A 61,679-nucleotide genomic window follows, 5' to 3' on the forward strand; every position below is an offset into this window, starting at 1 on the left:
ATGGTAAAAAAGAATAGGGCCTTGACACATAGAATGGGGACATTCAGGTTGATGCCACTGAGAATCTTTTTTTTTTTTTTTTTTTTTTTTTGAGACAGTGTCTTGCTCTGTTACTCAGGCAGGAGTGCAGTAGCACAATCTTGGCTTACTGCACCCTCCACTTCCCAGGTTCAAGTGGTTCTCCTGCCTCAGCCTCCCAAGTGGCTGGGACTACAGGCACATGCCCCCTCGTCTGACTAATTTTTGTATTATTAGTAGAGACAGGGTTTCACCATGTTGACCAGGCTGGTCTTGAACTCCTGACCTCAAGTGATCTGCCCACCTCAGCCTCCCATAGTGCTGGGATTACAGGCAAGAGCCACCACCCCGGTCCCACTGAGAATCTTGAATCCCCAGATTCCTCTGACTCCTAAGAGCTGTAGAGGTGACCCATCCATCCCTCCCTGTTAAGAGCTAACCCTCCTCCCTTGCTTGGAAACCCTACAGAGGCATCTCATCCACAAGATGTTTGTCCCTATGCCCACCTCCTCTCCTGCCCACAAGGGTTGTGACTAGGCTTAAATTCCAGCATAAACCAGCCAGGGATGTGATGGGCCTCACAGGGGAGGAAAGGGCCTGTATCCCAAAGTAGCTGGAGGGCCAAGCCAGCATGACCAGCAGAAGTCGGGTGAGTATGTGCAGAAGTGGACCTTGAGGGTACTCGATCAAGGGGCTGTAGTATGAGGTCAGATAAGAAAGGGTTTATTGATTCGGAAGTCTTTTGGAAGTTCAGGGCTGCACACCCTGGCAAGGACTCCAGGAGGTGTAAACTTGCTGCCAGGAGGGCTCCCAGAAGAGGAGAAAAAGTAGGAGGTCATGCTAAGTGAGATCCAAATGCCAGAATTGCAGAGGAGATGGTGGCAGATGACATGAAAGGTCAGGGAAGTGACAATGCTTGGGAAAGCTGCATAAGACCCAGAGAACCAAGATTCCCCTTTACCAAGGCCACGAGGAGTGGACCAAGAAGAGGACACCAGCCAGCATCACAGAGAAGCTCAGAGAGCCTCTTCTGCAAGAGATGCTATCACAGGATGATGGGTGAGGACCCTTGGGAGCTAGGCTCACTGATAGCAAAGGGGATGGTGGAACCCTGGAGTAACAGAGGCCAGGAGATAGCACCCGTTAGAGGACATAGTCCTCACCATGAGTGGTAGGGCCCAGGATTGGCCAGGAGGGCCTGGCCTACAGAACATGGAGATGACCCTTAAATCTTGGTGTCCATAGGGACAGACTAGATGGGCCACAAGTAGGGAATTACTCAACTTACACCATTAAAATACCTCAAGAATGAACACCGAGGAAACTTCCCCCAGTAAAAACATCACCACTGGCCGGGCGCGGCGGCTCACGCCTGTAATCCCAGCACTTTGGGAGGCCAAGGTGGGTGGATCACAAGGTCAGGAGATCGAGACCATCCTGGCTAACACGGTGAAACCCTGTCTCTACTAAAAAACAAATACAAAAAATTAGCCGGCGTGGTAGCGGGCGCCTGTAGTCCCAGCTACTCGGGAGGCTGAGGCAGGAGAATGGCGTGAACCCGGGAGGCAGAGCTTGCAGTGAGCCGAGATTGTGCCACTGCACTCCAGCCTGGGCAACAGAGCTAGACTCCGTCTCAAAAAAAAAAAAAAAAAAAAAAAATCCCCATTGTTTTCCTAGTGGGCTTCCCAGGAAACATGTCTGTCACATACTTCAGCTAAATGTCATGTGTGAGCCTAGATGTTGGCAGAGGGGATGCTATAAAGAAGAGTATTGGAATAATTGGTAAAATTTTCAGTATAAGAATATATTTATGGCTGGATACAGTGGCTTATGCCTGTAATCCTACCACTTTGGGAGGCTGAGACAGGCAGATCACTTGAGCCCAGGAGTTCAAGATCAGCCTGGGCAACATGGTGAGACCCTACCTGTACAAAAAATACAAAAATTGGCCAGACATGGTGGTGTGTGCCTGTAGTCCCAGCTACTCAGGAGGCTGAAGTAGGAAGATTGCTTGAGCTTGGGAGGGTAAGGCTGCAGTGAGCTATAATCACGCCACTGCACTCCAGCCTGGGCGACAGAGCAAGACTCTGTCTCAAAAACAAAACAAAACAAAAACCTCCTAAAATGTATAAATAGCAAGAAAATGAGGGGCAAATGTGGTAAAAATATGATGGGTAAAAACTCTAAGGAAGTTCTTTGTGTGCATCTTGTAAATTTTCTCAGCATTTCAAATTACTTCAAAATAAAATGTTTTTTAAAGTAACAAATAAAGCACAGGCTTTGGGGTCAGGCGGTGTGTTAGTGTTAGAACCTAGCCCGACAACTTGCTGAGCAAATGTTTCCACCTCTCTGAGCCTCCACGTTCTCATGTGAGAAAGGAGCCTTAAGAGTACTCCTGCCCAGCCTGCCTACCTCTCGGTGTTGCAGTAGAAGTTGGATAAGGGCAGGGAAGGCCCTTAATGAGCATGAGCATTAATCGAGGTTTTCCAGAACCAACAGGGTATGTATATTTATTTTGAGGTATTTATTTTAAGGAATTGGCTCATGTGAATGTGGAGGCTGGCAAATCCAAAATCGGCAGGGTAGACTGGCAGGTGGGAGACCCAGGAAGGAGTTGCTGCTGCAAGTGGAGGCCAAGGCAGTCTGCAGCAGAATTCCCTCTTCCTTGAGCGAGCTCAGTCTTTATTCTATTGAGGCCTTCAACTGATGGAATGAGGCCCACCACCTTACAGATGATAATCCGCTTTACTCAGAAAAAAAGTCTACCAAAGTAAATGCTAACCTCATCTTAAAAAATACCTTCACAATAAGATCTAGGATAATGTTTGACCAAATATCTGGGTACCTGGGCTCAGCCAACTTGACACATAAAATTAACCATCCCAGCATGGAAGGGCCCCGGTCCCCCACCTGACATCTTGAAGATGTTTGCCTTCTCTGTGAATTATTCTTTCTGGGCCAAGGCAGCTGTCTGGGAGTTCTCTGCGAGTTTTGTTTTCAAAGCTCTGGGCATAGGAGTTGCATGTCTCTCTCCTTTCTGGCTCACACACTTGGGGCGTGTTTTCTTGCCCTTGAGGGGCTGGGCAAGTGCCTCATATGGTCCCACGGCTGTCCACAAGTGTGCTGAGAAACTGGACACACAGAGGCTCCCACCCGCTGACCACTCCGGGGCCTGTGTTTACACAGAAGCAGACCAAAACCTGAGTCCAGTTAGGTCCCTGCTTTGCTGTGTCCCTGAGCAAGTCCGTTTCCTCTCTGAGTCTCTTTCTCCTCTGCTCCTCTCCCTGAATCTGAGTTCCCCGGTCACTGAGAACAGGGGGAAAGGGACAGAGCCTCAAAAGATGACCTGTGCCCCCTGCTTCTAAGCACTTTGCAGGTATTATTTAATCATCAAGCTAATCCTATGAAAGAGCTGCCACTTTCCCCAGCTTACAGATGGGGAAATTGAGGCGCAAAGAGGGCAGGTGATGTTCCCAAGGACAGATGTCTAGCAGGTATGAAGCCCTCATAATGGGGTTCTAGAGGCTGTTTGGTTAACCTCAAGTTTTGGGGAGCCCCTGAAGGGCTGTTCACCATGCTGCAGGGGACAGGGAAAGCTTCTGAGCTTGAGTCAGTTTTGGTTTCCCTGCTGGGGTGCAGGAGTCGGTAAACCTTGCTGCAAGGGGACGGCGAAAGCCTCTGAGCTTAAGTTAGTTTTGGTTTCCCTGCTCCGGATGCAGGAGTTGGTAAACTCGTTGCAGGGGGCAGGGCAGGGCCTCTGAGCTTAAGTTAGTTTTGGTTTCCCTGCCCCGGATGCAGGAGGTGGTAGCTCACTGCAGGGGGCAGGGCAGGGCCTCTGAGCTTAAGTTAGTTTTGGTTTCCCTGCCCCGGATGCAGGAGTTGGTAGCTCGCTGCAGTAGGTGGAGAGAGGCCTCTAGACTTCAGTTTCTGTTTCCTGTCTCTGGGCAGCAGCGAGAATTCCTCTGCCTCCCACCCTGCCATTCATTGTCTTGCCGGCAGCCAGCTGAGAGCAATGGGAAATGGGGGGTCCCAGCTGTCCTCGGTGCCTGCTCAGAAGCTGGGTTGGTTTATCCAGGAATACCTGAAGCCCTACAAAGAGTGTCAGACACTGATCGACGACATGGTGAACACCATCTGTGATGTCCTGCAGGCACCCACGCAGTTCCCCCTGGTGCAAGGAGTGGCCATTGTGAGTCCAGGGCTGAGGTTGGGGCTATGGGGGGCAGGAAATTCCACAGCGGCAGCAAGGCCGAGCTACTGGGTGCTGGGCGCCTATTATGTGTGAAGCCCACACTTGGGTGGGATGTGGTATAGGAGTTTCAGGCTCTGGAGCAGGCTCTTGCTCCAGAGCTGTGTGACACTGGGCAGGCCACCTAACCTCTCTGTGCCTCAGTCTCTGAATCTGTAAAATGGGGAGAGGCATAGTACCCACTTCAGAGTATCAGAAGGCTTGAGCACATCACATTCTTAGCAAAAGACTGGCACATAGTGCTCAGTGAACTCACTGTGATTACTCACTGCCATTTTCTTCTATCCTTTCCACAGTACGGAGGAGTAAACTTATGGAGGCTAGAGAACTTTGATCAAACTATCCAGGTTGCCTTCTGGTTTCTTCGCAGCAAGGAGTGGCTTTCATCAGTTAGAAATATTTGGTTTTGTGGACACAAATCTCAGGACTGAGGCTGAAAATTCTGGACCTCTGGGGAGGAAGGGGGATTGGGGAGGTGCTAGGACCCTAGAATTGGGGGCGTGGGGGTCCTCATGGCCCAATACTACCCTCTTACCCTCCTGCACTGCTGACGTCCCTTCTCTGCTGGTGCCACACTTTTTGGTCTCTACCCCTTGCACACACCAGCTAGTGCCGCAATAAAGAAATCTAGACATGTGGTGTCCCCAGCCCTGGCCCAGGTCAGGAAGCTAAGGCAAGTTTGGTTAACAGCTGTTGTCAGAACTGGGATTTCAAGCCTGGGTAATTGACTTGAGGGCATGCATGTTTAACCACGACACTATCCTGCCTCTCAATAGTGTTAACATTTTTCCTCACTGAAGTAAAACAGAAAAACTGCCCAGATCAAAGTGTCCAGCTTGATAGGTAGCCACAAACAATGTAACTGTGTAGCCCCCACCCAGATACAGGAACAAAACATTCTCAGCGCCCCAGAACCCTGGGCCCCCAATCCAATCAATACCTCCAAACCCAAGTAGGCAATCTCCTGACTTCTAATAGCATAGACACCTTTTACCTGTTTTAAACTTTTTACGAATATAGGGTGACCAACTATCCCAGTTTGTCCAGGATTGGGGTGTTTCCTGGGATATGGGACTTTTGGTGCCAAAACTGGGAATGTAAACCAGGGTGCATGGGTGACCCTATATAAATGGCGTCATGGGCTCTGTGTGCTTTAGTGCATGGTTTCTCTGACCGAAGATGTTTATGAAATTTATGTTGTGGAGTGCAGTTGTTTATCTTTTCATTGTTGTGTCAATTCCATTGTGTGAATATACCACATTTGTCCATTCTACTGCTTTTTAGTTTTACATAATTGTACATATTTATATGGGGTACACGTGATAGTTGAACACATGGATATAATGTGAAATGATCAAGTCAGGGTAGTTAGGATATCTGTCATCTCAAACATTTATCATTTCTTTGTGTTGAGGACAGTTCAGATCTTCTCTTCTAGCTATTTTGAAATATATAATAAATTATTGTTAACTATAGTCACCCCATTGTGCTATCAAACACTAGAATTTATTCCTTCTATCTAACTGTATGTTTGTATCCATTAACCAACTTCTCTTCATTTCCTTCTCCACTCCCCAGCCTCTGGTAACTATGATCCTACTCTCTACCTCCATGAGATCAACTTTTTTTTAACTTCCACATAAGCACATGCAATAATTGTCTTTCTATGCCTGACTTATTTCATTTAACATAATGACCTATAGTTCCATCCACATTGCTGCAAATGACAGAATTCCGTTCTTTTTGTGTCTGAATAGTATTCTATCGTGTATATATATCACATTGTCTTTATCCATTCATCCGCTGATGGATATGTTGGTTGATTACATATCTTGGCTTTTGTGAATAGTACTGCAATAAACATAGGGGTACAGTTATCCCTTTTTTGGATAAATACCTAGTAGTGGGATTGCTGGATCGAATGGTAATGCCATTTTTAGTTTTTGAGAAACCTCCATACTGTTTTCCATAATGACTGTCCTAATTTAAATTCCCACCAACAGTGTGTAAGATTCCCTTTACTCCAAATTCTTGCTAGCATTTGTTATTTTTTGTCTTTTTGATAATAGCTATTCTAACTGGGGTGATATGATATCTCATTGTGGTTTTGATTTGCATTTCCCTAATGATAAGTGATGTCAAGCATTTTTTCACATACCCATTGACCATTTTGTATGTCTTCTTTTGAGAAATGTCTATTTAGTTCCTTTGCCTGCTTTTTAAATGGGATGGGTTGTTTTCTTTGCTGTTGAGTTGTTCAAGTTCCTTGTATATTCTGGATATTAAACCCTTTTTTGGAAAAATAGTTTCCAAATATTTTCTCCCATTCTACAGTTTGTCTTTTCAGTCTTGATTGTTCCCTTTGCCATGCAGAAGCTTTTCCATTTAATATAGTCCCAATTGTCTATTTTTGGTTTTGTTGCCTGTGCTTTTGAAGTCTTAGCTACAAAATATTTGCATAGACCAATATCCTGAAGCATTACTCTTCTGCTTTATTCTATTAGTTTTATTGTTTCCGGCCTTACATTTAACTCTTTAATCCATTTTTTAGTTAATTTTTTATAAGATGAGAGATGGGGGCCTCATTTCATTCGTCTGCATATGGATATCCAGTTTTCCCAACACCATTTATTGAAGAGAGTATCCTTTCCCCAATGGTGCTTTCTCAATCAGTTGACCGTAAATGTGTGGATTTGTTTCTGCGTTCTCTATTCTGTTTCTTTTGGTCTACATGTCTGCTTTTATACCAATCTCATGCTGCTTTGGTTACTATAGCTTTGTAGTATATTTTGAAGTCATGTAGTGTGATGCCTCTAGCTTTGTTCTTTTTCCTCAGTATTCTTTCAGCTATTTGAGATCTTTTGTGTTTCCATACAAATTTTAGGATGTTTTTTCTATTTCTGTGGTATTTATAAGGATTGCATTGATTCTGTAGATTGCTTTGGATAGTATGGCTATTTTAACAATATTAATTCTTCCAATCCATGAGCATGGGATGTCTTTCCATTTGCTTGTGTCATCTTCAGTTTCTTTTATCAGTATTTTGTAGTTTTCATTGTAGAGATCTTTCACCTCCTTGGTTAAATGTATTCCTAGCTATTTTTTGTTAAATACTATAAATAAGATGCTTTCTTGATTTCTTTTTAAGCTAGTTCATTATTGATGTGTAGAATATGTTGATATTTTGGTATGTTGGTATGGTGTGTTGATTTTGGTATTCTGATTTTGTATCCTGCAACTTAACCAAATTTATCAGTTCTAAGAGGTTTTCTTGGTGGAGTCTTTAGGTTTTACTGTATAGAAGATCATGTGGTATGCAAAGAGGGGCAATTTGACTTTTTCTTTTCCTATTTGGATGCCTTTTATTTCTTTATCTTGTGTGATTGCTTTGGCTAGGACTTCCAGGATAGAGGTAAAAGCCTTTCTCAATTCAGTACGATGTTAACTGTGGGTTTGTCATATATGGACTTTATTATGTTGCGGTATGTTCCTTACATGCCTAATTTGTTGAGGGTTTTTAGCATAAAGGGATGTTGAATTTTACCAAATGTTCTTCTACATCTACTGGGATAATTATATGATTTTTCCTTCATTCTGTTGATGTGATGTGCAAATGTTCAACATTTGTTGACTTGCTCATGTTGAACCATCCTTGCATCCCTGGGATAAATCCCACTTGATCATGTGTTATCTTTTTGATGTGTTACTGGATTTGGTTTGCTAGTATTTTGTTGAAGGTTTTTGTGTCTATGTTCATCAGGGATATTGGCCTGTAGTTTTCTTTTTTGTTGTGTCTTTGGTCTGGTTTTGGTATCAGGGTAATGCTGACTTCATAGAAGGAGTTAGGAATAATTCCCCGATTTTTTTGGAATAGTTTGAGAAGAATTGGTGTTAATTTTTCTTTATAAGTTTGGTAGAATTCAGCAGTAAAGCCATCTGGTCCTGGGCTATTCTTTGTTGAGGAACTTTTTATTACTGATTCAATCTCCTCACTCTATTGGTCTGTTCAGGTTTTCTGTTTCTTCCTGGATCAATCTTAGTAGGTTGTATGTGTTCAGGAATTTATCCATTTCCTCTAGGCTTTCCAATTTATTCACAATAGTTGTTCATGATAGTCTCTAATGATCCCTTGTATTTCTGTGGTATCAATCGTAATGTCTCCTTTTTTTATCCCTGATTTTATATACTTGGGTCTTCTCTCTTTTTTTAGTGTACTTAGTCTAAGTAGTGGTTCATCCATTTTGTTTATGCTTTTAAGAAACCGACTTTTCATTTTGTTAATTTTTAGCCTCTATTATGTTTAGTTCTATTCTGATTTTTATTATTTCTTTCCTTCTGCTAATTTTAGGTTTGGTTTATTCTTGCTTTTTTTGTTTGTTTTTGAGATTGATTTTTGCTTTTGTTGCCCAGGCTGGAGTGCAATGATGCGACCTCCGCTCACTGCAACCTCTGCCCCTGGGTTCAAGTGATCTCCTGCCTCAGCCTCCTGAGTAGTTGGGATTACAGGCATGCACCACCACACCCAGCTAATTTTGTATTTTTAGTAGAGACGGGATTTCACTATGTTGGTCAGGCTGGTCTCAAACTCCTGACCTCAGGTGATCCACCTGCCTCAGCCTCCCAAAGTGCTGGAATTTCAGATGCGAGCCATATGCCCAGCCTTTCTTGCTTTTCTAATTCCTTGAGATGAACTGTTAGGTTGTTTATTTGAAATTGTTCTACTTTTTTGATGTAAGCATGTATTGCTTCCAACTTTGCTGTACCCCTTAGGTTTTGGTATGTTGTGTTTCCATTTTCATTTGTTTCCAGAAATTTTTTGGTTTCCTTTTAAATTTCTTAATCAGCCCAATGGTTGTCCAGGAGCATGTTGTTTAATTTTCATGTATTTGTACAATTTCCAAAGTTCCTCTTGTTCCACTGTGATCTATATCCATTGTGGTAAGTATCCATTAAGATACTTGACAGTATTTCAATTTTTAAAAATTTGTTGAGCCTTGTTTTATAGCCTACCATAGGGTCTATCCTGGAGAACATTCCCTGTGCTGATAAGAATGTGTATTCTGTAGCTCATTAAATAATCTGTAAACATTCATTAGGTCCACTTGGACTATAATGCAGACTAAGTCCAGTATTTCTTTGTTGATTTTCTGTCTACGTGATCTGTCCACTACCAAAAGTGAGATGAAGTTCCCAGCGATTATTGTATTGAAAGCCTCTCTCTCTCTCTCTGTTTAGCTCTAATATTTGCTTTACATATCTCAGTGCTCCACTGTTGGGCGTATATATGTCTATATACATATATACACATGCTTATATTCTCTGGCTGAATTGATCTCTTGATCATTAATTATAAAATGTCCTCCTTGGCCGGGCGCGGTGGCTCAAGCCTGTAATCCCAGCACTGTGGGAGGCCGAGACGGGCGGATCACGAGGTCAGGAGATCGAGACCATCCTGGCTAACACAGTGAAACCCCGTCTCTACTAAAAAAAATACAAAAAACTAGCCGGGCGAGGTTGCGGGCGCCTGTAGTCCCAGCTACTCGGGAGGCTGAGGCAGGAGAATGGCGGGAACCCGGGAGGCGGAGCTTGCAGTGAGCTGAGATCCGGCCACTGCACTCCAGCCTGGGCGACAGAGCGAGACGCTGTCCCAAAAAAAAAAAAAAAAAAAAGACCTTCTTTGTCTCTTTTTATGTTTTTGACTTAAAGTCTACTTTGTCTGATATAAGTATAGCTACTCCTGCACACTTTTGGTTTCCATTTGCATGGAATATTTTTTCCATTCCTTCACATTCAGTCCACATGTATCTTCACAGATGCAGTGAGTTTCTTGGAGGTAGCATATAGTTGGACCTTATTTTTTATCCATTCAGCTTGTCTATATCTTTTAACTGGAGAATTTAAACTGTTGTTTAATTCAGGGTTGTAATTGATAGGTAACAACTTACTCTTGTCATTTTGTATTTGTTTTGATTGTTTTGCACATTCTTTGTTCTTTTCTTTCTCTTTATTGCCTACCTTTCCAGTTGTTGGGGGTTTTGTAATGATAACATTTGACTCCTTTCTCTTTGTCATTTGTGTATCTGCTCTACCAGTGAGTTTTATACTTTTGGGTGTTTTCACGATGGTAGACATCATCCCTTTGCTTCCAGATGTAATGCTTTCTTAAGCATTTTCTGTAGAACTAGTCTAGTGGTGATGAATTCCCTCTGTTTTTGCTTGTCCAGGAAAGGCTTTATTTCTCCTTGATTTTTGAAGGATAGCTTTGCTGGGTATAGTATTCTTGTCTCAAAGGGTTTCTTTTTTCAGCACTTTGAGTATATCATCCTATTCTCTTCTGACCTGTAAGGTTTCTCCTCAGAAATCTGCTCTTAGTCTGAGGAGGATTCCCTTATATGTGACTTTATACTTTTCTCTTGCTATTTTCAGAATTCTATCTTTGTCTTTGTCTTTTGACAGTTGGATTATAATATGCCTGGAGAAGACCTTTTTGGGTTGAATCTATTTGAGAATCTTTGAGCTTCCTGTATCTGGGTGTCTAAATCTCTTGTAAGACATGGAAAGTTTTCAGCTATTACTTCATTAAATAGATTTTCTATGCCTTTTCCCAACTCTCCTCCTAGATCTTTCCAAATTTAAATATTTGATTGCTTTATGATTACCAATATGGCACATAGGCTTTCTTCACTCATTTTTATTTCTTTTTCTCTCCTTTTTTCTGGTTGGGTTATTTCAAAAGACCTGTCTTCAAGTTCAGAAATTCTTTCTTCTCCTTGATCTAGACTATTGTTAAAGCAGTGAGTTGCATTTTTATTTTATTCATTGATTTCTTCAGTTTCAGGAATTGTTTGGTTCTTTTTAACAATATCTATCTCTTTGTTGAGTTTCTCATTCAGAGTATGAATTATTTTCCTGATTTCTTTGTATTGTTTATCTGTGTTTTCTTGTATCTTACTGAATTTCTTTAATATCATTGTTTTGAATTTTTCTTAGTCATTGCATAGATATCATTTTTTGGGGGATCTGTACTGAAGAATTATTGTGTTCCTTTGGAGGTACCATGTTTCCTTGCCTTTTCATGTTTCTGTGTCCTTACATTGATATCAGCACAGCTAATATAACAGTCACTTCTCCAATTGTATTTATTGGCTTTCATAGGGAAAGACATTTTCCTCTGCTGGGCATGGTGGCTCATGCCCATAATCCCAGTGACTCAGGAGGCTGAGGTGGGAAGATTGCTTCTGGCAGGCGTTTGAGGTTACAGTGAAATATGATTGTGCCACTACACTCCAGCCTAGGTGACAGTGCAAGACCTTGTCTCTAAAAAATTAAATAAAAATAAAATAAGAAGATGTTTTCCTGTAGATGTGTCTATAGTGTTGGTTGAATGGAGCACTTTGGCTTTGATTCTGTGTGGATACAGTTAGTGAAGCCTCCAAATGATTTCATTAGCATCAATGTTGTCTGTGAGTTCCTCAGTGTCTGACACTGTAGTTGTTAATGGAGTCTGTGGAAAGGCTGTGCTGGGAACAGGCACATCAGGCAGGCTGGTCTTCGAGCACCAGTGGTGACAACAGTGTGCCAGGCATGCTGGTCCTCAGACCCCCAGGCAGTGTATGTGGGTGCCAGTGCTGGTGTGTCCAGGTGGGCAGGGTTTCAGACTTCAAGGTAACATGTTCAGGTGCCAGTGGTAGCAGCAGTGGACTGAATAGGCAGGTCCTTGGGCCCCGAGGTGGCCTGTGTGGAAGTGGCAGCAGCAGGCCAACCTTCAGGCCCTCAAGTGGTGTACACAGGCATCATTGATGGCAAGCTGGGTAGGCTGGTCCCCAGGCCCTTGGGAGACACATGTGGTCACTGGTGGCAGGCAGAGTGGGCCCATCCTTAGACCTCTGGATGGTGTGTGCCTGTGCTGCTGGTGGTAAACAGGATGGGTCATCTCCTGGCCCCTGGGCAACACATGTGGATGCTGGTGGCAGGTGGGGCAAGCCTGTCCTCAGGTTCCCGGATGGTGCGTGCAGGTGCTGGCAGCAGGTGGGACAGTTTGACCCGCATACCCCCAGATGCGCACAGGCACCAGCAACAATGGTGGGTGGGGCAATCCTATCCTCAGGCCCTGGGACAGTAAGCACAGGTGCAAGTGGTGGCAGGTGGGGCAGTTCAATCCGTTTCTTTTGTCAATAGCCATTTGAGTCACCTCCAGCTTGGGGCTAGTATGAAAAGTGTTACTATGAGCATCCCAGTCAGGTCTTTGTGGGGCAAATGGATGCCTGCCACTCAATTTTAAGACCATTTTTGGCTTTTACTTGAGTCGAGAAATACCACTGCTTGCTAGAGATCCCTGTGACCCCAGAATCTAGAGTCTCACATCTGCTTCTTTGTCACTGGCAGGGTGGCTCCTATGGACGGAAAACAGTCTTAAGAGGCAACTCCGATGGTACTCTTGTCCTCTTCTTCAGTGACTTAAAACAATTCCAGGATCAGAAGAAAAGCCAACATGACATCCTCGATAAAACTGGGAATAAGCTGGAGTTCTGTCTGTACACGAAGTGGATGAAAGACAGTTTTGAGATTCAGAAGTCCCATGATGGGTTCACCATCCAGTTGTTCACAAAAAATCAGAGAGTCTCTTTTGAGGTGCTGGCTGCCTTCAATGCTCTGAGTAAGTATTCCTGGGTGTTGGGGGATAAAAGCCAAAGAAGGGGGTGCCAGATAGCCCCATGCAACCTCTAGGCCATGGGTGACATAGATACCACTGCTGCTTTCAAAAAACGGGAGACCATAGACCCTCAGGAGAGAAGAAGCCTTTCTACCCTGGACTCGCTCTCTTCTCTAGAACTAACTTCTCCCCCATATCCTGACTGTCTTTGGAGAAAATGTTCTGGATTCTAGAATCTAAGGCAGAGCCTTTTAAGCCATACTGTATATATAAATCACCCAGAACCTTGTTAAAATGCAGATCCTGACTCAGAAGGTCTGAGTCAGGGCCCAGGATTTCATATTTCTAGCCAGCTCCATGATGAGCTGCTAGTCCACAGATCACGCTTGCGAGTGTTGACCAGAGTCAGTGTTGGTTAGAGTGAAAGGATGAGGCAGACATCTGGGAAAAGTCCAGCTGGGGCAAGCATTTGAAGTCTGCCTTCCTACCAGGTCAAAATCAAGGCAACAACCTTCCACAGATAACTATCAAAGCTTGAGGGGTGCCTTGAACCCAACTCCTAAATCTCCAAGACCTGCCTACCTCTTGTGTCTCCTGTCTCAGCAAACATTCCCACACTCTTGCTTATTGTTAAAGTAACCTCTGCTTACCAGGCTTCTGGTTTAATAAAAGATGGCTACAATGACTCCATCTTAAAGCGAGTAGCTAGGCACTCACAAGGAACCTACAGGCTTAATACTTGGGTCTGAAAATAGCCACAGTCTAAGCTGACCACCAACTATAATTGCAGAATATTTATGGCCATACAAAACATCTCCCACTAAGCCTACAAAATGTCCAGATGTCCTAAAAGTGCAGCCCACTTAAAGTCAACATTAATGAGCAGGCTTAGGTTGAAGGATTAATGGTCATCAATACCACTGTTAAGAAGAAAGTTCTTAGCCAAATTGAATTTAATAGAGTTTAACTGAGCAGACAAATCACGAATCTAGAAGCCTCCCGAGCCAGAGTAGGTTCAGAGAGTCTTGAACACAGTCATGTGGTGGAAGAAAGATTTATGGACAGGAAAAGGAAAGTGATGTACTGAAAAAGAAAGTGAGGTACAGAAGCAGCCAGACTAGTTATAGCTCAGCATTGGCCTTATTTGAACGAGATTTGAGCAGTTGGCCACCTTTGATTGGCCAAAACTCAGTGATCGGCACAAGAGTAGGTTGCAGTCTATTTGCACATCCTTTTAGGTTATAGTTCACCATGTACAGAGAAATTTTACACCAAACTTAAAATATGTAAGGAGGCAGCTTTAGACTAAACTTGACTTAACAGCACCAATAGCCCCTACCTTTAGTGAGCACCTCTGCACATTCCAATTTTAATTATAGCTCCTTAGAGTTTCTTATAAACAAAGACACTAACAAAAAAAATGGCACATTCTTCCTTCTCCTTTCTGAGGACGCCCTACCCTGTAACAAAGTAGTTTCTAATAAATTTGCTTCTTTCACCATACTCTGTGCTTGCCTTGAATTCTTTCCTGCATGAGATCCAAGAACCCTCTCTTGGGATCTGAATCAGGACCCTCTTTTCCAGTAACGCTATCACCTGTAAACCAAAAGTATCTGAGACAGGTCTCAATCTATTTAGAAAGTGTATTTGCCAAGGTTAAGGATGTACCCATGACAGAGCCTCAGGAAGTTCTGATGACATGTGCCCAAGGTGGTCGGGGTACAGCTTGGTTGTATACGTGATATGGTTTGGCTGTGTCCCCACCCAAATCTCATCTTGAATTGTAGCTCCCACAATTCCCACATGTCATGGGTGGGACCTGGTGGGAGGTAATTGAATCATAGAGGCAGGTCTTTCCCATGCTGTTCTCATGATAATGAATAAATCTCATGAGATGTGATGGTATCATAAAGGGGAGTTCCCCTGCACAAGCTCTCTCTGGCCTGCCACCATGTAAGACGTCCCTTGCTCTTCCACCATGATTGTGAGGCCTCCCCAGCCGTGTGGAACTGTGAGTCAATCAAACCTCTTTCCTTTATAAACTACTCAGTCTCGGGTATGTCTTTATTAGCAGCATGAGAACAGACTAATACAATACATTTTAGGGAGACATGAGACATCAATCAATGCATGTAAGAGGTACATTGGTTTGGTTTGGAAAGGCAGGACAACTCAAAGTGGGGGCTTCCAGGTCATTGGTAGATTTAAAGATTTTCTGATTGGCAATTGATTGAAAGAGTTATCATCAATAGAAAGGAATGTCTGGGTTATGATGATAAGGGGTTGTAGAGACCAAAGTTTTATCATGCAGCTGAAGCCTCCAGGTAGCAGGCTTCAGAAAGAATAGATTGTAAATGTTTCTTATCAGACAAGAGCCTGTTCTATCACTAATTCCAAAAAAGAGGGAGGTATCATGAGGAATGTCCAGCTCCTCCTTCCCATCATGGCCTGAACTGGTTTTTTAGGTCAACTTTGGAATGGCTTTGCTGAGAGGAGGGGTCCATTCAGATGATTGGGGAGCTTAGAATTTTATTTTTGGTTTATACACCTAAGCCAGGATTGTATCTCCAACTCCCCCATCTCCTCACTCACAGCCCATCACTAAGTCCTTCCAGTTCTGCCTAACTTGCTCCTAAATCTGCATCATTTCTCTCCCTTCCCACTGCTACTTCCCTAATCAGCGTCACCACCAGAGATGTGGTAATGACTTCTTAATAGTCTCCCTGTCTCCTCTCTCACTCTACCCTGCAGCTGGTGCTCTCTTTCCATGCACAAATATCATCGTGTCACACACTCTGCCTCTAATAGCTTTTCATTGCATTTAGGAAGTTGACCAAAAAGGCCAAACTCTGTAAAATATTTTAAGAGGTTTTTTTTCTGAGCCAAATATGAAGACCATGACCTGTGACATAATCAGAAGTTCCTGAGAACATGTGCCTAAGATGATCAGGTTACAGCTTGATTTTTATACATTTTAGGGGGACAGAATTTACAGGGAGAAACATAAATCAGTACACATAAGGTATGCACTGGTTCAGCCTGGAAAGGCAAGATATCTCAAAGCAGGGTCTTCCAGGTCATAGGTGGTTATAAAGATTTCCTGATTAGCAGTTGGTTGAAGGAGTTCAGCTTAAGAAAAGGGGAGTTGTGGAAGACAAGTTTCTTATTATCTAGATGAAGCCTCCAGGTAGCAGACTTCAAGGAGAATAGGTGGTAAATGTCCCTTATCAGACCTTACAGGTGTCAGACTATTAGTTAAAATCTCTCCTGAATCAGGAAAAGATCGGGAAGGGGAAGGGGATTCTCCACAGAATGTTAATTTTTCCACAGGACACAGCTTTGCAGGGCCATTCCAAAATGTGTCAAAGAAATATATTTTGGGCCAGGCACGGTGGCTCACGCCTGTTATCCCAACACTTTCGGAGGCCAAGGCGGGCAGATCACCTGAGATTGGGAGTCTGAGACCAGCCTGACCAACATGGAGAAACCCTGTCTCTACTAAAACTACAAAATTAGCCAGGCGTGGTGGTGCATGCCTGTAATCCCAGCTACTTGGGAGGCTGAGGCAGGAGAATCACTTGAACCCAGGAGGCAGAAGTTGCAGTGAGCCGAAATCACACCATAGCACTCGAGCCTGGGCAACAAGAGTGAAACTCCATCCGAAAAAAAAAAAGAAATATATTTTGGGGTAAAATATTTTTTATTTCCTTTAGGGCCTGTTATCTGTCAGGCAATGCCAGAGTTAAGTTGGAATTTGGTGTCATACTGCTACAAAGAGTCTGTTCTGTCAGTCTTGGGATCTCTATTTTAATGTTAGCGTTTGTCAATTGTGCCTGAATTCCAAAGGGAGGAGAGTATAATGAGGTGTCCGAGACCTCCTTCCCATTATGACCTGAACTAGTTTTTCAGATTTCTTTGGGGGTTCCCCTTGGCCAAGAGAGGGGTTCATTCAGTAGGTTGGAAAGGCTTAGAATTTTATTTTTGGTTTACAAGGATAAGGATCCAACTCCTCAGCAGGACAGGACTTTGATGATCTGGCAGCCCCTACTGACTTACCTCTCCAGCTATACCACTCACTACCAACTAACTCTTTATGCTGCAGCCACTCTGGCCTTCCCTGAGCTCCTCAAACACACATGATGCTAGCTCAGCTTGAGACTTTGACCCATACTGTTCCTTTGCCTGAAACATACTTCCCCCAGCCTTTTATTTTTTGATACCTCCAACTCATCCTTTAAGTCCTCTGGCTCTCTACGTCTGGGTTAGATCCACTTTCCACATGCTCCAATAGCAATTTGTGCTTTCTAAATCATGAGATTTATCACCTTGCAAACCCCAAATATCTGAGACAGGTCTTAGTTAGTTTAGAAAGTTTATTTTGCCAAGGTTGAGGACGGGCACCAGTAACACAGCCTCAGGAGGTCCTGACGACTCATGCCCAAGGCGGTCAGAGCACAGTTTGGTTTTGTACATTTTAGGGAAACATGAGACATCAATCAACATATGTAAGATGAACAATGGTTCACTCCAGAAAAGCAGGACAACTCAAAGCAAAGTAGGACAACTCAAAGTGGGGAGAGGGCTTCCAGATCATATGTAGATAAGAGACCAATGGTTGCATTCCTTTGAGTTTCTGATTAACCTCTTCCAAAGGAGGCAATCAAATATGCATTTATCTAAGTGAGCAGAGGGATGACTTTGAATAGAATGGGAGGCAGGTTTGTCCTGAGAAGTTCCCAGCTTGACTTTTCCCTTTAACTGCGTGATTTTGGGGCCCCAAGATTTACTTTCCTTTCACAACTTACATGGAAATAATTTATTTAGCTTTCTCCTCTCCTAGACTATAAGCTCCATGAGGACAGGTATCATGAGTATCTTGTTCTTCTATGATCTCTAGTACAATGTTCACCATTAATAATAGTTGTTGGATGGATGGATGGATCATGATGGATAAATGGATGGAAGGTAAATGGATGGACAAATGAATGTAAATGGATGGATGGATAGATAGATATTAAATATATGTATATATTTATAGATGAGGTAGATAATGGATAGTCTCAAGCACAAAGCATAGTCTCAAGTACAGGTGCACATATAATCACAAACTTAAACAGTTCCAGGCTGGGCACGGTGGCTCATGCCTAGAATCCCAGTGCTTTGGGAGGCTGAGGCAAGAGGATTGCTTGAGGCCAGGAGTTTAAGATCAGCCTGGGCAACATAGTGAAATCCCATCTCTACCAAAGAATTAAAAATTAGATGCAGTGGCATGCACCTGTATTCCTAGCTACTGGGGAGACTGAAGCAGGAGGATCACTTGAGCACGGGAGTTCAAGGTTGCAGTGAGCTTTTATCACACCACTATACTCCAGCCTGGGCAACAGAGCAAGATCCTGTCAAAAGAAAAAAAAGAAAAGAAAAAGAAAGAAAAGAAAAGAAAAGAAAAGGGGAGGGGAGGGGAGGAGAGAGAAGGGGAAGGGAAAATTCCCAAGCTGAAACTTAAGCCATTATTAAACAAGTGGGGAAACAGAAAAGCCCAGGTCTTCTAAGCCCATGGCCAGAGTACCTTCCATCACATATAGTTTTAAGGAATTTCTGGGTTACCAGGAACCATGAAGAACGATTAGCCCAGCCATCACTGATAAGGAGGAGACATACAGACATCCTGATAACTCACATTCACAGAAAGGTGGCCTAGCTTGGGGAAACATGTACCAGTTTGGGAGGTTAGCAGTTCTGAGTTCTTATCCTGGTCCTACTACTCACGTATGCCTGCCAGCTGTACAGTCAGACTAGAAACTAGCTTCCAGGGCCATTAGGATGCTCAGGGTTGGGGGTGGGAGCCTGCTTCAAACAGGGGCTGGAGTCAAAGCGGGAGACAGGTGCACTCATAAGTCTCATAGGAAAGTCCTCTCCTCCTGTTCCAAGTACCATACTGGAAGACCTGGCCAGAGCGCCCTCTACTGGGCTCATCCCATCATGCAAGGATGGTGTGAGTGAGAAATAAGGTCTTCCCCACATGTGCTACCCAGAAGCTGCCACTAGATGGTAGTAGAGCTGCACATTCCAAATTATTGTACACTCCCTTTTCTGCAAGGAAACAGAGTCACTTTCTGAGAAAAGCAACCTACAGGGGAATTGGTAACTTGTTTTTCTTTTTTTTTTTTCTTTTTCTTTTTTTTTAACTAAATGTTAGCCTAACTAATCTGGCCTATTTTTACACCAGGTCCAGGCTGGCTGTCTCCAATTCTGCATCTCTTTCCACTATTGCGTACCACCACAACTCTCCCCCTAGGGCCTTTGACCCAAAGCAAGAAGTACCTATTTACTAGACTTGCTGGTATTTCCATTATCCTCATCTGTAAATTAGTAATTGCAATTGCACTTGCCAGAGTTTTGTGAGGCTTGTATGTTTCACTGTACATAAAAGGCTTAGAGTAAACACACCATAAATGTTGGCTATTTATTATCATTATGGAGGAAGATAAGATGTTCTTTCTGTCAACCTCCCTGCATGCCAAGTGCCCAGAACTAGGCCTAGGGAGTCAGTAAATATCCATTGGGGTGTATGAAAGGAACAAGCTAGCTGCTTTCTCCTGGTTGCTTATCTAAATGTGTTTATGGGCCAGGGTGCTGGCTCACATCTGTAATTCCAACACTTTGGAAGGCCGAAATGGGAGGATCACTTGAGGACAGGAGTTCAAGACCAGCCTAGGCAGCATAGTAAGATGCTGCCTCAAAAAAAAAAAAAAAAAAAAAAAGCCAAACATGGTGGCACACGCCTGTAGTCCCAGGTACTCAGAAGGCTGAGGCAGGAGGATCACTTGAGCCTTGAAATATATTTGAGGGTACAGTGAGCTATGATTGTGCCATTGCAGTCCAGCCTGAGTGACAGAGAAGACTTTGTCTCTAAAAGTAAGAATAATGATGAAACAAACCCAGTAGTTTCATAGACCACCTTTTTGTTTTTGTTTCTGTTTGGTTGGTTTTTTTGGTGGGGGGGTGGGAGGCTGTTTTGTTTTTTAATGAACATAGAAATTGACCCTTCTGATCTTAAAGCTTGAAACTTACATTTGTTTTATCTAAGTTCCTTCCTCAGAAAAGGAACCTCAGACCTCTCAAAAAGTATCCAAGAACTGAAACACACCAGTCACTGCATCCAGACAATGGGATGTCAAATCCCTTATTCCTCATGATTACCTCCTCACCACTCCCTAATTCCCGTTTTCCTACACATAGGTACATTTCTTCCCTGCTGCATAGAACCCTAACTTTAGTCTGTCAGGGAGAAGGATTTGAGACTGATCTCCCATCTCCTTGGCTGCAGCACCTGATTAAAGCCTTCTTCTTGGCAACACTTGTTGTTTCAGTCATTGGCTCTCGGTGTGGTGGGCAGCAGGACCTAGACTGAACCCCTGGTGTTTCAGTATCAGTAATCAATCAATAAATGTGTTTGTTTTATTTTTAATTTTATTTTGAGACAGAGTCTCACTCTGTCACCCAGGCTACAGTGCAGTGGCACAATTATGGCCCAGTGCAACATCCGCCTCTCGGGTTCAAGGAATTCGCATGCCTCAGCCTCCTGAGTAGCTGGGATTACAGGCATGTGCCACCACGCCCAGCTAATTTTTGTATTTTTGAATTTTAGGATTTCATCATGTTGGCCAGGCTGGTCTCGAACTCCTGGTGATCCACCTGCCTCGGCCTCCCAAAGTGCTGGGATTACAGGCATGAGCCACCATGTCTGGCTAAATAAATGTGTTTATAAACAGTGGAGTTCAGCTGGCAAGAATGAAAACCCATTGATTAAACCAGCCTCTGTCCCCAGATCTCCACGGCCCTGCTGCCACCTTGCCTGCCTTCTCGAAGTCCCTGTACCCTGACACTCTGAAGTAAAATATTCACTGGATGGACTCAATGACAGAATATATTGCATGTAAAATATAAACTTTCCTTTCTTCCAGATGTATACTAATTATGCCAACACCAACAATTTTTTAAAGAACCCACTTGTTCCCTACTAATTTGGAGAATTCCCTTTCTCATTTATAATTCCATCTCTTATCCCTCCATTAGGTTCTGCTGATCTTGTCTTGGGTTAACACCATACCGTTTTCATTATAGTCATTTTAGACTACACTTTATTATCTAATGGGCCAAGTTGCCCTTTCCTATTGTATTTTATGTAAAGGTACCAGTCCTCTGACTGATTAAACAGGGATCGTGTGCTGTTAAACTATAACTGACTTTCATTGTAGAGCAACCCTGGCTCTCTGAGACCAGGTTACATAAATACCAAAGTTCCAATTTATCTTTCACATCAGGCTTAAATGATAATCCCAGCCCCTGGATTTATCGAGAGCTCAAAAGATCCTTGGATAAGACAAGTGCCAGTCCTGGTGAGTTTGCAGTCTGCTTCACCGAACTCCAGCAGAAGTTTTTTGACAACCGTCCCAGAAAACTAAAGGATTTGATCCTCTTGATAAAGCACTGGCATCAACAGGTAATTTTCCAACTGTCTATATATGGTTATCATTCATTTCCTTTTTATCGAGATAACTGACATCCAGTAAAGTGCAACAATCTTAGGTGTACAACTCAATGCATGTTTTGCAATCTTACCAGCAACACCCAAATCAACATAGGGAACATTTCCTGCACCACAGAAGGTGCCTCAAGCCAACTGTCTCCCCAGTAATCCTCCCAAACAAACCCCTATTCTAACATCTGTCACCACCACAGATTAGTTTTGCTTGATTTTAAACAATATAAGTGGGATCATACAGTACATACTTTATGTCTGCCTTCTTTTGCTCAACAGTACGTCTGAGAGACTCATTCATGTGGTTGCAGGATCTTGCTCTGTTACCCAGGCTGGAGTGCAGTGGTGTGATATTGGCTCACTGCAATCTCTGTCTCCTGGGCTCAAGCAATCCTCCCATCTCAGCCTCCCACGTAGCTGGAACTACAGGAGTGTGCCACCACACCTGGCTAATTTTTGTGTTTTTTGTAGAGATGAGGTTTTGCCTTGTTGCCCAGGCTGGTCTTGAACTCCTGGGCTCAAGCTATCTACCCACCTCGGCCTCCCAAAGTGCTGGGATTACAGACATGAGCCACGGCACCCAGCCATAGTAGCACTTTTTTTCACGTTTTGCCATATTCCATTTTATGAATGTAACACACATTTATCCATTCTGCTGCTTTGGGTCATTTTCAAATTGGGGCAATTTTCAAATAGATGATTGGGTCATTTTCAAATTGGGGCAATTATGAATTAGGTTACTATGGATATTTTCCTACATGTCTTTTTGTGAATGTAAGCATTCCTTTCTCTTGGGCAAATAGGTAGCAGCAGAATTTCTGGGCTATCCAGTACACAGATATGAATGTCGTGTACATATATGTGTGTAAATATATAAAATATATATGTGGTTTACTTGTTTTTTTGTTTAACCATAGCAAATCTTGCCAAATCATTTCCAAAATCTTACCAAATTATACTCCCATCAGCAAGATGTAAGTTTCAGGAATATTATCAAACCCAACTGGGGATCTGCCCACCCAGCGCAGCAAAACCAAACACAGACTTTGGCACTGCCGTGAGAGAGTGAGGCATTTATTGCAGGGAGCCACGCAGGGAGAATCGGGCAGCTCATGTTTAAGAGCCAAACTCTCCGATGGCTTACAGGTAAGTGTTTTAAAGGTGAGGGGACAGAGGTTACAGGCAAAGCCATCAATCAACACATGGAGACTGTAGATTGGTTTGACCTAAAAAGGTGGGACGTCTCCAAGCAGGAGGGAGGAGATGGATGGATGGCTCAGGTCACAGGATTCAAAGACTTTCCGATTTGTGATGGGTGAAATGGGCGAAGCTTTATCTAAAAATTTCAGATCAGCAGAAAGGAATGTTAGCTCTGGCTCGTAGGTGTGACCTCCTCCAAGACCCTCAGGAAGAAATTTAGAATAAAGAATGAGGTCAGGGTTCAATCCTCAGTTTCCCCTTATCTGAGGTCTACCTGCCAGTCGATTTGCTTGGTGGGGGCCTGAGTTTCTGAAAATCAACTCAGGGACAGGGACATACTTTAAGATGTTATCTTTAGTTTCTATAGGGAACAAAACATCTTCTGACTCTAGCTTCCTTGGCTACTGTTTTAAGTGACTATTACCTTCCTTTTTTGTTGTTTTTATTTTATTGGGTTTTTTTTTTTTTCACTGCTCCTGTAGACCCTAAACTACTATATTTTTGCTTATCAAGTTGCTCATTGACTTTTAAAGGCTAGTAGGGTGCCTGGAATTTCCCTCGAAAGAACTCCAGATTGTCCTTTATTTTTATGCTTGTGGGATGGGGGCAGTGGGTGGCCTGCAGCCCCCTAAGAGAGGTCCCTGCTCCATCCCAGTTGTTCCACATCTTTGTCAAGACTTGGTATTGTCAATCTGCTGAATTGTAGGTATTCTGGCAAAGGAGAATGACTTCCTGTAGACCTCTGGTTTCTTGATTTCAGATCCCTGACATGGTAAGAACTGGATCCCCAAATGAGCTGCTACCCTTTTCTTCTCCCACAGTGTCAGAACAAAATGAAGGATTTACCCTTGCTGTCTCCATATGCCCTGGAGTTGCTTACAGTGTATGCCTGGGAACAGGGGTGCAGAAAAGACAACTTTGACATTGCTGAAGGCGTCAGAACCATTCTGGAGCTGATCAAATGCCATGAGCAGCTGTGTGTCTATTGGATGGTCAACTACAACTTTGAAGATGAGACCATCAGGAACATCCTGCTGCCCCAGCTCCAATCAGCGAGGTGCCGAGCTTCTCATGCCCTATCCCTGTACCTCATCATCCACATGCCAGGCATACCTCTTTGGAATGAGATCTCAGCCTTGCCCTATCAAGCCAGTGCTGGACCAGAAGAATGGCAGCCACCATGGGTGGGAAGGCAGAGGGGTCTGTCTGAAAGAGGGGAAGTCCAGTCAGTGCTTTTCAAGTTCCAAGCCGTAGTCACATTTTGTCCCCTAAACAAACACTGGAGAGACACTTCCTGTTATAGAAGGCAGGAGCTAAGAGAGAAAGGGCAGCGGGGGGACAGGAAGAGGAGACCACTTTGTTATTTTATTAATAGAATGTCTCTGTAAAGCAGCAAACATAGGGCCAGAGGGGCTTGATGTTGTAGACAAAATTCCTCAGCAGCTTGGAGGAGCCGCAGGAATCCAAATTCAAGTTGCCAGATTCCCACTCCAGGCCTCTTTCCCCAAAACAGATTTTGCCTCCCACAAGCAGCTCAACTGACATTGTTTTTAATCTAATGGAATACACAGGCCAGTAATCTTGGATCCAACTGACCCAACCAATAATGTGAGTGGAGATAAAAGATGCTGGCAATGGCTGAAAAAAGAAGCTCAAACCTGGCTGACTTCTCCCAACCTGGATAATGAGTTACCTGCACCATCTTGGAATGTTCTGGTAAGAGGGTTTTCCAAATGCAGGGTGTTTCATGCTGCAGGAAGGTCTTCCTGACACCTAGGCTAAGCCTTATCTGAGAGTACTCTGTATTAGTTTCCTGTGCTGCTGTTACAAAGTTCCACAAAACAGATGGCTTAAAGCCACAGAAATTTATTCTCTCACCATTCTGGCTATTACAAGTTCAAAATCAGGGTGTTGGCAGAGCCACGCTCTCTGCAGGCCCTAGGGAAGAATTCTTCCAGGCTTCCTGCAGCTTCTGGTGGTTGCCAGCAGTCCTTGGCTTGTGGCTGCATCACTCCAGCCGCTGCCCCTGTGGTCATGTGGCCTTCTCCCTACGTGTCTTCTTATCATCTTCCCTCTGTACATGTCTGTATTATCGTATCCTCTTCTTCTAAGAACAACAGTCATACTGAATTAGGGCCCACCATAATGACCTAATCTTCATGAGATCCCATTTGAAAAGACACTATTTCCAGGTAATACACATTCATTGATACTATAGGTTGGAACCCCAGCATCTTTTATGGGGACACAGTTCAACCCATCGCACACCATCAAGGCAATGACTATGAAGTGCAAAATGGAACAAAGAGAAAGGGGGATACCCACAGATGCGAGATCTCAATTAATTTTTGCAAGAGAGAAAGCTGGTGAGCAGGTGGAGACATGAAACAGAGCATAGCTCAGAGAAGGGGGTGGCAGTCAGGCCTGTGGATGCCAGGACAGGTTCTGAGCTCCATTCAGGCAGGTGCCGGGGGCAAGAGCGGGAAGTGGGGCCAAAACAAGAGAACCAATTAAGGCACCAGCAGTGAAACAGGTGCACTGGCCTTCCCCCTCCCATCCCCAAAAGGAGAAGTAAATCTATCAACACAAACTCCCCTGCATGCTCAGTGCTTATTAGAGAAAAGCCATTAAGAAGAACCTTCCCAGATTAGACCACTGAGCTCTCTCGGCTTTTCTGGGAACCACACTGGGGACAACTGTATTAATTGAGGCCAGTGGGGCCAACCAAATTCCACACTTCACAGACAGATTTATTTATATCCAAGTTATGGGAGGCAGAATCTACATCCCATTTGCACAGAAATGTGAAGGCTAACTGAGCAACAATCTGGCATGTCAATGAAGATGTAAATTAGTTTAGCAAACTTCACAGAGGGTGGGGAGTCTATGAATGGGGAACTTCCCTAACTGGACTCAGAAGGATCAGGACACTCTGAGCAGTCACCCCTGTGCCCACCGTAACCCCTACTTTCACTGGACCCCTGGTCTTTGCTCCCTGACCCCAATTTTCCTGACTTCTTCAGACAGATTTTTTCAAAAAGTTATCCCCCCAACCTGACAACTTATTCTGAAGCTTTGAAACATTTAAAAAGTTAGAAAAATGGTTCAGTAAACTCCTGTGAGCCCCTCACATAGATGCACCCATGTGCAACATTTGCTATGTTACAGTTTGTGTGTGCACACGTTATTATTGTTGTTGTTGTTATCGTTGTTTTTAATCTTTTTTTTTTTAAGAGATGGGGTTACATCTCGCTACATTGGCCAGGCTGGTCTCAAACTCCTGGGCTCAAGTGATCCTCCCACCCTGGCCTCCCAAAGTTACGGGATTACAAGCGTGAGCCACCTCGCCTGGCCCATTGTTATAGTTGTTGTTTATACTGAGCCCTTTGAGAGTAGACTGCCAGACATCTCTTTACCCTTAAATACTTTCACAGGGATCTCTGAGAACAAGAATATTCTCTTCAATAACCTCTATGCCATGATCAAATTCAGGAGATTAGGAGTCATATGTTATTGTCCCAATACAGCCATTGGGATGATTTTGACAATCATGCCAAGAATGTCCTTCATAGGACATTCTTTTCCAACCCAGAAGCACATGTGGCATTTAGTTCCAAACATCTCCTAAACCATCTTTTGATATTCACTGTGGCTGTTTTTATTCTGCTATCCCATCAACTTCTATTTTGAGAACTGTGAGACCATCCCTGTCTCTACAGTTTTTGAAGACAATTAGGCCCAGGAACCACTGCATAAGGAGGTCCAAACATTGGAGGGCTCATGTACACATACACATGCACACATGTACATGCATACACACACATGCACTCACACACATGCACAAACATGCACACACATGCATTCATACACATGCACACACATGCACTCACACACATGCACAAACATGCACACACATGCATTCATACACATGCACACACATGCACTCACACCATGCACACATATGCACTCACACACCACAAATATTCTGTCCTGTGGAAGGAGCAGTGTTGGCAATGAATTTACCTTCAATAGGCATCATCCTCAGCAACTATGAGGCCAACTTACAACATCTAAGAACAACCAAGGTTGACCTTCAACTTTCAAGCTGAATGCCCTTCCCCACCTCCAGGTGAGCTAGCCCATCTTGTCTGTGTTGCCAGCAAAAGTACAACATTTGTATAGAACACTGAATTAGTTGCCTCTTACTGCTGTTTTTAAAAAATGCCCTAAACTTAGTGGCTTAAAACACAAGAATTTGAGCCAGGCACAGTGGCTCACACCTGTAATCCCAACACTTTGGGAGGCTGAGGGGGGAGGATCGCTTGAGAACAGGAGTTTGAGACCAGCCTGAGCAACATAACAATACCCCGTCTCTACAAAAATAAATAAATAAATTAGCCAGGTGCAGTGGTGTACACCTGTAGTTCCAGCTAGTTGGGAGGCTGAGGCAGGAGGATCACTTGAGCAAGGGAGATCAAGGTTGCAGTGAGCCATGATTGTGCCACTGCATTCAGCCTGGGTGACAGAGCAAGACCCTCTCTCAAAATTACTTTTGCACCAACCAAAAAAAAAAAAAAAAACAATATATATGTTTCCTCACCTTTTCAAGCTCCTTGAGGCTGTCCAAATTTCTTGGCCTATGGCCCCTTACTCCTTCTTCAAAGCCAACAGCATAGCATTTTCCAGCCCCTCTCTCTACTTCCAACATCACATCACCCCTCCAACCCTAACCCTCCTGCCTCCGTCTTATAAGTACTCTTGTCCTTACAAGCACAGTGGCTCATGCCTGTAATCACAGCACTTTGGGAGGCTGAGGTGGGAGGATTACTTGAGACCGGAAGTTTGAGACCAGCCTGGGGAACCTAGTGAGACTCCCGTCTCTAAAAAAAAAAAAAAAAAAAGCTAGGCATGGTGGCACAAACCTGTGGTCCCAGCTACTCAGGAGACTAAGGCTGGAGAATCCCTTGAGCCCAGGAATTGGAGACTGCAGTGAGCTATAATGGCACCCCTGCCCTCCAGTTTGGGTGACAGAGCGAGACACTGTTTCTGAAAAAACATGGGTTAGAATCATGGGTTGGAAGGCTACCTATTGGGTTCTATGCTCACTACCTAGGTGATGGGATCACTCATACACCAAGCCTCAGCAACATGCAATTTACCCATGTAAAAACCCATGCATGTATCTCCTAGAACCTAAAGTAAAAGTGGAGAAAAAATGTATTAATTAATTCAATTAAAAATTAAAATTAAGAGGGAAAAGACCCTTGTGATGACATCAGGCCAATCCAGGTAATGCAGAATAATCCTCTCATCTCTAGAGCCTTAACCACATATGCTTCAGAGGGAGCACAGCTGTGCCAAAACCTGGACTTTGAACTGTTGGCCTCCAGAACTGGAAGAGAAGAAACTTCTGTTGTTTTCAGACATCTAGTTGTGGTCACTTGTTATGGCAGCCCTTGGAAACCAACACACCCGCACATGGCGTGTTTAACACAGGCTGATACAATCTTAAGAAAGGAATGGATGCGGTCATCAGCAATCTCCAATACCTACAGCAAATGGGAAAACAGGGAAGGACCAGAGGTGTAGTTAAAGCAAAAAGCCACAGGTCACTAGGAGATGATGCTCAAACTGGGCAAGGAAAAAGGAGTTTGGAGTTAGGAACACGACAGATCTGTCTGGACAAGGATCCAGATCTCTCCTGGGGGAAGGAGGGGCAACTAGGACTGTTTTTGTTTCGGGGGGGGGAGTTGCGTGCCACCCCAAACTCTCAGGTGTCTTCTTGGGATGTATTCATGCAAGGACAAAAGATGGAAAAGACGCCAGGCCGCGAGCTGGAGGGCAGTTGGGAGAGAAAGGGTAGGGGGCCCAGTATAGGCAGGAAAGGAAGCCTCGGATGGACTTACAGGGGCCACTCACACCTGGGGTCTTCCTTCCTTCCCCAGCCAGCACCACTCTTCACGACCCCAGGCCATCTTCTGGATAAGTTCATCAAAGAGTTTCTTCAGCCCAACAAATTCTACCTAGAGCAGATCGATAGTGCTGTTGACATCATCTGTACATTCCTTAAAGAAAATTGCTTCCGACAATCAACTGCCAAGATCCAGATTGTCCAGGTGAGCACTGGCCTTTCTCATGTCTTGTTGGAATGATGTAACATTGGGCATTCCTGGAAGGGAGCTAAGTGTGCATTGTAGCTCTCCAGGATCCATATACCTTCAGAAACGAGGAAGGGAAGTAGGAGTTAAGGGAACTAGGACACTAGTTTTCAGTGGGGGCTGTGGATAGACTGCCTAGGTCGTTAACAACACAACTTGGATTCTGTATTGTTTTTCCTGGAGCTGCTGGCCATCCTTGGGGCTCTTGGGCGTGGAGACACATCACTCCCGTCTCTGCCTCTGTCATCACACCTTTTCTTCTGTGTCCACCTCCTTCTCTTCTTTTCTAAGAACACTTGTCATTGGATTTAGGACGCAGCCTGATCCAGAATGATCCCATCTCCAGATCCTTAACTCAGTTACATCTGCAAAGACCCTTTTTCCAGATAGGGGCACATCCACAGGCCCCCAGAGGGTATTTTTACAGGTCCACCATTGAACCCACTGCAGATTCTAAGGAGCTTAGAATCTCCTTCTCCTTTGAGTGACTGGAGCCCAACTTGCCCCATCAGCTGAGCTAGAGATTCAGAGGCTTCGGTCATCCTTGTCTGTGGCTCAAAGGCCATGGGGCTGACATGTTTCTCTCTGTTTACTGGTCACAAGACCAGATAAACGTGTTCCCATGGTCACAAGAAGGGAGAGAGGAAAATGTTATGTCTGCGTAAACGTCTGTGGTGATGCCAGAACAAATCTGTACATCTAGAGAGAGGGGCCTTGGAATTGGCACCAATAGCCCCAGGGCAATGAGTGAACTGTCTCATTGAAGGTCACTGGAGTGAAAACAGGACTGAGTTTCTGATCAGTGTTAGAATTGTCAAAGCATGTGCTTTCTCCTCTCCTTCCTGAGACCCCATTCACATGATATAGTCAGTGAAAAAGAAAAGGTATATGACACATTAAAGAAGAAAAGAGAGCCATCGGCAGATAAGACATTGCTTTCCATCTTCCCGGAGTTGGTTGAAGGTTTCTCTGCTAAGGCCAGAGGAAGGTGACACCTAGAGATTATGAGGAAGGGGCTACAGTCTGAGAGGAGCTGCTGAAGCCCAACTCTTAAAGACAAAGGTGGGCTGCATGAATGAAGGGGACTGGAACAGGGATGAATTGGGGATCTGCGTACAGGAAATAGAACACAACCTTTCCTCACCTCCTTAACCCATATAATCAGGCATTTAACACCCATGGATAAAATAAAACATTTTTCTCTACAGAAACTAAATGGAGGAGAAGGAACAGGAAGGGAAGGGAGAAGCCTTAATGGCAGAGACATAAATAGCCCACAAAGCCTAAAATGCCTACTATCTGGCCCTTTGCAGAAAGTTTACCAACCTGGTGCTCCCCAGACCTGCAGGAGAAAACACGCATCAAAGAACAGATGAGCACTTTCACTATAATGGTTGCATTCCACTCGATTTGTTTGGTTACAGGAATCCAAATAAAGCTAAATATGTCTTTAGGCAAAATCTTTAGGAAATTGACCTGAGAAGCAGGTAACTTGTAACTAGCCCATCAGTTGTTTGTGTATGAAAGGCAGGAGAATAATTGCCTTTGGAACTGTATGGTTTAATAACTGCATTATCTACTAGTTTGTAAAACAAAACCCTTTGCTTTGGGCTCAGCCCTCACTGGACCCTAACGCAGAACTTGGCCTTGGAAACCACATCAGTTAGCCCAACTGGTGCCAGCCCATGGGGGCAGGGGACTCCTCGGTCTAGGAAATTCTGGATCTCAACCTTCCTTTCTTCCTTAGGGAGGATCAACCGCCAAAGGCACCGCTCTGAAGACTGGCTCTGATGCCAACCTCGTCGTGTTCCATAACTCACTGAAAAGCTACACCTCCCAAAAAAACGAGCGGTACAGAATCATCAAGGAAATCCAGGAACAGCTGGAAACCTTTTGGAGGGAGAAGAAGGAGGAGCTTGAGGTCATCTTTGAGCTTCCCATGTGGAAGGCTCCCAGGGTGCTGAGTTTCTCTCTGAAATCCAAAGTCCTCAACGAAAGTGTCAGCTTTGATGTGCTTCCTGCCTTTAACGCTCTGGGTAAGGCTCCCCAGACCTTAGCTTCTGGAGGAAGAAGATTCTGGATCCTGGAAGTGATAGTGGACAAAGGGTGGAAGGAGAGCCACGGGACTCAATGATGGGCTGTGAAAGCATGTGCTACTCATGGGTTCCTGGCCCCAGCAAGTGGCATTAATCGTGGCAGTAATACTTTACGCTTGTATACGATTTTGGTCCCATTTCTTATTTCCAAGCATGGTGGTGCGTGCCTGTAATCCCAGCTACTCGGGGAGGCTGAGGCAGGAGAATTGCTTGAACCCGGGACACGGAGGTGGCAGTGCGAGATTGCACCACCGCACTCCAGCCTGGGTAACAGAGTGAGGCTCTGTCTGAAAACAAACAAACAAACACACAAATAAAACAAGTAGTTGGGCTGGGCATAGAGGCTCATACCTGTAATCCCAGTACCTTGGGAGGCCAAGACAGGAAGACTGCTTGACCCAGGAATTTGAGACCAGCCTGGGCAACATAGTGAGACTTCATCCCAGAAATAAATAAATAAATAAATAAATAAACAAACAAAATTAGCCAGGCATGGTGGTACACGGCACACACCTATAGTCCCAGATACCCAGGAGGCTGAGGTGGCAGGATTGCTTGAGCCCAGGAGAGCGAGGCTGCAGTAAGCTGTGATCATGCCACTGCATTCCAATCTGGGCAACAGAGCAAAACACTGTCTCAAAAAAGCAAAAAAACAAAAACAAACAAAAAACAAGAAGCAGTGCACCAGATTTAGCCCCAGGGGCCATAGTTCACAAACTCCAGATCAGTGTTGTCCCAAAGATCTTTCTGTGATCATGAAAATGTTCTATGTCTGGGTTCTACAACTACTGAGAGCTTGACATGTGGCTACAGCAACTGAGGAACTAAATTTTTAATTTTCATTCCCTTTAATGAATGTGAGTGCAAATGGCCACATTGGCTGGTGGCTGCTCTGTTAGTGTAAGTCTAGATGATACTTTAATAATACCACCGGCACCCATGTAGACCACATAATTTTTTACATAGCTCATTATTCTGGAGATGCTCCCTATAACTTAGACATCAGTCTTTCAAATACACTAACACTATTCAAAGTAATTTCCCAGAATTAAATCGTATTTGTCAAAAATGTTTTGTCATCTGTTATTTACTGTGCATATTAAAGCAGGATGTCAATCTCTCCCTCATGGCAGGTCAGCTGAGCTCTGGCTCCACACCCAGCCCCGAGGTTTATGCAGGGCTCCTTGATCTGTATAAATCCTCAGACTTCCCGGGAGGAGAGTTTTCTACCTGTTTCACAGTGCTGCAGCGAAACTTCATTCACTCCCGGCCCACCAAACTGAAGGATTTAATTCGCCTGGTGAAGCACTGGTACAAAGAGGTAAGGACGGTCCTTCTTCTGACCATGGGGTTATTATTTTTACCAGTAAGCCATGAACATTAAGCCCTGTTGCCCACAATCTCCCATGCTGAGGGCCCACTTTGGAGAATCTTCCCACTGGGTATCTTTATGACCTTCCCATCACTAACCCTATTCATTTGGGTCAGGCATTGATGGCTTCTGGCCACCAAAGCTGCTACATGTGATTTACTTTGCCCTCGCACTAGCCAAAGAATTCTGCAGGAATCCAAGTGACCTGGCCTACAGAGCGTGGGTGGAAGCTGGGATTTACACGCCCACACGTTGCCAGTGGGGCTTTTCTGCTTCCCGGTGCGCACACTGTCTCTCAGAAGGCAGGTTGAAGCTATAGGTGGAACCAGGGCTGCATTTTCTATATTGGTCAGTCTCCCCGCACTTGCACACAAGGTAGCTTCTGAATATTCTCGTGACAGTAAACATCAAGCACATACCACCTCTTCCTGAGATGCCTCCTCTCTGTGCCCAGCTCCCTGAAACGTGAAACCAAGACCAAACTCTGTGGTTTTCATCCCGGAAAATCAGAGAGCTGGCATGGCGTGTCAGAAGACTCGGGGCTGTGACATGACCTTGAGTGAGTCACTCCACTTCCCGCAGCCTCAAAGTCTTCATCTAAAATGCAGGTCATGCTGCCTGGGTTGTGGCGAAGATTAGGAATGATGTGGGTGAATGCCTGGGCCCATAGTTGGCATGCAGTGGGTTTCCAGTCAACTGTAGCTGTATTATTGTCCTAGGAAGGCATATATGGTCAAAGGCACAACAAAGAAACTCAGGTGTGCTGCCTACCAGCTACCAGGTGGACTCCTGTAAGGCTATGCAGTTTAGACATCCAAGCTGCAGAGTGTGAGCACACCAGCATGACGTCATGACTCAGTTGCCCTGCTGTGGTCCCTGTGCGGCTCTCACTGAGCTCCTAGGCTAACCAGTTCATCTGATGTTCCCACTCTTCCCTAGTGTGAAAGGAAACTGAAGCCAAAGGGGTCTTTGCCCCCAAAGTATGCCTTGGAGCTACTCACCGTCTACGCCTGGGAGCAGGGGAGTGGAGCGCCAGATTTTGACACTGCAGAAGGTTTCCGGACAGTCCTGGAGCTGGTCACACAATATCGGCAGCTCTGCATCTTCTGGAAGGTCAATTACAACTTTGAAGATGAGACCATGAGGAAGTTCCTACTGAGCCAGTTGCAGAAAACCAGGTGCCCTCACCCTAGCCCCATCCTTTTCTTAACCTGACTCCCTTGAACACTGTCTCAGCGACCTGGATTTTCCTCTGCTGGGGTCATGATTCATTCCTTGTGTGAGAGGGGGAAAGTGCTAGCCAACAGACTTCTCACAGTCTCTGGGGATAAAACCTAGGGAGGCAGGAGAAAATGCTGTTCGGAAAAAAATACAGAAGGAAGGCTCAAGATATCAGGTCCCTGAGTTGCTTTCATCTAAGAAGTGTTAGAGTTGGAAGTGTGTCCCTGAGAAGTAATGCTGTCATTCACGAGCCAATTTATCCTGCAGGGTTTTTATTGGATTAGGGTGTATCTCCTCTTTCAGACCTTCAAGAATAGTAAGAAATCATATCCATCTGCTTAGGGCCACCAGCAACGGACAAAAACAATGGAAACCAGAGGAAAGGAAAGAGAAAATAAAGGAGCTTTGAAAAAGAATAGAGAAGTAAGAGAGAAGGAAACCCCTGGTGGGTTGCCTACCCTGGGTTCTTGGCAACATTATATTTGATTAAATTATGTATCATATTTTAGCTGACATAGCAAGGAGGAGAAATTTAGAATATGCCTTCATTATGCCTTCATAAGTATAGCAATTAACAGCTTTCAAAACACTTTTGGCAAATACGATGTAATTCTAGGAAGTTACTTTAGTTTTTGTTTTTGTTTTTGAAGACAGAGCCTCACTCTGTCACCCAGGCTGGAGTGCAGTGGCACAATCTCGGCTCACTGCAACCTCTGCCTCCCGGGTTCAAGCTGATTCTCCTGCCTCAGCCTTCCAAGTAGCTGTGACTACAGGTGCACACCACCACGCCCAGCTAATTTTTGTATGTTTAGTAGAGATGGGGTTTCTCCATGTTGGCCAGGATGTTCTCGAACTTCTGGCGCTCAAGTGATTCTCCCACTTCAGCTTCCCAAAGTGTTGGGATTATAGGCATGAGCTACTGCATGCGGCCTCTAGGAAGTTAGTTTGAACCCTATTAGTAAATTTGAGTTGCTGACATCTAAGCTATAAGAACGCATTGCCTTATTGCTGAAAGTATTATAGGATGGACCCCAAATTCTGAAGTCACTGGTTTTTGGAATCTCCTAATGCCTTCTAACCTCTTATTCAGGCCTGTGATCTTGGACCCAGCCGAACCCACTGGCGACGTGGGTGGAGGGGACCGTTGGTGTTGGCATCTTCTGGCAAAAGAAGCAAAGGAATGGTTATACTCTCTCTGCTTCAAGGATGGGACTGGAAACCCAATATCACCCTGGAAAGTGGCGGTAAAAGTCATCTAAAGGAGGCGTTGTCTGGAAATAGCCCTGTAACAGGCTTGAATCAAAGAACTTCTCCTACTGTAGCAACTTGAAATTAACTCAGCCACAAATAACAGGAAACCCAGCTCACAGGAGCTTAAACAACTGGTCAGCTCCCTAAGCCCCCACTACAAGTGATCCTCAGGCAGGTAACCCTGGATTCATGCACTGTAGGGTGCTGAGCAGCATCCCTAATCTCTACCCAGTAGATACCACTAGCCTTCCTCCCCAGCGACAACCAAAATCTTCAGACATTGTCAAACATTCCCCTGGGTTCGCAGATCTTTCTGCCTTTGGCTTTTGGCTCCACCCTCTTTAGCTGTTGATTTGAGTACTCATGGCCCTGAAAGCGGCCACTGTACCTCCAGATGGCAAGTTCACTTTCCAGGAAGGAAGAAGGAAAAGATACCCAAAGGTCAAGAACACAGTGATTTTATTAGAAGCTTCATCCAGCAAATTATCTTCCATTTCATTGCTCAGAAATGTCATGTGGTTACCTATAACTTGAAGGTAGCTACAAAGATGACTGTGGACGTGGGTTGCACTGGCCACCCAAGGATGTCTGCCACACCTCTCGAAAGCCCTCCCTACCTACCAAGATATACCTGGTATATTTCACCAGGATATCCTTCCTCCAGGTATTTTCTTTAAAGCAGGATTTCTCAACTTTGATATTTCCTCACTCTTTGTTTGAAGGCTGTCCTGTGCATTGTAGGATGTTGGCAGCATCTCTGGCCTCTACCCACTAGACACTACCCAGTTGTGACAATTAAAAGTGTCTTGAGACTTTATCATTTGTCTTCTGCCCTAGGTGAGAACCCTTGCAGTAGAGGAACCCTACACCCCAACCCTGGGTGGAATGTAGGGAAGAGGTGGCCAAGCCAACCACGGAGTTAGCTCTAATTATTAAGATCTGCATTATAAATAAGTACCAAAAAATTGTCTCTGGCAATAGTTACCTTCCCAGATACAGGTGCCCCCTTTTTTCCTCCTAACTATTTTAAGCAATGGTTGTAACTGTTAGGAGACATTGCTCTCCCACGTATATGTTTTTCTTTTTAGACAATGCAGACACTAGGAAGTTGTAGAGCTAGGATCCATCCTACTGTCAATGAGATGTTCTCATCCAGAAGCCATAGAATCCTGAATAATAACTCTAGAAGAAACTTCTAGAGGTCATCTGGCAATCACTTTCAAAGACTCGGCTCACCATGAGAAAGAGTCACTCACGTCCATTCTTCCCTTGATGGTCCCTACTCCTCCTTCCCTTGCTTCTTGGACTCCTTGAAATCAATCAAGACTGCAAGATCTTTCATAAAGTCTTGCCTTGCTGAACTCCCGCTCTGCAGGCTGCCTGCCTTTAAAAATAGTTGCTCTCATCCACTTTGTGTGCATCATATTTCTGTCAACTTGTATTTTTTCTTGCATTTTTCCAATTAGCTCCTCGTTTTTCCTTCTAGTCTAAAAAAGGAATCCTTTGTGTCTTCAAAGCAAAGCCCTTTACTTGCCCCTTGGTTCTCATAACTCTGTGATCTTGCTCTCAGAGCTTCCAACTCATCCACGTCCTGTCTGTTTCCTCTGTATACAAAACCCTTCCTGTCCCTGCTGACACAGAGGTCTTCTATGCCAGCAGCCAGTCAACCCTTTCCTTAGACCTTCAAGCTCTCCAAAGGCTCAGATTATAACTGTTGCCATATATATATGAGGCTGTTGTCTTTTCCTTCTGAGCCTGCCTTTCTCCCCCAACCCAGAAGTATCCTCTTGCCAAATCAAAAGACTTTTTCTTTGGGCTTTAGCCTTAAAGATACTCGAAGGTCTAGGTACTTCAACCTCACACACACTCACTTAAAGTTTTATCACTGCTGCATATACCAGTTGTGATATAATAAAGAATGTGTCTGGCTTTTGTGCCTAGTTCCTAGCACACAGCTTCAAAAACTCTACTGTTTCCTGATAGGAGTGTCTTTTGCACTCATAACAAGTCCTTTTCACCCATCCCTGGGTTTATGCTAACAAGGTTACCCATGGTGGGCCCTTAGTTTCAAGGGAGGAGTTGACCAAGCCAGAAAGACCAAGCATGTGATTAGAGCATTGGAATTTTCAGCCCCATCCCATCCCCGATCTCTAAGGAGGTGATGGGGCTGGAAATCGAGTTCAATTTTAACATGGCCAATGATTTAAGCAATGATGTCTATGTAAAGAAACCCCAATAAAAACTCTGGACAGTGAGGCTTGGGGAGCTTCCTGGTTGGTGAACATTCCAGTGTACTAGGAAGGTAGAGCATCCTGATTCCACAGGGACGAAGGCTCCTGAGCTCTGGACCCTTCCAGTGCTTGCTACCATACATATCGCTTTATCTGGCTCTTCATTTGTATTCTTTATAATAAAATGGTGATTGTAAGTAGAGCATTTTCCTGAGTTCTGTGAGTCATTCTGTAAATTATCAAAACTGAAGGAAAATCATGGAAACTCCCAAGTTTGTAACCAAGTCGGACAGAGGTGTAGGTAGCCTAGGGACCCCATGTATGGCTGGAGTCTGAAAGAAGGGTGGACTTGGTGAGGACCTTGCTCTTTAAATTGTGGAATCTACACAAATTCCAGGTAATCAGTGCCAGACTTGACTTAAATTGCAAGACAGTCAGCTGGTGTCACAGATTAGGTGTTGGAATGCACCACTACTCTTGTCCAGGACGCAGGCAAAAGAAGTATATATGAAGATGTCGAAAAATGGAGGAATACAGGAAACAAGCATGAGAAGAAAAAGCAAGAATAATTTTTAGAAAGTTTTTTAAATAATAAAAAACATTTAATGAAAGAATGACCACTTTAAGGACACATCTACTCAATCTACAACTATTACCAGGGCCTTCTGGATACCCAAACTTGTACTAGATACATAGGCAGGAAACAAGGAAGAGGAAACTGTAAGACGCTGCCCCCATCCCCATGGGGCTTGGCTAGAGGAACTGGAACACATAGCCCTAAATCCCTTAAAGAAAAATGAAGGGCCAGGCTTGGTGGCTCATACCGGTAATCCCAATACTTTGGGAGGCCGAGGCAGGCGGATCACTTGAGATCAGGCGTTCGAGACCAGCCTGGCCTACATGATGAAACTCTACCTCTACTAAAACTACAAAAAATTAGCTGGTCTTGGTGGCAGGTGCCTGTAATCCCAGCTACCCAGGAGGCTGAGGCAGGAGAATTACTTGAGCCTGGGAGGCGGAGGTTGCAGTGAGCCAAGATCTCACCGCTGTACTCCAGCCTGGACAACAAAGCGAGTCTCCATCTCAAAAAAAAAAAAAAAAAATGAAAGAAAAGAAAAGAAAAATGAAGGGAAGTTTACAACACGTGCCAAGTGAGATGTATATGATGAGAAAGACCGTAAAGAACAAGGTGAGCTGCTCAAAGCCACACAAAGACAGAACGGGACCATTTCAGTCTTTCTCATCAATGTCTTCTCAGCACTCAGTAGACATTTAAATTCATTAAGAGCAAAGACAATAAAAAGTTCACAGTAATTAAGAAACATGCAGTCCCGGGTCACTACTGGAAGCAGCTAGGGCACCAACCCTTTCTCAGAAAACTGGCAACAAATGGCCCTGAATAGGCAATAATTAAACCCAGCCTTTCTTATACAAATTGTGTTTCAGTATTAAAAGAGCAGCCATAACTGATGAGGAAATTTTATTCTTTTTTTATGGAAGAATTCCATTTAATACATGTTTAAAAGATGACAAATTAGAAACATCATCATTTTGTAGCCGTAATAGGTTTCTTGCCCAATGCACACAGCAAGTCAGTTGACTGAGACACCAGGTTGCAACATTCAAAGCGGTTTAGTTGTAGGGCTGCCAAATGCAGAGATAGGGGGAAACCTCAAATCTGCCTCCCTGAATAGTTGGGGGCTAGGATTTTTAAGGGTTTGGGAGTGGGCCAAAGTGTGGAGATCGTTGATTGGTTGAAGAGTACAGCGTGAAGTCATGGAACAGAGAGAGGAAGAAACTGTGTTCTCATAGTACTGCTGACTCAGTGCCTCTGTTGGGGTCTTCAAACTGGTTGCCATCAGCTGTTCTGTTGGAACTTAGGATCAGAAGAACATCTTAGGCAATTCTTAAACAGAAGCCTTATGATTTTGGCAGGGTCTAGCTGTGTCACCCAGGCTGGAGTGCAGCAGTGTGATCTTGGCTCACTGCAACCTCCATCTCCAAGCTCAAGTGATCCTCCTACCTCAGCCCTCTGAGTGCTGGGACTACAGGCACATACCACCACACCCAGCTAATTTTTGTATTTTTTTTAGAGACTGGATTTCACCATGTTACTCAGGCTGGTCTTGAACACCTGAGCTCAGATGATCTGCCTGCATTGGCTTCCCAAAGTGCTAGGATTACAGGTGTGAGTCATCACGACTGGCCAAAAGCCTTATGATTCTAATGTCAGAGATCCTATAGGAACAATGGGGATGTAAATGGTCAGTATCTAGTGCTCCTGACATTCAGTTACAAGGAAGCGGATCAAAGCGCAGCATGATTAATGCTTAATTACAATAATATTTCTGTCCAGAATTCACTTTAACCCTATGAGGACAGCTTTAATTTTGCAACCTACGATGAAATAAATGATTTAGGCAGAGATTATCAATGGATGAAACCATTAGATGAAATGATGGGGAAGGCTATAATGGGGTGGGGAGATGTCACCTCCCAAATCCACAGGGTTTATTTTTATTTTTTTATTTTTAATGTTGAGACAGGGCCTCACTCTGTTACCCAGGCTGGAGTACAGTAGCACAATCACAGCTCATCGCAGCCTCAATCACCCAGACTCAAATGATCCTCCCACCTCAGCCTCCTGTGTAGCTGGGACCATAGGTGCCATAGGTGCACACCAGAACATCTAGCTAATTTTTAAAATTTGTTTGTAGAGATGGGGTTTCACCATGTTGCCAGACTGGTCTCAAACTCCTAATCTCAAGCAATCCTCTCACCTCAGCCTCCCAAAGTGCTGGGATTACAGGCATGAGCCACCGTTCCTGGTACCAAATCCACAGTTTAATCTCAGTGTTAGCAGGAGGAACAGCCAAACGTGGTGGCCTCCAGGTATGAGACAGTACAGAGCACACAGCACAATCCATTACGTGTTCTTGCCAAATCGATTTTTTTAATTTGGGAGCAATATTGGCTACGAGAAACAAAAGCCATTGAGTTAGCAAATTCCAGAGAAAATGTATAGGCCAGACAGACTTCAAAGAAAGAGAACAACAAAATATGGAGAAACCAGGATAGAAATGTGGAAGGGTGTGCATTCTCCTAACCACAAAAGGGAAACGAGCCAAGAACCTAACAATAATCCAGTTAAGCAGGGTTCAAGGTCAAGACCCCAGACCTATAGTTCCACCCCAGTTACCCTAGCAACCAGGTCCCCACTGACATCAAAGGAAGGAAGCAATGACTAGATGCAGGACTACTCATGGCAAGTGGCCAATGGCCAAAGGGGCAGTTTAGGAAGAATTTGAGTGACCGACCACAAATAAGGTCACCAGTGGGGAGAGGTTGTGGATAAAAGGAGCCTGCATGCTGGAAGGCTTTGGCTGCTCTGACCTGAGGCTCCTCCAGCTGAACTTAGTCAGATCGCAGTAGGTAAGATGTTATCACTCCTCGGTTCCATTCTCTGGCACCAGTGCCTGGGATAATCCTTAGACGGGGAAAGGTGAGGAAGGAAGCTCTCCTTTGCCTATGTGAGTTGAGCTGGGTGCCCTGGAGTGCTGTGTAGACCTGGAGGGAAGAATCTGGCAAGGAGAGCAGGATACGAGGATCCCAGCAACTCAGCCCAACCAAGAGGGTCCCATCCAAGCAACAATGTCCGGCATGCTCATCTCGGATGGAGTTCCTCAAAGAGGTGCCATATCCAAGCCACTGTCCCTCGATTGTAAGGCCAGGCTGGGAATTGCAGAGGGGAACTCGTCATGTTCCTGAGGGAATGGGGATGTGGGGCTCCAACTGGCGGGGCAGGGAGTTATCAGCAGGAAAAGGAGAAAAGCTCAGTTTGCGGGCAGGGGTGCTTACGAAATAACATCCTTTGCCAAGGCTCAGCCAGGAGAAAAAGGCTCACAAAGGGCTTAACTGAAGCCCTGGCCAGAAGGGAAAAGACTCCACAGTTGAAAGAGCAAGATAAAAAGGCCCTGGTGCACCTGTATCCTGGTTGAGGGTCTTCAGGGTTCTTTAGGGCCCGAGGCCGATGGTGGCAGAGTCTACATAGAACTATGTTTTGTGGTGTTCTGGGGAAAACATTTCGGCTTGGCTGTGCTATTCAGTATAGCTGTATAGTGCTTTTGAATACATTAGTGGTGCTGTCATGTGTTCTGGACCATTAATGAAACCTACCATTCAAAATTCAGATATTGTCTTTGCAGAAAATCTTAGTGTACATTTTTGTGATATCCAAAGAGGTGACATTGTGATTGCAAAAAGCCCAAGTGATCCAAAATCAAATATTTGTAAAAGAGTAATCAGAAGGAGACCAAATCCTCACCACTAGTCCATTAGATTTCTTTAAAAGCCATAGTTATGTGCCAGTGGGTCATGTTTGGTTAGGTGATAATCTACAGAATTCTACAGATTCCACATTCCAGGTACTATGGACCTATTCCCTATGGACTAATAAGAGGACGAATCTTCTTTAAGATTTGGCCTCTGAGTGATTTTGAGTTTTCGCGTGCCAGTCCTAATGGCCACAGATTTTCTGATGATTGGTAAGCATTTATTCTTTTGACTTAATTATTGTTTCGTGTTTATGTGAATTTATCACTCCCGTTGAAACCATGTACTTACCAATAAACTATTTGCTATTCAGAAAAAAAAAAAGGCCTTTGGCCAGGCACGGTGGCTCATGCCTGTAATCCCAGCACTTTGGGAGGTTGAGGCGGGTGGATCACCTGAGGCCCGAAGTTCAAGACCAGCCTGGGCAACATGATAAAACCCCGTCTCTACTAAAAATACAAAAAAAAATTAGTCAGGCCTAGTGGCATGCCTGTAATCCCAGCTACCTGGGAGGCTGAGGCATGAGAATTGCTTGAATCCGGGAGGCAGAGGTTGCAGTGAGCCAAGATGGCACCACTGCACTCCAGCCTGGGGTGATAGATCGAGACTCCATCTCAAAGGAGGATTTGGCCAGGATGATGGCTAGGATAATGGAAGAATAGGGTGGCCAGCAGGTGATCACTATGAGCTCGAAGCTCAATTCCTTCTGATAGCAGGAGAGAAAATGCCACTAAACCCATGGGAGGCAAGGAGTACAGGAGAGCAGAGGAATAGCCCCCCAAAGATGTCCATATCCTAATCCCCAGAACCTGTGCGTATGTTATCTTACGCAGCAAAGGGGCTTTGCAGATGTGACTAAGGTCGTGGATCTTGAGATGGGGCGACACTCCTTGATTATGCAGGTGGGCCCAATCTCTTATTTTGATGCAAAAGCCATTGAAAGCAATGGCAAAAACTGCAATTACTTTTGCACCAACCTACTAATCACCTGAGTCCTTAGAAACAGAGGCCCTTTCCTAGCTGAAGAGATTCACTGGAGAAGAGGCAGGAGAGAGACCTGAGCTTCTGTCACCGGTTTGAAGATGAAGGGAGCCATGGATCAGGAAACATGGCACCCTCCAGAGCTAAGAACAGCCCCAGCCAACATCCAGCATGCAGATAGGGCCCTCCGCCCTGCAACCACATGGAACAGAATTCTGCCCACAAGAGTGAGTCTGGAAGCAGAGTCTCCCTAGAGCCTCCAGAAAGGAAGGCAGCCCAGCTGTCACCGTGATTCCAGCCTGGCGGGGCTCAGAGCAATCACCCACATTGCTTGGTTTACGACCCCTTCCTGGTATCACCCCAACCTCTTGATTCCCTCATCGCACCTCCTACTATTGACACTTATCTCTTGTCTCCCTCGTATAAGGACCCTTGGGATTACATCAAACCCACCAGCATAATCTCCCCCTGCTAAATTCTTAACTTAGTCGTATCTGCAGAGTCCTTTATGCCATATAAGGTAACATATTCACAGGTTCTGGGGATTAGGACATGGACATTTTGAGGAAGTAATTACTCAGTCTACCACACTGGGTGTATTACTCTGTTCTCATGCTGCTATTAAAGACATATCTGAGACTGGGCTATTTATAAAGAAAAGCAGTTTGATTGACTCACCGTTCTGCATAGCCGGGGAGGTCTCAGGAAACTTACAACCATGGCAGAAGGCACCTCTTCGCAGGGCGGTAGGTGAGAGAATAAGTGCCGACCAGAAGAGGAAGCCCCTTATAAAACCATCAGGTCAGGCCAGGCGCGGTGGCTCATGCCTGTAATCCTAGCACTTTGGGAGGCCAAGGCAGGCAGATCATGAGGTCAAGAGGTCGAGACCATCCTGGCCAACATGGTGAAACCCTGTCTCTACTAAAAATACAAAAATTAGCTGGGCATGGTGGTGTGCACCTGTAATCCCAGCTATTCGGGAGGTAGAGGTAGGAGAATCAGTTGAAACCAGGAGGCGGAGGTTGCAATGAGCCGAGATCGCACCACTGTACTCCAGCCTAGCAACAGAGCAAGATTCCAGGAAAAAAAAAAAAAATCAGGTCTCATGAGAACTCACTCACTATCACGAGAACAGCGTGGGAAAAAAACAGCCCCAGGATTCCATTATCTCCACCTGGTCCAGCCTTTGACACGTGCGGATTATTACAGCTCAAAGTGAGATTTGGATGGCAACACAGAGCCAAACCCTATCACTGGGCATTGGCAACCAGTTGGTATTTAAACCATGACACCGGAGAGAGAATCTAGAAAGTGAGTGTAAACAGAGAAGAACAGGCCTGGGCTGGGCAGTGGCTTACACCTATAATCCCAGTGCTTTGGGAGGCTGAGGCAGGAGGTTGAGGCTTGAGGTCAGGAGCTCAAGGCTGCAGTGAGCTCTGATCAACCCACTGCACTCCAGCTTGGGCAACAGAGCAAGACCCTGTCTCTAAAAAATAAAGAAAGGAAAGGAACAGCTCCAATGACTGAGACCTGGGGTTTCAATTGCCCCAACCTGTGTCAAACTCTCTTCAAAGACCTCCAAAGTCCCACCTGTTTCTCCTCTCCCCTGTCTTCCTCCCCCATCCATCCAGTCTGTGTGCCCTGAAGAGGAAGACGAAGAAAACGGCGGCCCACTCCACAATCCCAGTGCCGGGAGGCCTGAAGCCACAATATGCTACAGCAAAAGTACCTTAGAAAGAATTTACAAAAAAATGACTGGGCACGGTGGCTCATGCCTGTAATCTCAGCACTTTGGGAGGCTGAGGCAGGTGGATCGCCTGAGGTCAGGAGTTCAAGACCAGCCTGGCCAACATGGCGAAACCCCGTCTCTACTAAAAATACAAAAATTATCCAGGCGTGGTGGCGGGCACCTGTAATCCCAGGTACTCCAGAGGCTGAGGCAGGAGAATCACTTGAACCCAGGAGGTGGAGTTTGCAGTGAGCCAAGATCTTGCCACTGCACTGCAGCCTCCAGCCTGGACAACAGAGCAAGACTCTGTCTCAAAAAAAAAAAAAGGAAAGAAAAGAAAAAAGAAAAAAATTACAAAAAAAAAAATATATAAATGCCGCCACAATATACCTGGAGCTCTGGGGATGTGGGGCTCCAGGGACACAGCTGCCACCCACAGCACAGTGGGCAGGAACAGTCACGCCCAATTGCTGGGCTAACAGCCTCCTGGTGAATTAGGAATGAGGACTCGCCTTCATCTCTGCTTTGTCAAAATTCCTCCAGGAAATGAGTAAGATAAAATTCATCCCATTCTTGTTCCTCCATGCCCTGCCTCTTCCTTCACTGAGCAGTTTTTCTCCTGCAAACACAATGCTCGTGTCAGAAAAAAAGAGACAGAACTACATCATTCAACACCTACTGATTAAATGCCAACTTCTGAACACTGACATGTGATGCTTCTGACATACTCTTGATAGATTCACATTTTACAGAGGGGGAAAGGGACTTGGCAGTTGCAGAACTGATTCAAGGCTGCAGAGCTTATAAGAGTCTGGAATTTGATCCAAGCTGGAATTTGATTCTTTCCTATGGCAGCTGTAACAAATTACCAGAAACTTAGTGGCTTAAAACAACACAAATATATATATTCTATTACAGTTCTGGAAGTTAGAAGTCTGAAATGGGCCTCCTCGGCCTTCAGTACCTCTAAGATTTGTGTCTAGCATGCTTTTCAGAGATCCACTGCCTATTTGCAGTGAAACCAAGGTATCAATAGAGCTGCTTCCTTCTAGAGGCTCTAAGGGAGATCCATTCTTTGCCTCTTCCACCTTCTAGAGGCCACCTGCATTCCTCAGCTTACAGCTGCAATTGCTACAATCTCTGCCTCCATGGTCTCATTACTTTCTCCTTATACCTCTGGCTTTGACCACCCTCCCTCCCAGCCCCACTGCTTCCCTCTTATAAGGACCCATTCCTAAGGTATATACCCAGTGAAAATATATATCTGATATGGCTCGGCTCTGTGTCCCCACCCAAATCTCATGTCGAATTGTAATCCCAGTGTTGGAGGTAGGGCCTGGTGGGAGGTGATTAGATCACGCAGGTGTTTCCCATGAACGGTTAGCACCATCCCCTTGGTGCTCTTCTTGAGATAGTGAGTGAGTTCTTGAGAGATCTGGTTGTTTAAGAGTGTTTAGCACCTCCCCTGTCTTGCTCCTGCTCCCACCATGTGAGACATCCCACTTCCCTTTGCCTCCCACCATGATTGGAAGCTTCCTGAGGTCTCCCCAGAAGCAAAAGCTACTATGTTTCCTGTAAAGCCTGCAGAACCATGAGCCAATTAAACCTTTTTTCTTTATTAATTACCCAGTCTCAGGTATTCCTTTAGAGCAATACAAGAGTATATAAGAATACCTGAGACTGGGTAATTAATACAATATTTTTTTAAAATTTGCATTCACATGTTCATAGGAACTCTATTCATAACGACGAAAAACTAGAAACGACCCAAATGTCTCAACAACAGAGGAACAGAGAAATAAATTGTGGCAGAGACATGCAATGGAATACTACCTAGCAAAAGAGGAGGAACAAATACCAGTAACATGGAACAGCATGCATGAGTTTTGCAGGCTTAACATTGAGTACAGGAAGCCAGACACAAATGAGTGCAGGCAGCACAATTCCATTCACATGATGTTCAAGAACAAGCAAACTACTTTCTGGTGATAGAAATTAGATGCTGATTACCAGACAGTGGTCGCGGAGCAGGTGGGGTAAGGTGGTTCTTTTAAGCACATTTTTAGCATTTGCTAATCTGTCCATTTGTGTTTCTGTACTTTTATGTATGTTTGCCGTATTTCACACAAGAAAAGTTAAAATTTTACATTTTCTTCATTACCTCTAAGATCTGTGTCTAGCATGCTTTTCAAAGAATCATTGCCTATTTGCATTTATTCTAATACCACCTGCCCGTGTCCTTTGTCCACCTCTCTAGGTTGGTCTCCTTTTACCTAGATTTGTGCAAGCTCTTTCCACATTAAATAATCCAGCCTTTTTAACGAGTGCTGCAGGCATTTTCCTCTGGTGCTTTGTTTATACATTCCAGTCATTAAATTGTGTGATTTTTTTCCTTTGAGTTTTATGTCATTGTTAGAAAGCTCTCCACTTCTGGGACTTCATTTGTTTTAGTTTTTACATTGTCATTTTTTAATCTGAGATTTTCATGGTTTTGTCCAGAATATTTTAGTGTAAGAAATCACTTGGAAATTCAGCTTTATTTTATTGCTAAGACCAGTTACCTTAACATCTTACCACTTTCTCACAGGTAAGCGGTGCTAGCTTTATCATACACCTAATTCCTTTTGTATTGGGCATGGTTTTGAACCTTCTCTTTTTTCTTTTTTTTTCAACAGAGTCTTGTTCTGTCACCCACACCAGAGTGCAGTGGTGCAATCTTGGCTCACTGCAACCTCTGCCTCCCGAGTTCAAGCGATTCTCCTGTCTCAGCCTCCTGAGTAGCTGGGATTACAGGTGCTTGCCACCACCCCCAGCTAACTTTTGTATTTTTAGTAGAGACAGGGTTTCATCATGTTGGCCAGGCTGGTCTCGAACTCCTGACCTCAGGTGATCCACCTGCCTCGGCCTCCCAAAATGCTGGAATTACAGGTGTGGGCCACCGCGCACGGCTCTGAACCTTCTTTTGTGTCACTCATACATCCACCACCCATTCCTGCACCAGGGTCTTCATGGAAGAAAACTCCAGCCAATTGAACTGTTATCCTGCTATAGAATGTGTCTTTCATACACACACACAGGGACTGACTCATGCTTCCTCTTTACCTGGAATATCTTTACCCCGTATCTTAGTAGACACATTCCCATATTTCAAGCATCATGGCAAATACCACCTCCTTTAAGTCTTTCTTAATCTTCTGAGTGATGTGCACTCTAGGGAAATCTAGCATCTTGGCTTTGGACATATTTCCAAAGACTATTGCCATGATTATTTCCAAAGACTACGTTGTTCTGTAGGAAAAGAGTTTTGGATCTACCAATGAATCAACTGACATCTCAATGGTTATTGAAGGGAAGTTCATCAGTCTGCAGGTAACCCATGCTGAGATAGAGCTAGAATGAGAACAAGAACTGACAGTTGTACAACTTTGCTGGTTGCTAAAGTATTAAAGTGTTGCATGATATGGTGTTTTGGTCCATCCTCACATTGCTATAAATAAATACTTGAGACTGGGTAATTTATAAGGAAAAGATGCTTAATTGGCTCACAGTTCTGCAAGCTGTATAGGAAGCACGGCAACATCTGCTTCTGGGGAGGCCTCAGGAAGCTTCCAATCATGGCGGAAGGCAAAGGGTGAACAGACACGTCACATGGCGAAAGCAGGAGCAAAGAGTCAGGGCAGGAGGTGCTACATACTTTTAAACAACCAGATTGCATGAGAACTCATGCACTATTGTGAGGGCAGTACCAAGGGGAGTGGTGCCAAACCATTCATGAGAAATCCACCTCCATGATCCAATCACTGCCCACCAGGCCCCACCTCCAACACTGGAGATTACATTTCAATGTGAGATTTGGGTGGGGACACACATCCAAACTACCTCATATGCCATGGTGCATTTGCTCTAGATTGTAAGTTTCTTGAAAGTAGAAATGAAATACGTCTTTGTGGAGGCCAAAGCAGCTCCATCTCAGACACTAATCCACCATATGGGCTTCTGGTTAAGCCCAGTTCCAAAAGGGCCCCTAAAATTTCCAGTTTATCTATTGTTCCTTGTAGAAGAGCCAATACTTGCTATAAATCTTGCTCTCAGGTCAAACCACCTAGATGTTTTCTATGTCAATTGCCCTAAGCATCCCTTCTGAATCACCCTTTCCCTATGGTATATAAGCCCTGGGTCTGGGAGTAATGGTGAAACTGCCTTTGCAAAAATTCTAACAGTGAGAAAATTATGACAGTGAAGAGATCTGACCTAACCAACTCCATCTTGCCTTTAACCTCCAAGCTTCCTTGTTCACTCCTGAGTGTAGGCTGAACTAACTTTGGGGAGGAATTTAGTTTAGAGTTTAGCTTTAAAACAAAGAGTTTTCTTCCCAAAAGAAACTCCCTCCTTGCTTAGAACTCAAACCACCTTTGTAAAACCAACACATTAACCACAAGATTAGAAATTGTAGCTCAGGAGTCGTGCAGCCAGAGGCCACAAAATTCCTAACCTCCCCAGTTGTGCCTAAGGATAATGTTACTATTGTAAGACCTCGGCCTGGTGTTCGAGATATTTTTCAGCCACTGAATTCTGATGGATTAGTTGGTCCCACCCAGACCAGTAAACTGCCTCATCTGGTCTTACGGCCCCCACCCAGAAACTGACGTGGTACAAGAAGACAGCTTCAACTCCCTGTGATTTCAGCCCCGAACCCACCAATCAATGTTCCTCATTTCCTATCCTCTGTCGGCCAAACTATCTTTTTTTTTTTTTTTTTTTTTGGAGACAGAGTCTCACTCTGTTGCCCAGGCTGGAGTGCAGTGGCACAATCTTGGCTCACTGCAACCTCCACCTCCTAGGTTCAAGCGATTCTCCTACCTCAGCCTCCTAAGCAGCTGGGATTACAGGCATGTACAACCATACTCGGCTAATTTTTTTATTTTATTGTTTTTAGTAGAGATGGGGTTTCACCATGTTGGTCAGGCTGCTCTCGAACTCCTGACCTCGTGATCCATCCACCTCGGCCTCCCAAAGTGCTGGGATTACAGGCGTGAGCCACCATGCCCGGCTTAAACCCTTAGCCTCTGAATTTTCAGGGAAGCTGATTTGAGTAATAATAAAACTCCAGTTTCCCGTTTAACTGTCTCTATGAGTATTAAACTCTTTATTGCAATTCCCCTGTCTTGATAAATCGACTGTATCTAGGCAGTGGGCAGGAAGAACCCATTGGGCAGTCATAATAACATGGGGATCCACCATCTGGTCTTCCCACTGCCCAAGACACAGGCATGGCTTCGGTTTGTAAGACGCTATTAAGTATTTTTTCCTAAGAAACTTGATTTACCAGCCTCTTTCTTTGGCCTCTCAGCTTCTTCCAACTTTTGGGGGTAGGTTTACATAGACCTGCCCACTGCAGAACGATCTTATATTCATGTATTTAGTCACTGACGTCCAAGGAGATTGATCAGCAGAAGGAACTTGGAATATCAGTAAACTATAATAATGTTATTTGCCTCCTGTCTCAAAATGCTAACTGAAAAAAAAAAAGGCCAGATATTTGACTAGGTTCATTCATCCAAAACACGCCTAGTTATGATGTGCTTCTTTGAGTACAATGACCAAGTTGAGTCTTACCAGGTGAAATTTAATGGTGTCTATAATCCCCACTGTTCCAGCATCCCAGAAGTCCCTCTCTGTTTGACACTTAAAAATAATACCACAAGCAGTTACCATTTCCCAAGCTCTCTGTGTGTCCTGGACACCTAGGAGACATTAGCTCCTTTAGTCCTCACAACAGCTCCCTGAGTTTCATACCCCCAGAGCAGAGCTCACAGAGGCCACGGGCATAGACTCTGAAGCAGGGCTGTCCAACAGGACTTTCTGCAATAATGAGAATGTTCCAGATCTACAATGTCCAACTCTGTACCAAACAGCCACATTGGCTACTGAGCATGTGAGATGTATGCCTGAGAAAATGAATTTTAAATTGTATTTAATTTTAATTAGTTTAAACTTAAATGGCCTCCAAATCGAAATCCCAGCGCTGCCACTTACTGAGTGGGCTTGGGCAAGGTACTGTACCTCACTAGCCTGGTTTTCCTTTCTGTTAAATGTCGTGAGCTGAATTGTGTCCACCCTACCTCCCCCCGGCCAAATTCATATGTAAAAGACCTAACCCCCAGTACCTTTTTTTTTTTTTTTTTTTTTTTTAGGACAGAGTCTTGCTCTGTTGCCCAGGTTGGAATGCAGTGGCATGATCTCAGTTCACTGCAACCTCCCGGGTTCACGCGATTCATTAAGTAGTGATGGTAAAGGAGGTCATGAGAAAGGGGAAGTCATGACATCAATACAATAAGACCAGTGTCTTTATAAGAAAAGGAGGCAATGCCAGGGGTACATGTACACAGAACACAGGAAGTGTGAGGATGCAGGAAGAAGGTGGCCATCTGCAAGCCAAGGAGAGAGGCCTCAGGAAAAACCAATCCTGCTGGCACCTTGACCTTGGACTTCCAGCTTCCAGAACTTTGAGAAAATAAATTTCCACTCTTTAAACCACCCAGTCTGTGATATTTTGTTATGGCAGCCCCAGCAAACTAATACAGTAAGATAAGAATTAAAGAATTGGCCAGTCATTTTGGTTTGCACCTGTAATCCCAGCACTTTGGCAAACTGACGTCAGAGGATTGCTTGAGGTCAGGAGTTTGAGACCAACCTGAGCAATATAGTGAGATGAGACTCCCTTGTCTCTGCAAAAAAATTAGCCAGATGTGGTGGCATGCATCTGTAGTCCCAGCTACTCAGGAGGCTGAGGCAGGAGGATTGCTTGAGCCCAGGACTTCAAGGCTGTGGTGAGCTGTGATTGTGCCACTGCGCTCCAGCCTGGATGACAGAGCAAGATTCTATCTTAAAAAAAAAAAAAAAAAAAAAAAGCATAAGAACTGACTTCCAGGGATTGTCGTGAAAGTTAATTAACAGATACGCAAAGCACATGGCATAGTGCCCAGCACCTAGTAAGTGTTCACTAATAGTCACTAATGTTATTATCATTACTGATAAGCAGGCTGAGCTCAGAGAAGAAGGAACTTGCCAAGGCCACAGAGCCAGAAAATAGGAGAACTAAGTCTCAAACTCGGTTCTATCTGATGCCAAGGGACACTGTTCTGCTCTGCTACCTTCCTTCCTTCTTCCCCACCTGGAATAGGAGACCCCTAATCCCTATTTGGTACAGATAGATGGCACACAGTGGGAAGAACACAAACCCACTGCTACCTTCCAAGTTTGTCTCTTCCCAGTAAGGAATCTTGGCGTATGGATTCCACGTATTATTCTGGGCCCAGATAAAAAACTAAATGTCCTGGCCGGGTGCGGTGGCTCACACCTGTAATCCCAACACTTTGGGAGGCCAAGGCGGGCAGATCACAAGGTCAGGAGATCGAGACCATCCTGGCAAACACGGTGAAACCCCATTTCTACTAAAAATACAAAAAATTAGCCAGGCGTGGTGGCGGGCGCCTGTATTCCCAGCTACTCAGGAGGCTGAGGCAGGAGAATGGTGTGAACCCAGGAGGCGGAGGTTGCAGTGAGCCAAGATCGTGCCACTGCACTCCAGCCTGGGCGACAGAGCCAGACTTTGTCTCAAAAAAAAAAAAAACAAAAAGAAAAAGCCTAAGTGTCCTATCATGGAAGTCTCTTAAGGAACACCAGAAGACAGGAATGGAAATGTTCACTGGCTTAAACACCTGGTTCCTTGGCATTCCCAAAGATGAGACTCATGTCCCACTGATGCAGGACAGGTGAGTCCCAAAATTGGGGCTTAGCCCAGGAGGGTTCTTGGCTCCACGCAGGAAAGAATTCGAGGGCTAGCTAGTGGTATTAGCAACTTTGATTGAAGCAGCAGTGCACAGCAGCAGCAGAGGTCCTGCTCCTTGCAGAGTAAGGCTACCTCACAGGCGCTACGCCCAGAGTAGCAACTCAGGGGCAGTTCTGCAGTCACGTTTATGCCCATTTTTAATTATATGCAAATTAAGGGGCAGGTTATGCAGAAATTTTTAGAAAAAGAGGGGTAACTTCTGGGTTTTGGGGTCATTGCCTTAGAAAGGGGTGGTAACTCCCAAGTGTTGCCGTGGCAATTGTAGACTGCAATGGCACAGGTGGGCATCTCTTACGGAAAGGTGCTTTTGCCTCTTCCCTGTTTCAGCTAGCCTTCAATCTGGTCTGGAGTCGGAGCCTGCCTCCAGCAACCAGTCCCGCCTCCTACCTTTCTACTGACTCCAGAGAGTGTCCAAACCTCTGGCTGTCTCATCGTGGTCAGTCAAGTTAGACACAACCATGCTTGTTTCTGTCAGGAATGCTCGAGTCCACCACATAACCAATTCCACTGCCAAAGCTGGGGCTGATTTCTGGCCAGGGACCCCCAAAGACTTCTTATCCTCAGTTAACCTAAACACACTGTTTGGGCCACTCATACACAGAAATACTACCAAGAGAAATGAGGCATCTGCCAAAACCAGATTACTTCTTTTTATTTTTTAAATTAATTAATTAATTAATTTTTTGGAAATGCATTCTCACTCTGTCACTCAGGTTTGGAGTGCAGTGGTGTGATCTTGGCTCATCACAACTTCCACCTCCCAGGTTCAAGCGATCCTCCCACCTCAGCCTCCCGAGTAGCTGGAATTACAGGCACGCACCACCATGCCTGACTAATTTTTGTATTTTTAGTAGAGACAGGGTTTCACCATGTTGGCCAGGCTGGTCTCTAACTCCTGACCTCAAGTGATCCACCCACCTCAGCCTCCTAAAGTGCTGGGATTACAGGTGGGAGCCACTGCGCCCATCCAAAACCAGACTACTTCTTGCCACCACATAAGGCCATTCCTGAGAAGGAAGTAAGGAGCCTGCCCTCAAATGCTGCATAGCCTCTCCTCTCTGAGGGGGAGAACATTAGTACCTCCCAGGAAATCAAGCTTTAGACTAACACAATTCAGCAGAGCAGCCAATATGCTCATTGGAGCTGAAGAACTTTTCATCTGATGGGCCTCAATAATCAAGAAAGTGATTGGGTGCAGACAGGAATTCTGTCCCTACTCTGCCATGAAGAAACTTGGCCTCCATTTTTTTAACTGGCAAAGACAAATTGTATATATTTATGATGTACACCATGATGTTTTCAAATATGTATACATCGTGGAAACCTAAATCAAACTATTTAACATAAGCATTACCATACATGCTGATATGGTTTGGCTCTGTATCCCCACCCAAATCTCATGTCCAGTTATAATTCCTAATGTTGGGGGAGGGACCTGGTGGAAGGGGATTGGGTCATGGGGAAGGATTTCCCCTTGCTGTTCTCGTGACAGTGAATGAGTTCTCATGAGATCTGGTTGTCTGAAAGTGTGTAGCACATTCCCCTTCGCTGTCTGTCTCCTGCTCCACCATGGAAAGACGTGCTTGCTTCCCCTTCGCCTTCTGCCATGATTGTAAGTTTCCTAAGGCCTCCCAGCCATGCTTCCTATACAGCCTGCAGAACTGTGAGACAATTAAACCTCTTTTCTTCATAAATTACCCAGTCTCAAGTAGTTCTTTATAGCAGTGTAAGAACAGACTAACACACATATTTTGTGTGTGCGTGGTGAGAACACTTAAAATCTACTCTCTGAGCAATTTTCAAATATACAATACATTGTTATTAACTATGGTCACCATGTGTACAATAGTTCACTTGAACTTATACCTACTTGGCCTCCACGTTCTAGATTCTAAAATGAGAGTGTTACATTAGCAGGATAACTAAGTTCCCTCCCAGTGCTAAAATGTTAAGTACAGAAGAAGAGAATTCTATAGTAATCCCTAAAAGTATTTTAAACCATTATTAAAATTTCCCTTTATACAATAATGATGCAGTAGGAAAAATGAGTGTAATCTTACCTTTCATTGTAATAGCCTAATCAAAAAGAAGACAACACTGAATGTAATAAAATTGTTAACTGCTCTGGGCTTGGTGGGCAGGATGAGCAAACGCAGTGAGAAGGGGTGAAGGGAAAAGGTGCTCTTTCTGATCACAATGAGAAGACAACAGTGCCTCCATCCATCATCATGCAGGGGCTCAGACAGTTGAGAGAAGCCCCAGGGTCAAGGGCTTAAACTTTCTGAGCTTTGAACCACTTGGGCAAACCACTCACCCTCCTTGCCTCCCAAAACCGACTTCTCTAAAACTATGAAAACTTCAGTGCTACCATGGATTTAAAAAAAAAAAAATACAGTGGCTCACACCTGTAGTGCCAGCACTTTGGGAGGCCAAGATAGGAGGATCACTTGAGGCCAGGAGTTCAAGATCAGCCTGGGCAACTGAGCAAGATCCCATCTCTACAAAAAATTGAAAAATTAGCTGAGCATGGTTGTACACTGCTGTAGTCCCAGATACTTGGGAGGCTGAGGTGGGAGAATTGTTCGAGCCTGGGAAGTCAAGGCTGCCATGAGCTATGATCACACCACTATACTCTAGCTCAGATGACAGAACAAAACCCTGTCTCAAAAAAAAAATTATAAAAGATCTTTCCACCTAGTAATGTTTAACACTGAGTAGTTGGCAAAACTTGTCTGGGTATCAAGAGTGACTTGAGATAGGTAGGGGGATGGGCAGAGTTTGGGGGTCCTGAGATACAAGGACCAGTGCTCTGAGGCAGTGCCCTGGGAAGGATTAACAGCATGGCACCCCCATAGAGATGTGCCCTAAACAAGGAATTCCAGCCTGGACAAAGAGGCCCATTCCCCAGGCAGCAAAAAGAAACAGTTGAGGACCACCCAGGTGCCATATGATTGGAACGGTGGACATTTCAGTGGAGCCCAAGTTCAGAGATAGCCAGTGACCAGGGACTCAGCCCCTCCTTTGCACTGCAGGAGATCCCTTCACCAGGGAAGAAAGCCCCAGAAAACACCAAGGTGGAATTTTCCACTCTACATGGATGGGAGCCTGGAAACAAAACTAGGCTGATTCAAAGAAAGCAAAGACATGTGTTACGTCTAGCACACCTGAGTTTGTGGGCTGTGAGACATTCTCATGCCATTCTACAGGGAGGCCCTTCTGTTCTTTCCTACTTGGTGGCTGGTGGGACTTGCTAAAACTCCTCACTTTTAATGTCTTCGTCCTTAAATCTGGATTTTCTAAAGGGATTGAAGAAGGATAGACCATTCAATCCAATCTTTTGTTTGTTTGTTTGTTTGTTTGTTTGTTTTTGAGACAGTCTCACTGTGTTGCCCAGGCTAGAGTGCAGTGGCATGGTCTCAGTTCACTACAGCCTCCAACTCCCAGGTTCAAGCAATTCTCATGCCTCGGCCTCCCAAGTCTCTGGGATTACAGGTGCTTGCCACCACATCCAGCTAATGTTTGTATATTTAGTAGAAACGGGGTTTTGCCATGTTGGCCAGGCTGGTCTCAAACTCCTGAGCTCAGGTGATCTACCCACCTTGGCCTCCCAAAGTGCTGGGATTACCAGCATGGGCCACTGAACCTAGCTTTTTTTTTTTTTTTTTTTTTTTTTTTAGCTCGAGTGCAGTGGTGTGATCTCAGCTCACTGCAGCCTCCACCTCCCAGGTTCAAGCAATTCTCATGCCTCAGCCTCCCAGGTAGCTGGGACTACAGGTATGCAGCCACCACACCTGGCTCATTTTTTGTATTTTTAGTAGAGACAGGGTTTTACTGTGTTGGCCAGGCCAGTCTCAAACTCCTGACCTCAAGTGATCCGCCCACCTAGGCCTCCCAAAGTGTTGGGATTACAGGCATGAGCAACTGCGCCTGGCTGATCCAATCCTCATTTTACAGAAAAGCAAACTGATGTCTAGAGACTTGGAGCCACTTGCCAAGGTCAGCAAGTCGGTGGCTGGGCTAGGACTTGAACCCAGGTCTTGCACTCTACCCTTGAATTCAATTCTCTTTTGGCTTCTATTCTATCCCCATAGCCACTTATCTCAGTGATCCAGTGGGTTTTGCTGGTTCATTGTTACATACTTGCTGTGCACTAGAGCTCTCTCTATGGAACACTTTTGTCCATTCCATAGGGAACGTTTCTAAGATTCTAACATTTCTAAGGCAGGGGGCGTTTCTCTGCCGGGAGATTGCAATTGTTGAGCATGTTGTCATGTAAAATAGCTTTCCATGAGTGGACATAGGGAGGAAGACGGAGAAGTTCTTTGTTGTCCCTAATTTCCCCTGCTTCCTCCATGCTCACTATTAAGGAAAATACTGGTTTCAAACAGTTTCGTGTGTTATCCTATTTCAAGCATGATAACCCACCTGCACAGGGTGTTTGCACACCCGCGGTCAGTATCCTGGGCCCGCCAAGCATGCAAGTCCACAGGGTGGCGTCTGTCCTGCTCACGCCTCATCCTCCTCTCTCTCTCCGTCTCCTCCCCCCATCTCCCTCCTTTTCTCTTTGTGCCTGACTTTTTCTTCTACTCCTGCACTCTTGGCTCAGGGTGGCTCTGCTCTTGCTGCCATCTTGTGGTATTAGAGAGAATTAAATTAGCCTGAGCAGGAAGTGGGAAAGTCCTAGAATATGGTTAAGTACAGTTAAAGCCACTGTAATGTGATTAGGGAAGGGAAGTCCATTCTGAATCTTGATCCACGTAACCAGGGCATCTTTAAGCACTTGAGTGTTTCCACATACTGTGCATTCGCTACTCACTAGGAGTACAGAAGGATGAGCTGGCCAAAGGCTCAGAAACAGCCTTTATTCTTCTAATTTGGCTTCCTACAAATTGAGGGAAACTGGATGGGCGCTACCAAATTAACCCACCGTGGTATTTTTGAGATCATTCTGTGCTATGTATTTGAAAGACAGGTCTTCCCTGTCGACCTCAAATTTGACCATTATGGATGGATTCTCGTCTTGGAGTTCTGAAGGCAGACCCATTTTTAAGAATTACCTCCTAAGGTGTTAATAAGGTCCTTAAAAATAAATGGAACAGTGTTGTTCACAGATTGAAAGACTTGATGTTGTTAAGACAGCAATACTACCCAAAGCAACACACAGAGTCAATGCAATCCCTATCAAAATCCCAATTGGATTTTTTGCCAAAATGGAAAAACTCATCCTAAAATACAGAATTTCAAGGAATCAGAATAGCCAAAACAATCTTTTAAAAAAAAAAAAAAAAAGTTGACTGCTCTGATTCCTTGAAATTCCATATCAAGACTTGATACAGAGCTACAGTACAGTAGTCAAAACAATGTGGTACTCACACAAAAAATATATGTGTGTGTGCATGTATATCAATAGAATAGAACAGAAATGAGAATCCAGAAATAAGCCTTCACATCTATAGTCAGTTGATTTTCAATAAGGGTGCCAAGACCATTCAATGGAAAAGAATGGTCTCTTCAATGAATGATGCTGGGAAAACTGAATATTCACACACCAAAGAACGAATTTGGATCCTTACCATACACCATATACAAAAATTAACTCAAAATGAATCAAAGACCTAAATTTTAAAAGCTAAAACTATGAAATTGTTAGAAGAAAACATAGAGGAAAATCTACATGACCTTGTATTTCTTAATATGACATTAAAAGCCCAGGCAACAACAACAAAATAGAATTTATTAAGATTACAAACTTTTGTACATTAAAGGATACTAGCGAGGTAGGAGATGGGGCTTGACTCCGGAAGCAGGGCTCAGACACTGGACCAAATTGAGGACTAGCTAAAACAGATCTGGGGCAGAAGCAGAGCAGCTTTCCATAAGATACACCCACTAGTGTGCCATTTCAGTTTACCATTACCAAGGCAACACTCCAGTGTTACTGCCCCTTACCATGGCAATGACCCAGCAACCCAGAAGTTACCACCCTCATCCTAGAAATGGCTCCATAAACCACCCCTTAATTTTCATATATTTAGAAGTTGGTAAAAGTTTAACTGAAGAACTACCTCTGAGCTGCTACTCTGGGCACGCTGCCTAGGGGGTAGCCCTGCTCTGCAAGGAGCAGTACCCTGCTGATACTGTACATCACCGCTTCAGTAACAGTTGCTGTTTAACATCACCAGCTCATCCTTGAATTCTTTCCTGGGTGATATGGTTTGGCTGTGTCCCCACCCAAATCTCTTCTTGAATTGTAACTCCCACAATTCTCACATGTCATGGGAGGAACCCAGTGGGAGGTAATTGAATCATGGGGGCAGGTCTTTCTTGTGCTGTTCTCATAGTAGTGAACAAATCTCATGAGATCTGATGGTTTTAAAAAGAGGAGCTCCCAGGCCAGGCATGGTGCCTCACGCCTGTAATCCCAACACTTTGGGAGGCCGAGGCGGGCAGATCATGAGGTCAGGAGATCGAGACCATCCTGGCTAACACGGTGAAACCCCTTCTCTACCAAAAATACAAAAAATTAGCCAGGCGTGGTGGTGGGCGCCTGTAGTCCCAGCTACTGGGGAGGCTGAGGCAGGAGAATGGCGTGAACCTGGGAGGCATAGCTTGCAGTGAGCTGAGATCGCACCACCGCCCTGCAGCCTGGGCAACAGAGCGAGACTCCATCTCAAAAAAAAAAAAAAAAAAGAGGAGCCCCCCTGCACAAGCTCTCTGTCTTTGCCTGCCACCATCCACCTAAGAGGTGACTTGCTCTTCCTTGCCTTCCATCATGATTGTGAGGCTTCCCCAGCCATGTGGAACTGTGAATGCTCCATTAAACCTCTTTCCTTTGTAAATTGCCCAGTCTTGGGTATGTCTTTGTCAGCAACAAATACACTGGGCAAAGCCAAGAACCCTCTAGAGCTAAGCCCCAGTTTTGGGGCTTGCCTTTCCTGTATCACTATTAAGAGCATTGAAAAGACAGCTCACAAAATGGAATTTAAATGTTTGCAAATCATATATTTGATAAGGATTTAATATTCAGAATATATAAAGAAGTATAACTCAACAACAAAAAGACAAAACTGCAATTCAGAAATGGGCAAAAGACATGGATAGACATTTCTCCAAAGAAAATACGCAAATGACTAATGAGTTTATGACAAGATACCCAATGTCATTAGTCATTAGAGAAATTCAGATCAAAACCATAATGAGGTACCACTTCATACCCATTAGGATGACTTTTTTTTTTTTTTTTTTTTTGAGATGGAGTCTCACTCTGTCACCCAGGCTGGAGTTCAGTGGTGTGATCTTGGCTCACTGCAACCTCTGTCTCCCAGGTTCAAGCGATTCTCCTGCCTCAGCCTCCTGAGTAGCTGGGATTACAGGCTCATGCCCCCACACCCGGCTAATTTTTGTATTTTTAGTAGAGACAGGGTTTCATCGTGTTGGCCAGGCTGGTCTTGAACTACTGACCTCAGGTGATCTGCCTGCCTCAGCCTCCCAAAGTGCTGGTATTACAGGCATGAGCCATTGTGCCCAGCCGGCTATAATTTTTTAATGAAAAAATAACAGTTGTTGGAGAAGATGAGAAGAAATTGGAACTACTACACATTGTTGTTGGGAAGTGGAAATGGTACAGCCACTGTAGACACAGACTGGCCATTCCTCAAAAAGTTAAACATCGAATTTCCATGTGATTCAGCAAATTCACACCTAGATATAGACCCCAAAAAGTTAAAAACAAGGACTTGAACAGATGTTTGTACACAAATGTTCACAGTGTGCTATTCACAACAGCCTAAAGTGGAAACAACCTAAGCGTCCATTCACAGATGAGTGGCTAAACAAAATGTGGCACATAACACTATGGACTATAATTTAGCTGTAAAAACAATGACATTCTGATACAGACTACGACATGGATGGACCTCAGTGCTAAGACACGGGGCTAAGAATGAGCGTGGTGGCGCACACCTGTAATCCCAGCACTTTGGGAGGCCAAGGCTATCCAAGAGGATTGCTTGAGCCCAGGAGGTCAAGACCAGCCTCAGCAACATGGCAAGACCCTGTATCTCCAAAAATAGAAAAAAAAAAAAAAAAAAAAAGTAACCAGATATGGTGGCAAGCACCTGTAGTCCTAGCTACTCAGGAGGCTGACGCAGGAGGATGGGTTGAGCTCAGAAAGTCAAGGCTAGAGTGAGCCGTGATCATGCCACTGCACTCCAGCCTGGGCAACAAAGCGAGACTCTGTCACCAAAAAAAAAAAAAAAAAAAAGTGCTAGTTGAAAGAAGCCAGACACAAAAAAATACTGCATATTTTCAAATTCAGAAACCACACAGACAAAAAGTGGTTACCAGGGCCTGGGGGAAGGAATAATGAGGCGTTACTGCATAATGGGTATGAAGTTTATGTTTGAGATAATGAAACAGTTTTCTAAATAGGTAGAGGCAATGATTACATGGCATTGTGAATGTGATTAATTCCACTGAATTATATGTTACAAAACAATTAAAATTACAAATCTTATGTTATATATACCTTGCCACCATAAAAACAATAAAAAAAAAATAGAAGTGGGAAAGACCACTTAACTAAACCCACAAGAATGAAAATGTCATAATAAATGGGAGTAAGAGAACAGGCTTGATGGTGGAGCTATCTTGAAAAATAACAGGCTGGGCATGGTGGCTCATGCCTGTAATCCCAGCACTTTGGGAGGCTAAGGCAGGAGGATTGCTTGAGCCTAGAGTTCAAGACCGGCCTGGGCCACATGGAGGAACCCCATCTCTACAAACAAAAACAAAAGCCTACAAAAATTAGCTAGGGTTACGCCTGTAGTTGCAACTACTCAAGAGGCTGAGGTGAAAGCATTGCTTGAGCCCAGGAGGTCAAGGCTGCAGTGAGCCGTGATCATGTCACTGCACTCCAGCCTGGGTAACAGAGTGAGAACTTTCTCAAAAAACAAAAAGGAAAAGAAGCTTATTTCTATGGTATTTAACATATTTTACATTATGTTTCAATGAGCATATTTTACATTGTGTTTCAATTAATTAGTAACTCAAAACAGAGACAAAATGAGGAGCCACGGTGACTCAGGCGTATTGTCCTGGTGCATAAGGAGGAGACGCCAGGCGTTCGAGGCCAGCTTAGGCAACATAGAAACCTCTCATCTATATAACCAAAAAAAAAAGAGAGACAAAAATTAAGTCTTCATTTTTTTTCTCCCCAAAAAAAAGTAATATCCTTCCCTTAAAGACACCCGAGCTGAGCACACACATACCTCTACTGCGGGGCAGGAGGGATGTCTGAGTGCAGTCTAATTCGATGGTGGTCTGCTCCCTGGTGAATGATTTTGCATCTTGAGGTCTTTTGTTTCCCTAAGGTCATAAATATATGGGAAACCAAGAAACCTCTGGCCTCATAGGAAAAGTGGCTATAGCACCGTGAGCAGTAGACAAGGCCAACTCCATGATCTGTGAGGCCCAGTGCAAGGTGAAAACGCACGACCCCTTGTGGAAAAGGTCTTAAGAGTTTCAAATCCCAGCACTTTGGGAGGCCGAGACGGGCGGATCACGAGGTCAGGAGATCGAGACCATCCTGGCTAACATGGTGAAACCCCGTCTCTACTAAAAATACAAAAAACTAGCCGGGCGAGGTGGCGGGCGCTACTCCGGAGGCTGAGGCAGGAGAATGGCGTAAACCCGGGAGGCGGAGCTTGCAGTGAGCTGAGATCCGGCCACTGCACTCCAGCCCGGGCTACAGAGCAAGACTCCGTCTCAAAAAAAAAAAAAAAAAAAAAAAAAAA

The 61,679-nt window shown here is 44.6% G+C and overlaps 1 protein-coding gene and 1 pseudogene across 1 annotated transcript; both read left to right on the forward strand.

Annotated features, from left to right (window-relative positions):
* The first annotated feature begins 3,817 nt into the window (after positions 1-3,817).
* Positions 3,818-37,196, forward strand: OAS2 (2'-5'-oligoadenylate synthetase 2). The gene is made up of 11 exons (XM_025401133.1): positions 3,818-4,207; positions 12,653-12,923; positions 21,245-21,423; positions 23,484-23,719; positions 24,234-24,378; positions 28,608-28,778; positions 30,568-30,856; positions 32,050-32,237; positions 33,228-33,466; positions 34,600-34,753; positions 35,849-37,196. The coding sequence occupies exons 1-11, from the start codon at positions 4,031-4,033 to the stop codon at positions 35,957-35,959; spliced, it is 2,160 nt and encodes a 719-aa protein (XP_025256918.1). The 5' UTR covers positions 3,818-4,030; the 3' UTR covers positions 35,960-37,196.
* Positions 37,197-41,046: 3,850 nt separating this feature from the next.
* LOC112634962 lies at positions 41,047-44,038 on the forward strand (annotated as a pseudogene).
* The last annotated feature ends 17,641 nt before the right edge of the window (positions 44,039-61,679 follow it).

This window comes from Theropithecus gelada, chromosome 11 (assembly GCF_003255815.1).
Source record: "Theropithecus gelada isolate Dixy chromosome 11, Tgel_1.0, whole genome shotgun sequence".
NCBI lineage: Eukaryota > Metazoa > Chordata > Mammalia > Primates > Cercopithecidae > Theropithecus > Theropithecus gelada.

Excerpts from the sequence above, each read along its gene's own strand:
- OAS2 (XM_025401133.1), top strand. The coding sequence starts at position 4,031 with ATGGGAAATGGGGGGTCCCAGCTGTCCTCGGTGCCTGCTCAGAAGCTG. Across the intron at positions 23,720-24,233 it reads CCCCAGCTCCAATCAGCGAG|GCCAGTAATCTTGGATCCAA; the intron begins GTGCCGAGCTTC and ends TGGAATACACAG. Across the intron at positions 33,467-34,599 it reads AGCCAGTTGCAGAAAACCAG|GCCTGTGATCTTGGACCCAG; the intron begins GTGCCCTCACCC and ends CCTCTTATTCAG.